Genomic DNA, 72,089 nt, shown 5'->3' on the forward strand with positions numbered 1-72,089 from the left:
AAGAAAAATCAGAAATCCCTGTGATCAGTGTTTGGATCGGTCGCTGGACCGATCCAGGGAGGGCTGGATCGGTCACTGGACCGATCCAGAGTGCTGTGGATCGGTCTGGTGACCGATCCAGTGAGGTCTGATAGCGTGCCAATGTGCTGAAATTCGACTGCATGTCTGAAATTTCGGCTGACAGTTGGTTTTTAGATTTATAAAGGTTTGAAACTCTCCAAGACATTGTTGGTGCAATGGTCAAGGGGGAGTTGGCTTTTAGGGGGAGTTTTTACTCCTTGAGGATTAGTGATATGGGATTATCATTAAGTGGATTGTTGAGCTTAGTATCAAAGGGAAAATAAGAGTTTCAATGAAAGGTATGGGACTTTCATTAGGAAGAAACTCTTGACCTTGATACTCTCCTTTTCTTTTTGATGTGTGTCAAAAAGGGGAGAGCGTTCATTGGAGAATTATTGGAAAACCCAAGTTAGGTTATCGGTTTAACCTAAGCTAGGGAAAGAATGTCAAGGAATGTTCGAGGAAGAACATTGGAATACCTTTTGATGTGTGTCAAAAGGGGAGAATTATTGGAGAACCCAAGTTAGGTTATCGGGTTAACCGAGAATGTTCAAGGAAAGAACATTGGACATTGGAAGATGGTTGGAAAACCTAAGTTAGGTTATCGGGTTAACCTAACTTGATTATGATTTTGTCAAACATCAAAAAGGGGGAGATTGTTGGTGCAACCTTAGGTCAAGGTTGACCCGACTCGAGTTGACTTGACTCGAGTTGTATTTTGATGTTTGACTTGGGAAGATTGTTGATGCAACCTTAGGTCAAGATTGACCTAGTTGAGTTGCATGTTGATGTTTGACACTCGTGGAAGAGTTGTATTCTTGATGTGAGACAAGAATAGATGGTTGGGAGATTATTGGTGCAACCCTAGGTCAAGGTTGACCTGGTTGACCTGAAAAGTCCAAGTATGGAGACTTGGCAAACGGAAAAGTCCAAGCAGGGAGCTTGGCACGCGAAAAGTCCAAGTATGGAGACTTGGCACTGGAAAAGTCCGAGTACGGAGACTTGGCACGGGGAAAAGTCCAAGCAGGTAGCTTGGCACGCGGAAAGTCCAAGTATGGAGACTTGGCACGGGGAAAGTCCAAACAGGGAGTTTGGCACGGGAGAAAGTCCTGGTGAGTGAAGCCAGGCAGTCGGAAAGTCCTGGTGAGTGAAGCCAGGCAGTTGGAGAAAGTCCTGGTGAGTGAAGCCAGGCAGGGGAAAGACCTAGTGAGTGAAGCTAGGCGGTGTGGAAATCCTGGTGAGTGAAGCCAGGTGAAAATCCTAGTGAGTGAAGCTAGGTGAAAGGGAAAGTCCTGGTGAGTGAAGCCAGGTGAAAGTCCTGGTGAGTGAAGCCAGGCAGTGGGAAAGTCCTAACTGGGATGTTAGGCAGTGTGGAAATCCTGGTGAGTGAAGCCAGGTGAAAGTCCTGGTAAGTGAAGCCAGGCAAGGGAAAATCCAGATGGATCAGGGATGATCGGACATCTGGTGTTGAGGAAAGTCCAAGTAGGTCAAAGGGATTGACCGGACACTTGGCAGGGAGTTCTAGCAGGTCAAGGGAGTGACCAGATGCTAGGGATGAAGTACCAATAGGTCAAGGTTGACCGGATATTGGTTTGGAAGTCTTGGGACTTGGTTTGGGCCAAACCCAAGCTCTGGATCGGTCACCAGACCGATCCAGTGATACTTGTTTGCTCTGATCGGTCTGGTGACCGATCGACATCGGCAAGCTCTCGTTCGATTCTTGTCGATCGGTGACCAATCGACAGCGAAAGAGAGGCGGTGATCGGTCCATGACCGATCGGGCCATATCTGATCGATGCGGGGACCGATCGGAGACGACGTCGCGAAGGAAGAGCCGGTGGGATCGGTCATCGCCGACCGGTGTAGCGCAGCTTCCGCGTCGGCGCGCGGGTTTGCTGCGCCGTCGGTGACGCAGCGGCCCGATCGGCTCAGAGACCCGGCACGACGCCCTGGCGGCCCACCGCGATCGTCCCCGCCATCAGCCCGCCGTCCTCGTCAGTTCTAGCCGTTGCGACGCAACGGCTAGTTTCTTCGCTGTTTTCTTCGCAGGTATAAAGGGGTCGAGGGCTGCTGCTGCACTAACTCTTCTTCTCTCTTCCTGTTCTAAGTGCTGCTGTGCTTGAGCTTTGTTGAGCTCCTCTGAAGCTTCGCGTGAGTTTCATTCTACGACTGGGTCAGCTGCTGCTGCTCGCTCTTCCGTGAAGTTGCTGCTTCGTCAACGGAAACCAGTCGAAGGCAAGCTAGCGTTTGTTTTTACATTCATATTGCTCTTGCTTCTTGCTGTATTTCTTGTACACTTATCTTGCTGTTGCAAGAGACTTTGTGGTGAGGTTTCTCCACCCACAAGGAGTATATTATTAGCCGGTTCTCCGGGGACTCATCCACCGACGGATTGATAGGGCTCGTCCACCTCACGGACACGCCGAGGAGTAGGAGTTCATCTCCGAACCTCGTTACATCCATCGAGTTTGAGGTTTGATTTCTTTCTTTGTCGCTTCTATTGTTTTATTTCCGCTGCGCTAACTCGACATTGTAGAAAGAAACGATCGATTGGGGTCGGCTATTCACACCCCCCCTCTCTAGCCGTACGAAGGATCCTAACACCAACCTCGTATAGGATCTTCAGAACTCAACAAAAAAACACTACACTACTACTAGGCATGTCATTACTCATGGTTAGCTATCTAATATCCAGACAATGAGTAATCTAAACATAACTTTCATAATTCAAGATATTTAAACATCTAAAGGTGTGGAAAAGTACACTATAAGAAATAATAAGTCTTTAGACTTGCTAGTCTCCAAGGGTCTTTATTCCAAGTTCCTTCTCATACACATCTGATTGCATTGCCCTCCAGCCTCCGCTAATCCATCTTCCCTTTACCTTTATCTGCAGTATAAGGAAAATGAAACTATAAGCTTGGGAGCTTAGTAAGAACCATCTACCTCACAAAAACATGCATTCGAAGAAACATGCTTTCTTTTAAAAGATGCTATGTTGATATACATGATGAGAATTATACTAGAATATTGAAACATGGCAATCAACTACTATACATTGCTATTTGTTGTATCAATAAGAAAACTAAACCGATACATAAGCTAAGATATTTGTTATAACAATAAGGAAACTAAACTGAAGCTAAGCTGTATTCACATATCTGGTTTGTGAAGTTTGAAAAAAACTATTTTCATAAATAGATAAACATAATAAACATGCTGCTGATGGGCCCAGCAACTGTACTTGCTATGCGCGCATCCCTAACTAGACCCAAGGTAGCAAGTCCCGAATCTAGTAGAGGTACTAGGTTATCTAAACCTAGGGACGACTATGGGAGCCCAACCCAAGGACATCTGAGAGTCCAGTACAGTGCCACTGATAAAAGTAAAATACTGTTTATAAACTGATTTATCTTATCTTGCTTTTACTAGGTTATCTGAACCTAGAGGTAGGTTATCTGAACCTAGAGGCGACTATCGGAGCCCACCCGTTGGACCGTAGTCCCATATAACTAAAGCAAGGCTATGTATGCTATTTAAAATGCCTCTATGGCATTTAACTGAGCTATTAAAATACCTACTGTAGCATTTAACTAAACTAGTCATTTTGTCGAGCACCTGATGTGCTCTAATTCTGCATATGGCTGCACTACGAATATAAAAACGAACTAAGAGCATAAAAGCATACGACTAGCTACTTATACTGCAGGTAAGGGGTTACTTACTTCCTGCGCTAGTTTTCTTACAAATCTGATCGCTAGGTTTCCGGAGAAGACGATCTCTTTGGCGATCCTCTCACGTCTATGCGTTCTTCTCGGGGAGAGGGGCGTCCTCATATCCGAGATGTCACCGGAAGGTGCTCCTATAACCCTAGGGATGAAACCCTAGGTCTCCTTGGGGTTTGTCCACCAAGAGGTGAGGGAGAGAGAGGTGGCGTCGGGTGAGAGTGAGGAGTTACCGTTCAAGAATAAAAATTCCCCACTTGAATTACCTATTTATTTTAAGTGATCAATCCAACCCAACTAAACCTTAAATATGATTGTTCTCCTCTTCTTTCATCACACCCCTGCTGGGGCCCCTTGGTTACTAAAGTCATCTATAAGTCGTAGTGTTCGGTAGGTCTCGGGTTCAATTCCCGCTTAGGCTATTTTACATTTTTACTTAATTTTGCTACTTCTGCTATTCCAAAAATTCCATAAAAATATTCTAAAATTCCAGAAAAATAATAGAATATTTCTAAAATTAATTTGAGAATTTTCGGGCATTACAATGGGTCATCATCATCGATCTTCATGTCATCTTCAATCATGGGATGCAACTTTACTGAGCAACTGCCTTTGTCATCAATCGAAATGTCGCTTGTACCATTTTTATACACCATTACTTCAAGGTTTTGTATACATGCATCTTGTTCTGAAATTTTCTTCCTCGCTTCCATCAGCTCCCTTTTTATGCTCAATGATTACATCAGCATGCTTCCATGTTCTACCAAAATTGAAATATATTGTTGGAGTGATATGACCTCCAATACCCCTCACACGACCATTATATTCTTCAGTCTCAAGTGCTTTGGTATGTATATCCTCTTTGGTCCCTTCAATTTTTAGCTTACCCTCTCTCTTTTGTTGTATGTAGCCATCCTGTCACGCACATTAAAAAGCATTACTACTAAAAGAGTTATCAGTTCAATAAAATTACTACTTTTATGTATTATTATCTTACTTACAATCTGTTGTACTTTTTTCATCAAATCCTCTCCTTCAAAGCAACCTTCTTTGGTGACTCGTTCTTTCTTCCACATAATAGCTCTATTAATATCATCATCATCACATAATTCAGTCGCCTACAACAAGAAAATTCCAATAACATATGTGAAATATTTTTTGTGAATAAATTGGAGGGTTCATAAGGAAATATGCTAAAAAAATACTTACTATTTCTTCCGCAAATCGTGTATATCCTTTACGTGAAAGTCGATGAGGATACATGTGTTGTTTTCTTTTTTCTTTTTGTTGATCACTTAGTTTCTAGTTATTTCAAACTTGAATATAAATAAACTTGAATATAAATAAGCTAGTTTTAAAAGAATAAATTAAAAATCTTACCATGAAGTCCTCATACATGCAACTAATCACAAACGACCTCCAAGTATCTCTTGTAATACCATAGCCAGTAGGTGGCTCATCCAACTCCTCAGGTTTATCAAGCTTACTTAAAATGAACGTCTTAGTGAAATAACTTTTGTATTGACGCCACTTATTGTTTGCTGATTTCAAACAACCATTCTTCTACTTTGGGTCAATATTGTACATTAATTGTAAATTACAAAAATGGAAATGCATTAAAAAAATTAATACAAATAGTAAATATATTATAATAATTGTTAAAACATGCTAATTTACTTACATTAACTGATTGCCATATCAGTTCTTTAACATCACTTGGAACATATTTCCAAGTCTTGTAACTAATTTGAACCTTTTTTCGAGCAAGCACACCAATATAACTTTGTATTGCAATAGTTGCTTCTCCTATTGGTTGTCCAAGTTTATTGAATGCAACATCCTTTCTAACTCCTTGAATCCTTTGCTTAGCTAGGTTATCTAGGTGTGTACGACCTCTAGACATTCTTGTGGTTTGGGTGTTTGTAGAATCCAACTTTGTGTTACCATTCCAACTCTCGGTAGTGGCTGGAGTTGTAATTTTTTCCTTACCCTTACCTTTTTTCGCAGGCTTTCTAGAGGCTTCCATAGAGTCCACACCTTCTGATGATCACAGCAACATGATATATAAGCTTTCTAAATACCAACATGATATATAAGCAACATGATAAGCAAAACTCACAGCAACATGAAAAAAATAATCATAGAAAAAGTAAACTGACAAAGTGATAAAAACTAACATGATAAATAGCATATCAATTTAAGTTGTTTACAAACTCATCTTGAAAAGTAAAAAAGTTCAGCAGTTAAATATTGCCAACCCAATTCCCATCACAGTCATCCCGAATGCATGGTGGTTCATTATCATATTCTCCGTCAACATCCATTGGTGGTAACCCTTTGCTAAAACATTGATAATGGATTGCAATTTCTTCAAACTCTTTACCATTTATGTATTCAAAGTACTCTCTGCTTGGAGTTTCAAGTACAACACTCCATAAAGGATCTTCAGGATCTTCGATGTAAAATACTTACTTTGCTTGACTAGCCAAGATAAAAGAGTTGGATTTGAATCCAATTCGATTGAGGTTAACCAATGTGAAACCAAGATCATCTACTTTAATACCGTTATTATTCTCCACCCAATTACATTTAAATGTTGGAATTTGAAATTTGGTGTAATCAACTATCCATATTTCTTCTATAACTCCATAAAAAACCATATCTGACACAATAGGTTTTTTATCCTTTGCACTAGCAACTTGCATTGTCTTTACGACTAAGTTGACTCCAGAGTTTTGTGCAACTCGTATATCATCACGCTCTTTTGTAACATAAGTAACCCCTGTTGGGATATATACTATAAGCCTAGCTTTTGTATGAACATCTGTTTTAAAATATTTTGAAATGAGAATCACTTTGGTCAAATGTTTGCATTTTATATTTATATATATGTCAATGCAATTGTCCATTTAATTTATATTATAGATAACATGGTGTGTGGTACCACACAGAAGATCATGTTATCGGTTCCTTATAAATTATAAATAGTAGCTCACAACCAAGATAGATTAAGACAAACCATTGGAACGGTTGTAGTGTAATTTTATATTAGACTGTCTTGACTATAATATTACACTAGTACACTATGTGTGTATTGAGCATGACCGTTTGAGGTTGTTTGATTTGTACTGACTAAATAAAAGAACAGAACCTCTATTATTATGGATGTGCGTCCTCTTAATCCCTATATAATAACAAGTACGTATACTTAGTATTTATTTCTTTAACTTATCAATGGGTGAGATTTATTCATCAAATCAATAGGCTCGATGAGTTGGGAAGTAGTACTGTTTATATGGTGTGTTATCGATTATAGAAGGAATCTGTGTCCTAATTATTTAGGCTGATGATGTCCCCTTGAGGAGCTCATAAGGATTATCATGTAAACCCTGTAGGTGGACTTAGTCCGACATGATAATAAAGTTAAGTGGTACTACTCTTGAAATCAGATGTTAATTAATTGAATTGTCAGTAACTCATTTAATTAACGGGTATACGATATCTTAAACACAGGGGAGATTAACGCACTCATGATAAGAAGGAGCTCATATTATAATATGGGATTGGTGCGGTAGTTCAATAATAACCCTTCAGTGGAATGAGTTATTATTGATGGACTTGAGTTAAGTGTTCAGGCCGAACACAGGAAGTCTAAGCCCATCAGAAGGTCTAAACCAATTCCTCCTCTAGGTCCCTGTTGTAGCCTCTATATAAAGCCTCGCATCTACCCAACCACATTAGGTTTTTGGTTAATCTCATCTTCCTAGGGTCGGCGGCAAGGATTATAAAAGGGAGTAGGTGGCGGCCCCAAAACCTAATTTTCCACAATTCTCTTCTCCTCCTTGCTAGGGCTAGTAGTTTCCTCTTCCTTGCTAGGGTCGGCGGTTTCCTCTTCCTTGCTAGGGCCGGCGGTTTCCTCTTCCTTGCTAGGGCCGGCGGTTTCCTCTTCCTTACTAGGGCCGGCGGTTTCCTCTTGCTTGCTAGGGCCGGCGGTTTCCTCTTCCTTGCTAGGGGTCGGCGCCTCTTGCTTAGATCCCTTGGTGGTCGGCGGTTTGGAGAAGAGGAAGAGGAGGAGGAGGCGCCCCATCCTAGAGCCTCTCTTGGTGGCTGACGGTTTGGGAGAAAAGAAGGGAAGGGTGTTTGTAGTCTTGGTAGACCGTCGCCCACACGACGTCCAATAAGAGGAGAGGAATACAACAAAAGATCAAGAGGTCTTTGGCTACAAAAGAAAGGTACAACTAGTTCTTTGATTCCGCTATGTAATTAGTTTAGTTTTCTTTGTATCAATCCTGAATACCAACACAAGAGGCCAGTGATCTTGTATTTCGATCAAGGTGTGCTTTGATCCGTCAAGAACTTGCTTGATTGATCAAACACATGTCTGATTGAAGATGCGGGTTGCTAGGAAAAGTTCTGTACTTGTACAATTTTTGTACAGAGAAAATTGAAACAGAACGAAATTCCAGTGCCTTCAACCCCATCAATCAAATAACTAGAGTACTTTAAGACTTGCTTGTTAGGTCCGCGTGCTATCCACTTCAATCTTTCTGATACTTGATGAGTGAAATGGTCAACTACACGTGCAACCTATATTTTTTTGTGATAAATTGTTAATTATACATAAATATGATAATGAATGTATACCAATACATAATACTAAAGGAACTTACATGATCATGTAACCAAGTAGTAAATGTTCGGTTATGCTCATCTTGTAACCACTTCTTGGACTTAGCCCTATGATGAAATCTTGCATTCGAATATACCATGTGTTCCCTAATAAAATTATTAGGAATAAATAAACCAATAGAATGTAAGCTAACCACATGAAAGCATTAATAAGTTGGAGAAATTACTCGATATAGAGATCAATCTCTGCATCATTTGTCAATACATAACGATGTGCTTGCTGCAACTCATCGTGACTAGTGGAGTGCGCCACAACACCCGATAATGGCTTAGTAAGTTCTATTTGTCGATGACTTGATGGGATCCCAATTGTGTGCACACTACAAAGATAATCTAAGCAAAATTTAACAATCTCTTCAGTAATATAACATTCAGCTATACACCCTTCAGGGTGATTGGGATTTCACACATAACCTTTCAAAATCTTCATGTATCTTTCAAATGGGTACATGTAGCTATACCAAACCGGTCCACATAATTTCACCTCTCGTATAAGATGAATAGTTAAATGAATAATTATATCAAAAAATGATGGGGGAAAATACTTTTCAAGTAAACATAATATCGTCACAATCTCTCTTTGCATATCATCCAACTTTAAGACATCTATCACTTTGTAGCATAACTCATTGAAGAAGAAACACAAGTGAGTGATAGTGTGTCTGACATGTTTAGGCAAGACACCACAGATGGCCACTGGAAGCAATTATTGCATTAAAGTGTGGTAGTCATGTGACTTAAGGCCAATAAGTTTCAAATCTTTCATCGACACAAGAATTTTAAATTGGATGAGTAACATGTTGGAAGTTGTATTCCAAACAAAGAATTCAAAATCTTTCTTTTCTCATCCTTACTAAGTGTATAATAGGCTGTTGGCAAAAATGTTCTCTTCTCCCCTATTCTTGGTGTCAAACCTATCCTCACATTCATTTCCAAAAGGTCTAATCTCGATGCTACTCCGTCCTTTGTTTATCCTGGAATGTCAAGAACGTATCGATGAGACCTTCACAGATGTTCTTTTCAATGTGCATCACATTAAGAACATGTCGAACGTGTAGATGTTTCCAATATTGAAGTTCAAAGAATATTGATTTCTTTTTCCAGCATGATTTTACATCATCCTTCTTCGACTGAATATTCCCACTGATTTTTCCTCAACAACAATTAATTCTTTTACATCATCCTTCTTCGACTGAATATTCTCACTGATTTTTCCTCAATGACAATTAATTCTTTCAACTCTTTCAAAAACTTCATCGCCACTCAATGGTTTTGGTGCAGGGGTAAACTCTTGGTTTCCATTAAATACCTTCCTTTGCCTTCGATAAGGATGAGTTGTAGGTAGAAACCTTCTATGACCTGTATATGACATTTTCCTACTATGCTTCAACCTTGTTGAATAGGTTTCTTCACCACAAATAGGGCATGCATGATATCCTTTCACAATACTTCCTGACATGTTCCCATATGCAGGAAAATCATTGATAGTCCATAGTAAAACAACTCTAAGCAAGAAAGTTTCTTGTCGATATGCATCATATGTTTCAACGCATATATCCCATAAGCATTTTAAGTCATCAATTAGAGGTGCTAAGTAAACATCAATATCATTTCTCGGTTGTTTGGGACCAGAAATCAATAATGTGAGCATCATAAATTTTCTCTTCATACACAACCATGGAGGAAGATTATAAGTGATCATTAAAACTGGCCAACAACTATATGCAGAACTCATCAAACCATGGGGATTCATCCCGTCAGCTAATATGGTCAATCTAAGATTTCTTGCCTCAGTAGCAAAATCTGGCCACTTATGATCAACTATTTTCCAAGATGGTGTATCAACTAGATGACATAAGTATCCATCACGAAGTCTTTTATCAGCATGCCAAGTCAACTCCTTGGATATCTCCTTATTCTGAAACATTCTTTGAAATCTTGGAATAAGGAGGAAGTACCATAAAACCTTTGCAGGAACTCCTTCCTTTATCGTATTTGTTTGGCCCAACTTCCACCTTGACATCCCGCAAGTAGGGCAATTGATAAAATCCTCATACTCCTTCCAATATAAGATACAATCATTAGGGCAAGCATGAATTTTCGCATAATCCATCTCTAATGCACATAAGCTTTTCTTTGCATCATAAGAAGATAAAGGCAATTCATTGTCATCTGGAAGTATTTCTCTTAACAAACTTAGTAGGTCAGTGAAACTTTTATCACTCCAACTATATTTGGCCTTCAAGTTAAATAATTTCACAACTGCAGATAACCTTATAAATTTAGTACATCCAGGATATAAAGGTTTCTCGACATCTTCAAGTAGCTTAATGAATTGGGTTGGATTCTCGGCATAACTATCAAATGCAGCATGTACCATATCTATTGGGTCCTCAGCAACATATTTTTGTTCATCTGTCCCTACTTGATCACTATCATTCTTTGAGTTCCCTATCGTAGCTCTTTCACCGTGCCATATCCATGTATAATATGTCAAATCTATACCATTACAATACATATGTGCTCTAATAGTTTGTACATTTCTCTTCTTTAGATTATCACATTTTGCACATGGGCAAGGTAATGCGTTCGGATCATTAGCGTTTTTCATTGCAAATTGCAAGAAAGACTCTACTCCAAACTCATATTCACATGATAGTCTATCCTTTAACATTCATTCTTTGTCCATTCTTGTAACAACTAAACAACCAACAATGAGCTAACACTTTCAAAATAGTTGTAAATAATATACAAAATATTAATACTGACACAAGTTTAAAAACAACAGATAACAAAGGAAAGACAGATAACAAAAACAAAAATAAAAAATAATAACAGATGTTAATTGCAAATATTTTAGAACACCAACAACAAAGGAAAATAGCAAATAACAGTAGATAACAAAAACAAAAGAAAACAGCAAATAACATGTTAATTGTAAATATTTTAGAATAATAAAAAGAAAGGGAAACATCAAATAACAACAGATAACAAAAATAAAGATTAAGTAAAATAGCAAATAACAGCAGAGTTGAGTTTAGCTAGAAGTTAAGCTAGAAGGTATCCCCTGAGCTGTGCAATTAAGCTAGAAGTTTTATAGATTTAAGGGTTGCTAAATGATAATAAAACTTCTAATGATTTTTGGAATGGCTTTAGAGGTTTATTAAGCTTCATGTCAAACTAATGCGACAAAAAAGATAACTTGAGGACCAGAAAATGAATGTACAAACTTGAGGAAGTCAAATCCTTCCTCAAAATACTCTCATCTATTCAACTCAAATCAATATTGATTAATAGAATAATATAGCAATTATCAACCGTAATTGTTACAACATGTGTATAAGTGTTGGTCAATTTGTAGTAATTTTGAATCATAACTACTACAACAAGTGCATAGGTGGGCTGGTTTCATACATATGGATCGAAGAAAAAACAAAAACAAAAAAATCAAAAGAGGGAGAAAGTATACTTTTGAAAAGAAGTTTCTCTAAACTGCCTCGAGTCATGAACTCATACACCAACAGCCTTTGTTCATATTCACAGCAGTACCCAATCAGTTTCACAAGGTTTGGGTGCTTCGATTACCCAAGAAAGATGACTTTAGTCTGCACATCAAAAAAAACCCAAACAAATTAAAGGATAAAATTTAAAAGCTCAGGTAGAAGACATTTTATCGAACACCTTGGCGAAGGATTTGACTTACCAGGCATTCCTTGTGCCCCTGCTTTCCCTCCAAACCTAAGGAAGATGCAGTTCATTGAAGAGGCATTCACCGAAGAGGGGTTCGACGAAGAGGGGTTCACCGAAGAGGGGTTTGGCAAAGAGGGGTTCACCGAAGAGGGGTTCACTGCCGATGAGAGGTTCACGGAGAGGGGTTCATTGGAGAGGGATTCATTGGAGAGGAGTTAGACAGAGAGGGTGTGAGATGAGGAGTTGGACAGAGAGGTCGTGCGATGAGGCGAGAGGAGATCGAAGATGCGTGAGGTGAGAGGTTCAGGAGGTATTACGAAGATAGTGGGTGCCGAGTGATTTCTAACTTAGGGTTTTATTACTCTTTATTTGATCCAATGGTTCATAACATCCCAGATTTAGATGTTAACTTGACAATAGACAATGCTTTTTAAAAATCATTGTCGTAAACACTAAAAAAATTACTAATAGACAACACTTTTCAAAAAGTGTTGTCTTTGACCCACAAAAATCACTAATAGACAACGATTTTTTAAAAAACGTTGTCTATTAGTAAGAAAATAGAGAGATACACAACGCTTTTCATTAAAAGCATTGTAAAAAAAAAAGACAACACTTTTTTAAAAAAAAAATTTCTTTTGAGTGTTGTTAAATCTCAATTTTCTTGTAGTGAACCATCCGTGATAGAGCATTCTCCTGTAGACAGTGACTAGTTATTTACCCTATCCGCCCACGGGACCATCCGTGGTAGAGCGTTCTCTTGTAGTCAATGTTTGTTATATACTTGCTATATGTCGATCATGTATTTGTTAATACAGGTTTGCATGTATTGTATGTACTCCCGATTTGTTGGTTATGTTGGGTCCTTGACGTCCGCTAGAGGGGGTGAATAGCGTCTCACCCAAAACGTCGCTTCCTACAATGGTTAGTACGCACAGTGGAATACAAAAACAAATACTAACAATAAAAAGCAAACCTAACACGTTGATTTAACGTGCTTCGGAGATAAATCTCCTACTCCACGGCTATCCGTAAGGTGGACGATCCCGATCCGTCGGTGGATGATTCCCCGGAGAACTTCCGGCTAGCTCGCGTAGCTCCTTATGGGTGGAGAAACCTCACCACAACCTCGTACAAGTATGCTAGATCACTTGGGCACTTGAAGACTCTAATTAGGGTTAACCACCACTAATTTCGTCAAGTACCTCGAGCTCTATTAAATAGAGCTCGGGAGGAAACACCTAGCTGTGTTTCCCGTCACCAGTCGACTGGTACAACCACCAGTCGACTGGTCATAAGTGAAATTCGACCGTTACAAGCCAACGGTTGACTACCAGTCGACTGATGAAAATACTAGTCGACTACTACGGTAACGCTATAGTACTACTTCAGTAATGCTACAGTAAAACCCTAATCCTAGGATTTAACCCTCGAGTACATTCACTCAACACTCGTCCTCGCCCGACCAACCTAGACCTAGCCTTCTAGCCTCCTCCATTAGCCTTGCGTCCCTCGGATGCCTCCCCATCCTTCACGTCTTGCCTTCTGGAGCTTCCATCGTCCTTGTCATTGTTGTCGAGTCTTCCTTTGCCAAGATACCTCCGGGACTTCATCCATTGCCAAATCACACTTGGACTTACGTTGCCAAGATTACATGCTTGGACTTACATCGCCAAGACTCATCCTTGGACTTTCCTACTTTGCCAAGATCACACTTGGACTTTCCTTATTGTACCTGTATTCTGCACACTCACAATGCATATCAAATACAACAATAAACCTAACTTAAATTTTTTCCCAAACATCAAAACCTAGAGTACCCAGATTACTCCAACAATCTCCCCCTTTTTGATGTTTGACAACCCGTTTAAGTTAGGGAAATAATATAACAATACATATGCAAATAAATATGCAAATCAACTCATGCATAAATAATGGAACCTAAATCCCTAGGCTCCTCCTTTACCTAAGCTCCCCCTTGAGCTAGGATTTCTTGCAAAGGTAAACTTCTCCCCCTTTGCTAATAAATGAGTAATCCCCCCCCCCCCCCCCCCCCCCTTCTTCACCTAAGCTCCCCCTTGAGCTAGGATTTCTTGCAAAGGTGTGTAGGTTTCCCACTTAAACCTAAATTTCTCCCCCTTTGCTATACATCAAAAAGAGTTCCAACAATATCCTAATTAGTGGACTCTTTGATCTCTAATGACCATAAACATCATGTATTAATCCCCCATAAGATTACATAAATGTTCACCACTCTTTTGATCATTTTCTAATGTTGAAAAATATTTTCAGACCATATCAATCGACTGTCATAAGTCTCAGTCGACTGACATCGTCAAAATAAGCTTACAGAGACATTCTGTGCTCAAAATTACTATTACTAGTCGACTAGTAACTGTACTAGTCGATTGGTACTCTATTTTTGTAAAAATTAACTTTTATGACCCAACTTCAGAAATGTACCAGAAATTCTACAAACCTCCAAAAAATCCTAAATTTTGTGGAGAGATCTATTTTATTTATGTCTATTTGGGATAATATATATAAAAATATATTTATCACAAATGCCAAGAATGACACAGAATTCAAAACTATGTAAATGGTCCAATTGAACCTTGACCTAAAGTCCTAATTTTGACTTCCTCTTGATGTATTTACCAATACTAAACCACAATGTATCCCTATCATTGGTTTATATGACATATATACATTCAAAACTAATTTTCATGCAATATGAAATATTTTCATGCATGATACTCATACCAATTGTGTCAATTTCTTGGATTTGAGACTCAAGTCTGTCTCTAAACCACTTTAGCATATTTGATGACCCATTTTGAGTCCCAAGCATGGCCCACTTGAGATTCATTTACCATATATCCCAAAAACTCTTTGAGTTTCCCCTAAAGCTCTTAGTCTTAGCCACCTCTATTGGTGACTTATCCACTATGGCTAGACCACTTCGGTGCACCAAAGGTGACACTTGGGCTACAAAACTCACCTTCTTAACTTTAGACATCTTGTCTTTGCTTAATTTCTTCTTGTCCTTAACCTTGGACACCTCATCGTTGCCATAATTATATGTCACCCTAGCATATTCCTTCTTATTGGCCTTGGAAGACTTTCCCTTGTCCTTGGTCACTCCTCCCTTACCAATGTCATGTATTACTTTAGCACTTGACCTCCTTTTGGTCTTGGAGGGACCCAATTTGACATTTTTGAATCTTTGACCACCCAAATACATGTCAAGTCCTTTAGGTCCAATAATGAACCTCTCTAGGACTTTCTCCATTTCCTCAAGCTTTACCTTTAAGGTTTGATTTTTTAATTCTAGGGTTCTAACCCTAGAATCAACATGTCCATCATGGATATTCCTAGACCTACCCTTCCTTGGCATGTGTTTCCCCTTCTTGAGATTAATGCCTAGGTTTTCAACCACCTTCTTCTCCTTAGGCAAGATAGGTTGTTTCCTTTTAGGTCTATCATTTGAAAATGATTTCCTAGGGTTATCATCTACATTAACCCTATTCCTATCATTATATCTAAAACCATAAATATGCATGGACAAATAATTCATACTATTTCTAACATGCATGGAGGAATTTGAATTTGAACTTGAATTCAAGTTAGAGTTTACCTCCCTTACCCTTGAAGCTCTCTTCTTCTCCCACTTCTTTAGGTGCGCCAATTTCTTGAGCTCTCCTTTTCTTGGGCACTTTGTGTGGTAATGACTCCACTCACCACATGTGAAGCATCGAATATACTTCTTCTCCTTGACTCTAACCCTACAACCCACATTAGTTCTTAAAGCAACTTTACTAGGTTTTGGGATTACCTCCTTTACCTTCTTGAGCAAAAGACACCTACTCTTGTAGTGAATCATCTTACCACACTCAAAGCATTTAATGTGATCCTTTACACTCTTCTTGGTATTTGAGGTGGAGGATTGAGCCTCCAAGATCTCCTCTTCCTTGGATTGCTCTTCTTCTTCTTCACTTGAAGATGTGGATGGTTCCACATTTTCCTCCCTTGAAGATGTGGATGAAACCTCCTCATCTTTCTTCTCCTCCTCGGATGTTGAACCCGTGTCAACATCCGATTGGTCCTTCTCTTCTTGGACCAATGAGTCTTTCTCCTTGGGCTCCTCCTCTTCTTGGATTTGTGTAGAACTCTCATGAAGCGCAATTACCTTTTTCCAAAGGTCACTTACATTCTTGTATTCATCTACATTTAATGCCGCATTAGGAGGTAATAAATTAATTAAAATTCTAGTTACCTCCTTATCCGTCTCTGATTGCTCCCTTTGCTCCTCGATCCAATATCAAGGTCGGAGACACTTTCCCTTTTTATCCGTTGGAGCTTTAAATGGTTCCTCCAACATAATCCATTGGTTTCAATTCATTTGGAACCACATCTCCATGCGCTTTCTCCAATAGTCGAAGTCCTCGCGCTCTTATGGAGGTGGGATTTGGATGTCCCATCTGAGAGGTCCCTACGACTCCATCTTCTTCCTCTAACCGCTCTCTTGGTGATTAGTCCAACAGGAGCTAACCTCACTCTGATACCACTTGTTGGGACCTTGACGTCCGCTGGGGGGGGGGGGGGGGGGGGTGAATAGCATCTCACCCAAAACGTCGCTTCCTACAATTGTTAGTACGCACAGTGGAATACAAAAACAAATAATAATAATAGAAAACAAACCTAACACGTTGATTTAACGTGGTTCAGAGATAAAGCTCCTACTCCACGGCTATCCGTAAGGTGAATGATCCTGATCCGTCGGTGGATGATTCCCTGGAGAACTTTCGACTAGCTCGCGTAGCTCCTTATGGGTGGAGAAACCTCGCTACAACCTCGTACAAGCACGCTATATCACTTGGGCACTTAGAGACTCTAATTAGGGTTAACCACCACTAATTTCGTCAACTTTGCCAAGTACCCTAAGCTCTATTAAATAGAGCTTGGGAGGAAACACCTAGCTATGTTTCCCGCCACCAGTCGACTGGTACAACCACCAGTCGACTGGTCATAAGTGAAATTCGACTGTTACAAGCCAACGGTCGGCTACCAGTCGACTAATAAGAACACCAGACGATTGCTACAGTACTGCTACAGTAATGCACCAGTGATGCTACAATAAAACCCTAATCCTAGGAGTTGACCCCCGAGTACATTCACTCAGCACTCGTCCTCGTCCGACCAACCTAGACCTAGCCTTCTAGCCTCCTCCATCAGCCTTGCACCCCTCAGATGCCTCCCCATCCTTCACGTCTTGCCTTCTGGAGCTTCCATCGTCCTTGTCATTGTTGTCGAGTCTTCCTTTGCCAAGATACCTCCGGGACTTCATCCATTGCCAAATCACACTTGGACTTACGTTGCCAAGATTACATGCTTGGACTTACATCGCCAAGACTCATCCTTGGACTTTCCTACTTTGCCAAGATCACACTTGGACTTTCCTTATTGTATCTGTATCTTGCACACTCACAATGCATATCAAATATAATAATAAACCTAACTTAAATTTTTGCCAAAACATCAAAACCTAGGGTACCCAGATTGCTCTAACATGTTATACTTGGTTGAGCAAGTTAGTGAAGTGTTATATTATTGATTATACTTTTGGTTAGCTGGTGATTACTTTGGGACACCTACGTTGGTTAGTAAGTATTTTACTGAAACTGCATCCTTTGATATCTTGTCAGCATATTATTCATGCATTATCTTCTTCTACCCACTAAGTGGTTGTACTCACTACCCTTTGTTTTTCCCTTGACTTTCATGTTAGCAGATAGATAAGGTGTTGTGTCTCTCAGAGGTCCTGGCTGCCAGTCCCGCTAGAGTTGGATTTATGTTGAGTTGTTTCATTTTATTGTTTCCGTTGCTTATAGTTATGGTTTCTTTCTGTTCTAGATTTTGAGTGTTCACTTGTACATGCATTCATACACGCATTGACATTTGTATTTAGTCGATTTTACGTTGCATCGGTGTTGTATGGACTTGAAATGGTGTGATATCGATTATTTCATATATTGTCACTAGGGGGTACCGTCCGATTTGATGGACAAGTATACCCTCGAGGAGTGACATAATGTGTATGATCTTGCTTGAGAACGCCAAAGAACCATCGATGAGTTGGCGAGGATACTAACTTTGACCTAGTGATAATGAAGATTGACAGGTAGATTTATTGGAGTTTAAACAGAAGAAGATGAAAAAAAGAGGGTTAGAATGACGGCCAGGGGTAATTCAAGGCAACCACTCCAATACTCAAGTAAGTTTTGACAGAGGAACAAGAAGTAAAACGAAAAGATGTTTAGGGTTTCGAATGCATGTGTGCTTGTACCTGTGCCCATAGGAGTAGATCACCTTTTCTAGGACAATAGTTGACAATTTTTTTTGTCCCGAGATTCACGGTGTTATCTCTTTCCTGAAATAATTCGAGATTTATGCAATCGTTATCCTTAATCTGAGATTTGTGCGATTTCGACAAAGTCGAGGGTGCGACAGAGTTGGGGGCACATGAAATCAAGGTTGCCAGGAAGACGAGATCAATTCAGTTTTCTCTTGGATTGAACTGCCAAGAAGTCGGGGTCGACACAAATATGAGATTATCAAAGAGTTGGGGCGCCAACGAGTTGAGGGCGACAAAGCATCAAGGTTGTCAGGAAGACGAAGCCGACTTAATTTTTCCTTAACCTGGATTGCCATCTCAGTAGAACCATCAATCTCTCTTATTTATGTCTTTGATTATCCCTCGATTAATGTATTTCTAATTAAAATTAAAAGAAAAGTATTTGATGTTAATAAGTCTAACTAATAATTATTTTAATTTAATATCAAAATATTTAAATAAATTACAATCAATATCCCTATAATTAATTATTATAAATCTATATAATTATATTTGAGAATGATCTCCAAACTCAATGCCTTGATTTATATCTTATTGAAATTTATAAGATATATTACAATACTTATATTATATATATATATATATATATATTTTTTAGATGGAAAAAATAATATTCTTACGTTGTTTAATAAAAATAAATGAGGGCGGAGATGGAGTATCTTGAACTTTTAAAATTTTCATATTTTCTTACATTTGAACGTTAAAAATAGTTCATTCATAAATTCAATATTATTAATAAAACGATCGATTCAACTTCCTAAAAAAAATTATTTTCAGTAAATTTTTATTTACTTACTTTATGATGCATATTGATTTATTTAATTATCCTTATTTTTTTAGATAGAAAAAAACTCAAATGAATTCCTAAATTTAATACATTTAAATTTGAATTAATCGATTGATATACTATATTCTAATTAAATGATACTAAATTTACGAGAAATTATATCATTATTTTCATAGAATAGAATCTCTTATTATTTATTTATAGATATAGTCCAAAAGAAATTATAATTCCTTTTAAATTTAACATCATTTAATTAGAATCGAAGTGAAAAATAGAACATAATTTGATAGAAAATATATTATATCTAGTTTAAATATGTTGTATTTAGAAAATATTATACCCCATTTTAAAATTTTTATATTTTAAAAAATTAAAGTAATTAGGTAAATTAGTATACAGTTGAGAGTTGAAGTGACTAAAAATTTAGTGGGAAAAAAATTTTATCATTAGGAAAAAATTAAGTTTGTTATTAGGAGTTTTAGTACGGCTAATTTAATTTAATTTTAATTTATATAATATCACAAAACTAATCTTTTCATCCAATCCATTAGGCTCCATTTGATTGGTGGGATAGAATTAATAGTGTTAAGGATTATTGATATGTTAGAGAGTATTTGGTAAGTGGGATATAATTAATAATATAGGGATTAATGATGTGATAAATAATCATTGACTCTTCCAAAAGAATATTTATCACACCATTAATCTATATTCCACTTACATCATTAATCCTATCCCACAAATCAAACGGAGTCCGGACACGTTAACTTACCTATCCTAGGGTTAAAATCATATTGTATTGAATAGGACGTGTTAACTTACCATCAAATGTGGTCACTGGACGCCGCAATGGACGAGGAGAATGGCGGGGATTGCGGAGGAGGAAACGGCTGGAATCCCGGAGGAGGAGACGGCGGTGACACTGTCCGCTGCCTGCGGCGGCAACGGTGGACGAAGAACGAGAGCATTGTGATGCTAGAAGGGAAGCGAGCGGTGGAAGGGCGGGGCAGGGAGCCCTTCGTCGCCATGTCGACGAAGAGGAAATGGGATGCTGTGTCATCCTACTGCCGCCAAAAGGGGACGGATCGGAGTCCGGAACAGTGTCGTAAGCGCTGGGGCATACTGGTGACCGGTTACAACAAGATACGGGCGTGGGAGACGAAACACGCTGCGGACTCTAGCGAGTCCTTTTGGGAGATGACAAACGGACAAAGGAAGAGGCGGCTGCTGCCAGGCGTATATGACGACGTGCTGTATAGCATTCTTGAGGAGGACAAGGAGTTTGAGGTCAGGGTCGGCGATTTTGGAGAGAGCATAGAAGAAGGCGAATTGGAAATTGACGAGGATGAGGCGGTGTTCTTAGCTGGCGGTCAAAATGCAACCGAGAGTGGATCTTTCTCCGATGTCAACCAGGCGAATCTGATGAAGAACAAGCCGTCGCCGATTAATGCCACGCTCATAACAAGTAATTTGCTACCCTGGCTCGTTTTTACAGGACCTTTTTTTCAAAATTTAACATTCATTTTCTGTGCTTGTCGAATTCGAAATGCTTGTTAGTTTCCTTATAATGTTTGCCAACTTGATTGTTCTTGTTCTCATTCAGAAGGAATTTACACGTCCTGGTACGTCCTTATTCTCATTCAAAACCTTGTTCTACTACTTTGGCATCTTGTTGGTTAAAGTTGTTGGTGAGTTAGGTGAAGTTATAGAGGTAATCGTGGAGATGGAGGTAGAAAGAACTTGAAGAGGTAGAGGACTATTAACTTGAGAAATACAGAGACATTAAAGAACTTAGTTACAATAGAATTATACTTTTAAATGAGTAATTCTGACAAGTATGGTTATTCACAGAATGACTTATCGCTCATAATTATTGATACATTTATTCTAGGATTTCAAGCTCACATGGATCACCCCAATGACTTTAAAATCATCATATGTCATCACCCACTTAATGAGCTTTTCTAAAACTGTGAGCATGGCACAATTGTTCAAAGAGAAATGATATTCTTAAGGAAAAATCTCAAGGAAAACTGTTAAGGATAGACACATAAATGATGGGACCCACCATTTCACTTTTTGTGGGTCCCATCATTTATGTGTCTATCCTTAAGAATTTTCCTTGAGATTTTTCTTTAAGAATATCATAGCTCATTGTTCAAATTTCAGTCTTGGAAATGCTTTGGGAAAGATATCATGCTGCACTTCTTCAATTGCAGTGTGTTTGGTGTTGCTTTGAAAGTGGATTTTTTTCACTGCATTTATGTACTTCTTACTAGGGTTCAATTGTCTTCTACAAGTCTTTTTATAAGATTCTCTTCATTCATTGGTTCTTTTCTTGTTGCAACCTTGCTTAGTTAATGACTGAACCAGACTGTTCATAGAAAAGGGTAACATAGAGTTTAGGGTAACATAGAAAATTATTAGTTTATCAAAAGTGTGAATTCTCCCTAACTTGATTTGGCCAACATAGATCAAGATAACATAAACACATAACAATGGATAGAGATGGACATAGAATTTGTTAATCTCCTAGCTTTCAGATCTTCCACTTGCTAGTTTCTATCTTAGTATTACATAACAGGGGGAAAATAAATCAAAGGAGTGCCTTATTTTTCCATAATATCAAAGGAGTGTCTCTTTATTCCAAAACATACAAAAAAAACTTCTACAAGTGTTTTGCTACAATTGCCCTCAAATTAACTATTGCAACCTTATCCATCTGCCAAAAAAATAAACCAGCCTCTCAATCGGTCTGACACAAACCTAGGCAAACCTATGTAGTAATTTTGGTTAAAACTCTAAACAAGTTATATTTTATATATATATATATATATATTTAAAAAAAGAAGAATAGTTGGTTACGTTCAAAAGTGAAAATAATAACTTGCAAATTAACTTATGATTAAGAAAAAGATAGAAAGATTTGTAAAAATTACATGGTCATTCTGGAGAAAAGCTAACTACCCAATATAAGTTAGTAGTGTTGTATATACGCCTTAAATATAGTATCAATAGAATAAAAATATGTGCAACTTTTACAATTAAGTGGTGGACGTTAAAGGATGGGAAGCAAAACATATTTACGAAGAGGGTAAGAGTATAAATATTAGAAGAAATGTACAACGACTCAAATATGACATAAGATAAGAGAGTGTCAAAATTGAAAATATTAGACAAGAGTGTACTCTATGAGTTAAAGGGATGTGCTCCACAAGTAAGAAATCTTGTGGTGGCATGAGAAAGTACAGGAGAAAATAAAGAAAAAAACGAATAGCCTATAAGGTATTATATACTTATAAGAACGAAATTTTTTTAAAAATATAGAATATTCAAGAAAAAGGCTAAGAAAGAAGTGAATGAAGCTATGAATGAAACTTTTGAATTCTTATATCGAAAAATGGATAAAAAAGAGGAAAGAGATATTTACAAAATAGCTAAAGCGAGAGTGAGGAAGAGAGATCTTATCTAAATAAGATGTATTAAAGATAAATGTAATAAAGTACTAGTAAATGATGAGAAAATAAAAGAGCAGTAGAAGATATATTTAAATTTTTATTATAGAATTCAAACTTCAGAAGTAGAATAAACTTTAAATGAGATGCAAAATGGAAAGGTAGTTGGACTATGTTCCGATGGAATTATGGAAGTGTATAGGGAAATAAGGTATCAACTTTTTAATGAAGGTTTATGTGACCAATTTAACTTAGGTAATTTAATAGGTCAAATGAGTATAAAAATTTAAATTTTTATCGTAGAATTTAAATTTTAGATGTAGAACAAGTTTTAAATGAGATGCAAAATAGAAAAACAGTCTAGGAAAGTAAAATATTGAATGACTTACAAAGTTATTTAACGTCATATTGAAAATAAAAAAAATATCGGAGAGTAAGTATTCTAGTTTCCTAATAAAAAATCAAAGGAGACGTATAAAATTATACAAACTATAGAGGTATTAAACTAATGAGTTATACTATGAAACTTTGGAAAAGGGTAATAGAAATAAAATTAAGGAAAAACGGTGATCGAAAATCAAGTTAGATTCATGATTAGAAGGTTAACAATAAAAGCAACTATTTGAAAAATATCGAGAACAAAAAAAGATCTATATATGGTATTTGTTGACTTAAAACAAGCTTATGTTAGAGTCTCAAGAGAAATTATATGCAGAATTTTAGAAAAGAGATGTTAGCGTAATATATATTAAACTAATTAAAGATATGTATGATGATGTATCGACTTCAGGCAGATTAACTAAAACATTTCCCATAAAGATAGGGTTACATCAAGGATCAGCTCTAAGTCCCTATCTTTTTAAACTAGTCACCTCCAAGACACGGTACTGTGTGCATATTGTTTGCAGATAATATTGTTTTGTTAGATGAGACACGTGGAGTAAATGCTAAACTCAAATCTTAACGGGAAATACTAGAAGTAAAAGGTTTTAGGCTTAATAGAGTAAAAACAAAATATATAGAATTTAAGTTTGACAACATTAGATGTAATGAGACAATTGTTAAGATAAGATATGACGAGTTGTGTGGAATTAAGAACTATAAGTATTTAGGATCATTTTTGCAAAATAATAGAGTGATTTAGAGAGATGTGTTACATAAAATACAAGTAGGACGGTTGAAATAGAGGAGAGTACCTATGTAATCGTAAAGTACCTCTATAACTTAAAAAAAAGTTCTACAAATTGACGGTTATACCTGCTATGGTAGATAGAATTGAATGTTGGCTATGACTCGAGCATATGAGCAGAAGATGAGAGTTGTAGAGATGAGGATGTTAAGGTGGATGTGTGGACATATAAGGATGAACATGATAAGAAATGAGAATATTAGAAAGAAAATCGAGTTGCATCTATAGAGAGCAAACTTTGAGAGACACATTTAAGATGGTATAGACGTGTACTTAGAGGACCATTAAATGCTCCTATTAGATGATGAAATTATGACAGATATGTACATCAAATGAGGAAGAGAAAGATAAAAAAAGATAAAATTTATTTAAATGTAGATAATGATATGTAGGAGATAGAGTCCAATGACATAAAAGAATTCATATAGCCGACCCCACCTAGTAGGATAAGATTTGGTTATTGTATATATATTTTTTTAAAAAAATAATAGAGAGCAAAGTGATATAAATTATGTTGTAATTTTTTTAAAAATATTACTTGAATTATAAATATATATATATATATATATATATATATATATATATATATATATATATATAACTTTGCCCGTAACGACCTAGTCATGGCTAGTCCCAAGCCCGGATAAAGGAGGAGGATTACGTTAGGTTGTCAGCTAGCATTAAAACTATGATAAATATTCAATAATTGATCCATTAAACTATTGTGCTAATGCTAGGTTGTTTCCCGGAAGGAACGCGTTGCAGGGTCTAGCTGTAACATCTCAGCAAGGACCGTTACATCTCCATGAGAACTTGGGTATAGTGTTAAATAAGCAAGAGTTCTCACACCATAAGTTGGATAAAAACAAATATGATAGGAAAACTAATAATCTAAGATTTGGAACATGGAACATAGGAACCCTCACTAGTAAATCAATGAAAGTAGTAGATACGATGATTATGAGAAGAATTAGTATTTTGTGTGTACAAAAGATAAAATGGGTAGGCGAGAAGGCAAAACTGATAGAGAACTCGGGTTTTAAGTTATGGTACATAGGAAAGAGTAAAGCAAGAAATGGAGTGAGTATTGCTGTAGATAGTTCGTTAAATGATAAAGTTGTAGGAGTAATTAGAAAAGAGGATAGAATTATAACCTTTAAGATAATAATGACAAAAGAAACTATGAATATAATTAGCATATATGCACTACAAGTAGGATTATATGAAACTACCAAACAAAGTTTTGGGACGACTTAGATGAAATATTACAAAACATTCTGCTAAATGAAACGATTTTAATAAGAGGTGATCTAAATGAGCATGTCAGAGTGAAAAATGAGGAATATGAGAGGGTACATGGGGGTTATGGGTTTGGAATGAGAAATGAGGAAGGGGAAATTATATTAGATTTTGCGATAGCATATTACCTTATATTAGCTAATACATTTTTTAAGAAAAGAAAAGAACACTTAGTCATGTTCAAAAGTGAGAATAATAAATCACAAATTGATTTTCTTATGATTAGGAAGAAGGATAGAAAGATTTATAAAGATTGCTAGGTCATCCCTGGAGCTACCCTACATACATTAGTAGTGTTAGATATACGCCTCAAGCATAATATCAATAGAAAGAAAATATATATGACTCCTAGAATTAAGTGGTGTAAGTTAAAGGATGGGAAACAAAATATATTCAGGGAGAAGGTAGGAGTACAAATATTAAGTGAAATATACGGTGATTCTAATACAACATGGGATAAGATGCTATCAAAGTTGAAAATAGTAGCTAAGAGTGTACTCGGTGAGTCAAAGGGACATGCACCACTAAGTAAGGAATCTTGGTGGTGGAATGAGAAAGTACAAAAGAAAGTGAAGGGAAAATGAATAGCTTATAAGGAATTATATATTTGTAAGAACAAGGAAAACTTTAAAAAATATACAATAGCCAAGAAAGAAGCTAAGAGAGTAGTGAATGAAGCAAAAAATAAACTTTTAAATGATTATATTAAAAATTGGATACAAAAGGGGAAAGAGATATTTATAGAATAGCTAAAGTGAGAGAAAGTAAGACAAGAGATTTTATCCAAATAAAATGTATTAAAGATGAATGTAATAAAGTACTAGTAAACAAGGGAGAAATAAAAGAGCGGTGGAAAGAAATATTTTTATCAACTTTTTAATGAAAGTTTAGGTGATCAACTTAATTTAGGCAATTTAAGTATATTGAATGAGCATAGAAATTTTAATTTTTATCGTAGAGTTCGAACTTTAGTAGTAGAACAAGCTTTAGATGGAATGCACAATGGAAAAGCTGTTAGACCAGATGATATTTCGATAGAGGTATGGAAGTGTCTAGGGAAACAAGGTATTGAATGACTTACAAAATTATTTAACATGATATTGAACATGAAAAAAATGTCTAATCAATGGAGGATAAGTACTCTAGTTTCTATATATAAGAACAAGAGAGACATACAAAATTGTGCAAACTATAGGGGTATTAAACTAATGAGTCATACCATGAAACATTAGAAAAAAGTAATAGAAAAAAGATTAAGGAGACCACGGTGATCGAAAATCAATTTGAGTTCATGCCTGGAAGGTCGACAATAGAAGCTATACATCTTTTTAGATAATTAATTGAAAAATATCGGGAGCAAAAACAAGATCTATTTATGGTATTTATTTACTTAGAAAAGCTTATGATAGAGCCCCAAGAAAAATTATATGGAGAATTCTAGAAAACAGAGGTATTAGCGTAACATATATTGAACTAATTAAGGATATGTACGAGAATGTAACGACTAGAGTAAAGACTTCAGGCGGAGTAATCGAAGCATTTCCAATAAAGATAAGGTTATATCAAGGATCAACTCTAAGTCCCTATCTTTTTACACTAATTATAGATGAATTCGCTGCTATATTCAAGACATAGTACCGTGGTGCATGTTGTTTGCATATGATATTATTTTGGTAGATGAAACACGTGAAGGAGTAAATGCTAAACTAGAATCTTGGCGGGAAATACTAGAAGGGAAAGGTTTAAGGTTTAATAGAATAAAGATAGAATATATGGAATTTAAGTTTAGGAATATTAGATATAATGAGACAATTGTTAAGATAGGAGACGAGGAGTTGCTTGGAACCGAGAGGTTTAATATTTAGGATCATTTTTGCAAAATGATGGAGGGATTGAGAGAGATGTTTTACATATAATACAAGCAGAATGGTTAAAATGGAGGAGAGCGTCGAGTGTTTTATGTGATCATAAAGTACTTCTAAAAATTAAAGGAAAATTCTACAAAATCGTAGTTAGACTTGCTATGTTATATGGAGCTGAATGTTGGGCTATCACTCGAATACATAAGTAGAAGATGAGAGTTGCAGAGATGAGGATATTAAGGTGGATGTGTGGACATACGAGAATGGACAGAATAAGAAATGAGAGTTAGAGAGAAAGTCGGAGTTGCATCTATTGAGGGAAAACTCCTAGAGACACGTTTAAGATGACACGGACATGTATTTAGACGACCAATAAATGCTCCAGTTAGGTGATGTGAAACTATGACAAACACACATATCAAACTAGGAAGAAGAAGACCAAAAAAGACTTAGTTAGCAATGATAAAACAAGATAAATTTTATTTAAATATAGATGATGATATAGTTGGAGATAGAGCTCAGTGGCGTAAAAGGATCTATATAGCCGACCCCACGTAGTGGGATAAGGCTTGGTTGTTGGTTATAAATATATATATAATTTATAAAAAAGATAAATTTAATTTTTTTTAACAAATTGATTTTTTTTGAAAAAGATAATAGTGAGTAAAGTGATATGAACTCTATTAGCTTTTTTTTTTAAAAAAAAATAATTAACATGTTAAAAAATGTGATGATTTTGGTAAAAATGATTATTGTAGAAATTTTGACCAAAATTATTGCATATTATTTTCTACTTATTTTTAAAACTTGAATATATGAATGTATTTTAAAATAACTATGCTTTTATGGTTCATTTATGCTTTTAAACTAACTAAATGGATTAAAAAAAAATGACAATGCAACTGAGTAGTTTTGGATATTTTAAAAGTCACTAAATGCCTTAAAAAATGATCATGTAGCATCTTTGGTTAAAATCACTACAAGGTCATTTTCTATTTAAATTTGGAATCTAAATATATAGATACACTCTAAGAGACCATTGGACTCCAACCATACTTTCAAAGTGACCAAATGACTTGAAAATTATGATATAGTAAATTTGTCCAAAAATATTATATGAATCTAACAGTTTTAGCCAAAACTGTTACATTTTTGTAACAATCTTGACAAAAACTATCACATTCACAGCAATTTTTCAAATAGTTTTGGTCAAAATTGCTAGATTCATGTAGCAACTTTACCTAAAATTGTTATATGTCTATTTTTGAATCATTTAATTGCTATAAAAGCATGATTGGCCTCTAATGACTTCGCTGGGTCCATCTATATATTTAGATTTAAAATTTGTCCAAAAATGACCATGCAAAACTAATATGATTATTTTTAGTTGTTTAATAACTTTCAAAGCATATGTAATCTTTAATGGCCTTTCTAAAGTACATCTACATATTCAGATTCAAAATTGGAGCAGAAATAACCATGTAATAGTTTTTGCCTACATGACCATACTATATATATTAAAATTCAACCAAAATATTCAGTAGTTTTACCAAAACTTGTTAAATAACCATTTGTGAGCAAGATTATCACTTTTTTTATTTACATTTTATTTCCTTTTGAAAAAATAATTTGCTCGTAACCTTAAAGGTTTGTATTCTCTATTACTTTTGATTTCTTTTTTCATTTTGTGATATTTTTATTTATATTTTTTAAAAATTAGTTTTTTTTTGCTTTATAACTCATGCAATATTCGTTTTTTAATTTATGACAGAGTTTATATCAATTTGTTCTCTTTTACTTTTTTAAAAATTGTTATTTTTTATAAAAATTATAGCTTATGTAGTTATTTTCACTGAAACTGCTACTTGAGTCTATGCATAGAGGCGCACGTTAGGTTGGTTGGCCGAACTATCTATAGTTTTCTTGGGCGTGTGGATGAAACTGCAATAATTGGTTTGAAGGCATTTATGGTAGAATAGTCAAGATTGGGCACCCTTTTGAGGTTAGGATACGCAACTGGTGTTAATTTTCATACTCCCTAGTAAATTGCTTGATCACTGCATAAGTCCAATTAATAACAAAATAGTTGTTGATTTTTCCAGTAAATTATAATCTATAGTGTCTTAGCATTCTTTATGGAGGATTTGTGTTGAGATGCAAGTATCTGGGTGATAAGCTGACAATTTAGATGATGTAAATGGTCATTGATAGGTAGAGTAGGTCTCTCCAGGATGCCTCTTTACAGCATTACATTGGCCTTATCAAAACTATCTGAAATTTTGTTTGTTGTCGTAGGGACTTGCATTGGTCACATTCAAACATCTTGAAATTTCACACAAACAATTCAGCATTTTATTGAGACGACAATTCTTTAATCCTTGAATCATTTCTATCCCAAAAAAAAATTGCTCTCGTTTAAGATCAGCATCTTGAAATTCAAACATTTTGCATATTCTCTGAAACAGTTTAATATTCTTAGACAGACAGAATATTATTTAATCCTTGGATCACTTTGATTCCATATAAAAATCAAGATGAATCTTGAAGATTTTCATCAGTTTTTTCATTCAATCCATAGTTGTTTTCTATAAAGAATTTCTTTGCATATTCTCAGAAACATTTTATGTTCTTAAAGAGACAAAATATTCTTTAATCCTCGGATCACTTTGATTCCATAAAAACCCACAGTTGTCTTCTATGAAGATAAGACCTATGTATAGAGAGATGCTTAGGATATTATTTAGGTTTCTTGTTTATATGTCTACTACTTCACAGTTTTGCTTACCATATGTTTTTTTGTTCAGAAGTTTTACTAATCTTATTTGATCTCAGACATTCTCATTTAACTTCAGAGTCTTAACCACCAAAAATACAATGGAAATTTGATTTTAAAATTTGTGGCTTGAAACGACAGATTTGTACTTATGTTTTGTATGTAAGCATAGACATGATTTGTACTTATGGTGTGTGAGCTCCTCCTATTGTTTTTATCTCGCACTGACAAAATTACTATTTTCTTCAACCTCGAGTTTGACCTTCAACTTAGCTTTCTAATAATCATATATTTTTCTCCATTAAATACTAGATCTATGTGGGGTTGTATCATGCTGATGTACTGTCCTGAACAAGTTGGAAGGTTCTTGCATGCACTGTAATTGTCGTTTGGAATGAAATTTTTCTGAATTTTGCCTAGTGAAGGTTCAACATGTTTTTGCTTCATTGTAATTTAACCTCAATTCTACCTGGACTATTCTTAGATACTATGCAATTTTTATGGATTTAGAGTTCTTCAAGCATTGAAAACTGTACTAACTTGGAAAATTCAGACTGTGCAAACTGTGCTCTATCTTTTCGTTCACTTGAATGCAGTTACAATTGCTACATACATATTTATCAGCATTTTTAACTCATGCATAACTTATTAGACAATCAGATCATTTTCATATATATGGATATTCCCCTTAACATTTTCTTCACCTTGATCATATACACAAGAATGGCATTGTAGATGGTAATTGTCTAGGAGTATACTTGTATAGTTTAATTCTTCTACGGTGGCTTATATTGCCTCCTTTACATTATTCTAGAGTGCCTCTTGTATTGTGAAGGGTGTTTTTATGCTCAAATTCTTCGATCTTAGACTATTTGCCTAGTTTCCCTACTCGGAAGCATTATTGATAATCATACTGAAAATACTTGTATGATCAAATTCTGCAATTATATGCTTACTTTGTCTTAAAAGTAACTGTTGTTTGTGTATAAGGAAGTTAGTCTTAGCTTGTAATTATTAATAATGTTGTCAAGGATAAGGTAAAAAGTAGTTATGATAAAGTGTCGAGGAAAGTTGATGATACATTTAATAATTTCTGATAGAAAATATTTTCCATACTTTTATGGTTAAAAGTGCCGATTGGTATATGTCAATGCATCCAAAACATTTCATTATGGTCATTGCTCCATATTAATATTGCGTCGGCATAAATAATGTTATTATATTGCTTATGCCAATAAATTTTAGGTTGTATAGATTGAAATAAGACATTGTCTAGTTGATACCATCCAAAATAGATAGGAAGATTCCTAACTCATTCTTCAATTATGATCATGAAATGAAATTTATAAAAAGGGAGGGAGGTCAAGAAGAGGAATACCAACCAAACCATTAGCAACAAAGAAGAGTAAGACTATAGTTAGAATTTTTTTGATGAATGTACTTATGGTTGTTCTAGTTTCAATTGCACACACCCACACACACATGAATATGGATATACGAAGAAACCATTTCTAATACCACATGTTTTGAGATGAACATACATTATCTCACATGTGTACAATCAGCAAAAATTGGAAATAACAGGAACAAAGAAGTAAAAAATACAAAGTAAGCATAAAACTCTAAGCAGGGAGGAGAATAGGGTACAAATTGTGTTCACTATATGATCTAGTATGAAGAGTCCAACCCTCAAGTCAACATGGTTACACAACTATTAGTCTCACAACTATTGGTATGTAGAGTCCAACCCTCTATAAAAATCACATGGTTACAAAATTATAGACCTGAATTAATTGTTGCCAAACCAAACTGCTGTGATTACACCAACCTCATCTATGCACTCAAACACCAAACTTAATCCACTGAACATATACAAGAAAACTTTTTAGTTTCGTTTCTTAGGTAAGATGCAACTGCTTAAATTAACTGTTGAAGACTTAATTCATTATATACAAAGATCAACTATCCCTTTGTGACAATACCTAAGCATTATGGAGGTTGGCAGCTGAAAAAAAATAGGGGTAAAAATCTTACCTTAATCGTTTTGTTTCCTAACATTTAGTTGCTCAATAAATGACCTACCAATTGTTTGAAGATTTTATTTAATAAACATAAATAATGAATTAATAAAGGTTTAAATGAACATAATAAAACTTAAACAATCTAGGACATATAAGTTACTATAGACAAATGAATATAATAAGGGGTGGTTAAATGCATGAATAAAGAGATTTACTACTTTTATAGGTCTGCAATTGATGCAACACCAACTTAAACCCTTATTTTAATAGATGTAATCATGTTAAGGATTTGCAATTTTTTTAAATATATTTTGCATTATTAGTTCATGATTATTTTGTTTAGTTTTGCCTTTTGGCTTCTTTGCATAATATGAATTAGTTACGATATGATGAGAACCTAAATCGTGGTTACTATTAAGTTGAATAATTTCTAGAGATTAAATCAATAGCAGGAGGTTTTTTTTAGATTGCATCATCAAAGGACTCATATAAAGCATCATTGAATGACTCTTCTATGGTATCATTAGTTATTTTAAAACATTTCAGAGAACTTCTTAGGCTTGTATTAGAAGGTTTCTTTAAGGACAACTCTTTCATTTTTAACTACAAGTTCATTAATTGTAAGTGAACTAGACTCTATAAGTAATAAAAGAAGATTGTTTTGTGTTTACATATTAAGTAATAGTAGTCCTTGGTAAGACATATTTTTCATCAATTGTATTTTTATCTCATGCCGATGTATATGATAGATTCTTGTTTGTCTTGATCTCTAATGTCTAGATATGCTGTCAATATTTTCTAGTTCATCTACCATGGGTGAATTTGATAAATTGTACTTGTTAATTGAGGTCATGTTATGTTGGTCAAAATAATTTCCAGTGTACTTTAACCAATCAATAAATACATTAAATTATATTCTTCTATAATAAATAGGGACATCTTTCCTAATATACAAGGATTACAATTCCTGAAATTTAAAAGTGGCTGAAGTATACTAATTTCTAGAATTATTAAAATTGTTCGTTTTAGTATTTATGAATCTTATAGTTTAGTTAATCTCTCACTTATGCAGTCGCATACATTTATTGGGGGTTGTGGTGCTTCCTCTCATCATGTTGATCTAAGTACTGACAACTAATGATAGCCATAAAATAAATACGATAAATATAATGTAGGAAAATATAATGGAAGATAAACAAATTAAAATACAACCAAAAGAGCATCTTAATGATGATATTTTTCCCTTTTTACTTAAATGATAACTAGCAAACTAGATAAGAAACTATTGATATGTTTCTATTTTTATTATTTTTTTAATGGATGATAACTAAACTAAATAAGAAATAATATGATAATATTTTTTTGAATAATATTTAATGGTGCATAGAAACTGCGAAAAAAATTAATTAAATATAATTAATTTAAATTTAACTAAATAAATAAAGCATAATTTTTAGAAAGAACATATGTACCAAGACGATATAAACTTTTGTTGATGCTGAAGTTGCCATATTGTTCTAACTTGACTAGTAACTGAAGATGTTTGACTCTATAATTTATAATTCTTTGGGCTTCTGCAAAATCCATAATGTGTCTCCTCCATCTCCTTTTTTTTTTTTTTGTTTTGTTTTGACAGTTGCTTTTCTTTTCTCTCTCTCTCTCTCTCTCTCTTGCCTTCATTTCCTTGAAACAGTTGGTGGCAGAGTGTGCGCTCTTCTCATAGACAATGGGTGGCTCTATTAGGTCGAAGGACTGTGGAACATTAGGTGGCAATGCTCGTTGCCGAAGACTTGAGAGGGTCTAAAGTAGCCAGAGATGAGTTAAGGGAAGAGAGATCTCTAGAGGTGGATGTTGGTTTTGTTGGTGGAGGTAGCCTTGTAGAAAACTTGAGACGGTCTGTAGCAGCCAGAGATGAGTCAAGGGATGAGAGATGTCTAGAGGTGGATGTTGGTTTCATCGATGGTAGCAGCCAAGCGTCATGTCCTGTGAAGTCAATCTATCTTCCAACCATTACATGCCTATCAAACACCAAAACAAGTTCGAGATGGTTGTGTTTATTTCTCTAATCTTATCAAGGCTCCTCATTTTGTGAACGGGAGCCCCTCATCCCACTTTGCTGTTCTCTTCTTTCAATCCCAAATTGTCAAAACTCAACTTCACATCCATTTAACCTTTTGTCTTTACAGCCCTAATTATTAGGTTTATGTATTCACTGGGTAAATAGTAATCTATGACCCAAAAGATCAATCAGTTACAAACTAAAGATATGGTTGAATTTTGTATGTGCAGAGATTACAAATGATAAGCTGCCAGCTAATGATTCTGAAGATAAATCACCGCCACCGGGAAGAAAACACTGGCAAACTTCAGAGGATGAAGTAACAAACAACAATCCTTGTAGCCAACAAACCGAAGTCTTAGGTAGGAACGACTCCATGACGGCACAACTTGATGCACAAAACCTCCTGAACATTCAACTGAACGGAGATCAATGGAGGGAACATGCGAACAGGCTACTCACTGTTCTTGACAAAGTGACTGATGTTCTTGGGAAATTTGCAGATAAACCGTGAATAACTGATATAAGGATGTAGGGAGGATCTAAACGCGGGTAAAGCCAAAGAATCACATTATCCCTGGGTTTACTGCATAGTTAAGTTGCATCATTCTCCACTTTTAGATTTATCAGTATCTCGCTGAGTTACATCTTTCCACCTATAGAGATTTTTCATGTCTAGTTGAAAGATTTATCATTGTCTTTGTTAGTCAATGATCCCTGAGTTTACTGCTGAATTACATGTTTCCAGCTTCAGAGTTACATTTTCATGTCTAGTTGAAAGATTTATCTGTCTTTGTAAGTATTTTTTTTTTGGTTGACATAGTTTACCTTCTCATCAACTTTTTTAGTCATTTTACCAACATTCCAAAGAAAAGTAGCACAAGAATATAATATTTTATTTTAGAAATGTGATCATCATCTTGATTTTCTTATTACAAGTTTGTTATCCTAATTTTCCTAGGCACATGAAATAATAAGTGTCCTATGAGTGTGGTACTATAATAAAACACTCAGTAGAATAAATAAAAAAAAAGATGAATATTTCAAATATCAAATTTTTTTATAGTTAGATATTAATTTTATATTGATTAATTCTGAAGGTGATCGTCTTAGCTCTATAGAAGTGTTTCATCGATTATCAGGATAAATTATGAAGTGTTTATAGTGAGTGATTTGTTAATTTAACATTCTTAGGTCAACTATCTATGAAGAAAAATTTATTCGTTAATTTATCAAAATTAAAATTTGATTTTTTAAATATTTGATAAATTTGTGGTTGTACCATTATCCGAGGACGATAAACTTTTGAGTGCACGTAATGTGTCTTATAAAAAATAATAACAAAAAAACATAAATAATTGATCATACTTTTACTTATTATCATCGGTATTGTTTCAAAATTTTTTATTTTCTTGAATATTTTACTTTATCCATTATTATCTATTTTACTGTTTTCAAGCGTATTGAGTGGAAACCATATTGTCAAATTATTGTTCTCATACATGGCCAAACAAACTAGAAATAAAACTAAGGGATGGTCCTCTTCGTATTATATTTGCATGAATCTCAATTTTATATAAAAAAAGATACTTAGTTAAACTAAATAAAAATATTATTCAATTAAATTGAATGAAAGCAAATTAAGATAAATGAAACCAAAACTTGAATTAAATGAAACCTTATAGGTAAAATAATTGAATATGCACGACTAAATTAAATAAAGGCATCTATAATTTGATATATAAGTTGGTAAAAAGATGACTGTGGCCATCCTTAGCGCTCCTGTCAACTTATCTATCTAAGGCCGGACCTATAGTGTAACAAGTGAGGCAAGTGCCTCAGACCCAAAAAAATTTAGGGCATCAAATTTTTTTTAAAAACTTATTAGTTTGATATGTTCATGAGCTTATTTTTAAGAAGTTCATAAGTAATAGTTGATAAATAAGTTATATCTAAATTTATATCCTAAAAAATATTCTTAGTTTTAAACGTGATTATGTAGAAAAGAAATTGACTCATTCAAACAACGTTAAATAAGAGAGAAGAAATCAACAGATTCATCAAACATTCACACGCTGAAGAGAGGAAGGAGTTTATTTCTTTTCTCTAAGAGTTAAAAAAAAAAAATCTAGATTTGATCAAAACTTGATTGTAGTTGAACATATTGCAAGTGACATAGGAATTGAACCTATTTTTTTGAGAAAAGTGCATCATTCGAAAAAAAAGACAATTTGATAAGATCAACAGTGCAAAGGTACCTCAATCTTCTAAAGAATCTTTTTGAGTTAATTACTTCATATTTATAAGTACTCTTTCTTCACTTGAAATTCGATTTGAGCAATTTCAAAAGTATGAACAAACCTTTGGATTTTTATTTAGTTTGGAGAAGTTGTTGTCTATTGATGATGATGGTCTCTTGAGCTCATGTGTCAATTTTCAAAATTCATTAACACATGATGGGTGTTTCGATGTTGATGGATCATATTTATTTCTAGAACTAAAGTTATTAAGACACTCATTATCTCGAGAAGCAACCAGAGCAATTGGTGTACTGAATTATTTGAAAATAATAGATGGTTGTTATCCAAATGATTACATCGCTTATCGAGTTTTGCTGACTATACCAATTATAGTTACATCTACCGAAAAGAGTTTTTTTCAAGTTGAAGTTGTTTAAAATTTATCTTCGATCAAATATGTTGTAAAAAAGACTAAATGACTTAGCTATATTATCTATTGAGAAAAAAAATCATTGAGAAAGTTGATTATGCAAATTTAATCAATGCTTTTAATTCAAAAAATGTGAGACAAATAATATTCAAGTCATAGTTCGGAACATGAATTTTATATTTTGTTTGGGGTTTTTTTTTTAGTATTTTCTTACTACATTATTTTTGATGATATATTTTATCTATATTTTATTCCTAGATTTCATGTTTCAAATATTATTATATTTATATCGATAAAAAAATATATGAATATTAAACTTTGAGGGCACCATATTTTGTGCTCGTCTCATGCCTCAAAATTTCAGATCCGGCACTGTTAATCTATCTTAGGACTAACTTGAGGGGATCTAAAATTGACAGTACCACATACAATAGCCACTAACTCTCTTGAGGGGACTCTAATTTGATATACAAATTACATATAAAAAAGTAACACTTGCTCCAATTAAATGATTTTGCCTATTGCATTGTGCAAATCTAGCCGTTAGAGTTTTGTTGGTTGGAAAGAAATATTAAGAGTTTTAAATAGATTGTCATAAATTAATTTACCCAGTGAATGAAAATAATATGCAAACTGTGTCACCTTTGTGTCGTTACATAATTGCAATACACAAATAGACGACTCAAAATTACAACATGCGAACCGTGACGTCTCAAAATGTTACGACATTTAACATAGGCTTTGAAGCAATGACAACCTGGCACAACAATGGTCAATTGGGAAGTAAAGTTGTCGAAGGAATCAAACAACTAACACATAGTGTGTTCACTAGATTCAAGCTCTCACCGATTGTCAATTAATTAGAAGGGGATAGATTTATTATAATAGGGTAAAGAGATCAATTCTCGACAGGTATATTTGTTAATCTAAAATATGAAATACATATTATGTAAATCTGTAAAATTCACAGTGATCTCTTGAGATGATCTTGATCTCCGCTTGATGTCGGAAGAATGATCACGACACAAAGTCGAAAAACTTTCCTTTAGTTCACAAACTAAATCCCAATTTCATTGGATGTTCTCCTTTGCTGATTGCTTCGATGACCTCCAACTCCTCTTTTCCGATTGCTCTTGGATGTTTTTTTAAAGGAGAATCCATTGATTTTGTAACTGATACTTTAATTGTACATAATGGAGGAAGATGAAGGTAAATGGATACCTCTTTATCTTCTTGATGTTGCAAATATTGCAATGTCCAATATCTTCCACTCGTCCAAGTCAAGTCATAAAAGGTTATCTTGTCACAAACACCATATAAGTCACATAAACTATAGGATGATCAAGTCACGAAGACTAGGGATATAAACGAGCCGAACTGAGCCGAACAGTATTAGGCTCGAGCTCGGCTCGTTTAAGTTATATTCGGGCTCAAGCTCGGCTTGAGCTCGAATCGAGCTTTTATCACAAGGCTCGAGCTAGGCTCGTTTTAGAATTATCAAGCTCGCGAACAGTTCGAGCTTGGCTCGTTATTAGCTTGATTATCAAAGTTAACGAGCCTAACTCGTTAAGCGAGCTCGGACTCATTTTCGGACTCGTTTAGAGCTCGTTTTTGGCTCGTTTTAGAGCTCATTTTTTGGCTCATTTTAAAGCTCATTTTAAGACTCGTTTTAGAGCTCATTTTTTTAGCTCGTTTTAGAGCTTATTTTTTGGCTCGGTTTAAGGCTCGTTTTTTTGGCTCGCGAGCTCACGAGCCGAATATCTTTAAGCTCAAGCTCGGCTCGATAAAACTATCGAGTTCGAAATCGAGCTCAAGCTCGGCTCAATAAGATAAACGAACGAACTCGAACGAGCTTTTTACCGAATCGAGTTCCGAATAGCTCGTGAACCGTTTGGTTCATTTACATCCCTAACGAAGACTAGAGCAAAAAACTAATTAGTTATAAATACTAAATAAGAACGTCCAATCCATACTTTAGGGAAAATGGTTCGTGCGACAGCAAGCACACTGAGCAATTATTGTTAAGAAAATTGTTACACCTTATATAGCCGCTCTATAGAATGAATCAAATGCATCAATAACTTATCTTTACCCCAGATTAAATCATTTACATCATTATGAACATCTCTAATATCTCATAATAATCATTATATTGAGAGCTTGTTTAAGATTTCCAATTTAATATAATTATTTAGAATTATATTTTATGTACTGAACAAAAATGTAACTGATACTAGTGAATAAATTCCAAAGATGTAAATCAATTTTAATATTTCTTTTTAGCTAAAATTTATTCATTTTAATTAATTAGTCACTTTCCTATTTATGCTCTATAGACCGAATCACCCATAATCAATAAGAAACATGCTAAAATAGCAATCACTGATCAGAACTTCAAGTAAACAACTAAATAGTTACTTAAGGTAAGGTTGAGATTAACTTATAATCTCAAGGGTCTCACATAGTAGAGAAGTAGGGATTCATTCTCCTACTACCATTCTTCTCGCCATAGCACATGTGGTATGAATCAAATGCTATGATGTTATTCTCTTTACTAAAAAGAGTGCATATTTTTCTTAAAATTTAATATCTTACATATTTCAATCTAGACATACTTAATGTCTAATCTTGAATTCAACATATGAATTGTTGGAGCAATCCCGATGGTCCGCGGGACCATGTGTTTTGGTGTTTAGGCAAAGGGTTTAAGTTAGGTTCACCCTTGTATTTGATATGTGTATTTGAGTTATGCAGGTTTGCAGGATACACATGTGACTCAGGTTGATGGCTTCGGGTCCGGTGAAGGATGGAGCATCCGAGGAACCGTGGACAAGGCAGCGAGGATAAGGGCCGAGGGAAGCGACTTTGAGGCATACGCGAAGGATGACATTGGGGACGAGCCGCAGGCTTGAATGCATCCGAGGGACGAGAGCCAAAGGAAGTAGGCTTGAAGGCAAGAGGTCAAAGCTGCAAATGAAGCGTCAAATGAGTCATAAGGGTGAGGGTACGAGTGCATAAGAGATTGTACTCGGAGTAAAATCCTAGTTTAAGGGTTTTACTGTAGCGCTACTGCAGCAGTACTGTAGCACTACTGTAGTAGTACTGTAGCAGTCGACTGCATATTTTAGCAGTCGACTGGGGCAGTCGACTGGCAGCGAACAGAATGTCTCTGTTCGCTCGGTTAGTGTGGAATCGAGCCGTTGGGATGTAACGGTCGAATTTTCACAGAGGGCAGTCGACTGCATGTTTTGGCAGTTGACTGGTAGGCGGGGTTTTCAACCCGCGACCTATATAACCAAAGCTTGGGAGCTTGGTTAGAGTTGACGAAATTAGTGGTGGGTAACCTCTAATTAGTAGTCAACTAGTGCCCTAGCAATCCAAGTGCTCTTGATTGAGTTGTGGCGAGGTTTCTCCACCGACAAGGAGGATTGTGCTAGCCGGAGTTTCCGGGGATTAATCCACCGTCGGATTGAGGGATCGTCCACCTTACAGACACGCCGTGGAGTAGGAGCAAGTTATCTCCGAACCACGTAAACGAACGTGTCAATTGGTTTGCTTGTCTTTCTCATTCTTAGTCTTTAGCTTTCGTATTTGTATTTGTATTGTTTGTATTCTGCTGTGCTAACAAATATGTAGGAAGCGATTATTTGGGGGCGCCATCTATCCAACCCCCCTTCAAGCCGGTCACCGATCTCCCAACAAGTGGTATCAGAGCAAGGCCGCTCTCCATTGGACTAACCGCCAAGGAAGCAAAGATGACCGGCTTGATAGAACCGCTAAAGCTTGAAGGTAGAGGCTTATGGGACATCACATATTGGATGATGAAGATGGAGGTGTTCTTCAATACGGATTGGGACACCATGATGGTGGTAAAGGAACCGTTCGAAGTCCCAAAGGACAAGAAGGGAAAGAAGCTCCGACCACAACATTGGACGGAGGAACAAACCACACGATCAAAGGCAAACGACAAAGTAATATCTATATTACTTGATATTTTGCCTAATGACGTAATGAGCCTTGTAGGTAAATACGAGAATGCTCACGATTTGTGGAGCAAGATAAAGAAGGCCCAATGGGAAGAACCTATGCCTACACAAGAAGAAGAAAAATATGAAGAAACGGATGAAGAAGCTCAAGTAGAGAAGGATCAATCGGATGTGGAGACGAATTCAACATCAAAAGAAGAAGAGGAAGTGAATTTGGTCACATTTGAGGAAAAGGATGAAGAAAGGTCATCCACAAGTGTGGATGAGGAAGATATAGCATCTACATCCTCAAAGGTTGAAGAAGAATCTAAGACAAGTGAAGAAGAAGAAAAAGAAATCTTGGAAGAAGTCAACCTAGTGAGCACCTCCACCGAAGCAAAGTCAAAAGATCACATCATTTGTTTCGGGTGCAATGAGAAGGGACACTACAAGAGTAGATGTCCTATGGGTAAGAAAGAGGTATCTCCTAAACTCAATTCAATCTCTTTAGAATCTAATTTGAGTTGTAGGAAGAAGAAAGAGAAGAAGCACATTAGATGCTTCACGTGTGGAGAACTTGGACACTACCACACAAGATGCTCAAGGAAGGGAGAGTTCAAGAAGTTGGAGCATCTAAAGAAGTGGGAGAAGAAGAAGAGGAGCTCAAGTCAAGGGGGAGCTTCAAGGGTAAGGGAGGTATACCCTAATTTGAAGTGTAATTCAAATTCAAATTCTTATGTTCCCATGCATGTTAAGAAAAATAATGTTAATCATTATATGCCCATGCAAAATTTTGGTTTCAAATATCATGATAGGAGTAGGATAATTGTAGATCAAAACCCTAGGAGAGTCATTCATGAAAAATCTAGAAATGGTAGACCTAAGGAGACCCAAGGCATTAATCCCAAGAAGGGGAGACATATGCCTAGAAAGGGTAGGTCTAGGAATGTCCAATTTGTACAAATTAACTCTAGGGTTAGGAACCTAGAGAAGGAGAATCAAGCCTTAAGGGGAAAGCTTGATAAGTTAGAACAATTCCTTAAGAGATTCAATGTTGGATCTAAGGAATTAAATATGGTGTTGGGTAGCCAAAGACCCAACCATGATAGATCGGGCTTGGGATACCGATCTAGTTCCTCCAAGGCTAATGAGAGATCATGTGCTAGGGTGGCAAATGATCATGGCAAGGGAGAGTCCTCCAAAGCTAAGGGAAAGTCTTATGCTAGGGTTGCATATGACTATAGCAAGGAGAAGTCAATAAATGACAAGGGAAAGTCATTTAATGGTAAGTAGAAATTAACCAAGGACAAAGTGTCCAAGGTTAAGAAAGTTAGATTTGTAGGCCAAGTGTCACCGGAGGTGCACCGGAATGGCCTAGCCATTGTGGATGAGTCACCTAGGGAGGTGGCTAAGGCTAAGAGCTCTAGGGGGAGCTCAAAGAGTCAATTTCGGACCCATGGCCAATGGATCTCAAGTGAGTTTTACTTGGGAGTCTAGGTTAGGTCATGGAATGTGCCAAGTGGTTTGGAGACGGACTTGAGTCTCAAACCTAGGGTTTTGGCACAATTGGTTTATGTTTCATGCAAGAAATATGACAATTGGGGTCATATAGCATGAAAATTGGTTTTGGATGTATAAATACCATATAAACCAATGCTAGGGATGCATTGTGGGTTAGTATGGGCAAATACATCAAGAGGAAGCCAAAACTAGGACTTTAGGTCAAGGTTCAATTGAACTTTTTAGCTAGTTTTGTGTTTTGTGTCAATCTTGTGATTGGTGATAGATATATTTATATATATATTTTTCCCAAGTAGACATTGATATAATAGACCTCTCCACAAAATTTGGGATTTTTTGGAGGTCTGTAGAATTTCTGGCGCATTTCTGAAGTTGGCCAGAAAAGGCTGATTTTTTCATGAATAGTGTACCAGTCGACTGGTACAGTTACCAGTCGACTGGTAACACTGTTCATGAGCACAGAATGTCTCTGTAAGCTCGTTTTCATGGGGGCAGTCGACTGGTACTTCTTGCAGTCGACTGATACCAGTCTGGAAGTGTTTTCAGCACTAGATTTTGACCGGGTCAGCTCATATAGATGTATGGGATCCATGGGGGATACATACATGACTTTAGGGTCATTTGGATGACAAGTTTTCAATAATTGAGATATTGTTGGAGAACTTTTTGGATGTTAGGCAAAGGGGGAGAAGTAAGGTTTAGTTGGGAAAACCTGAAAGTACCTTTGTGTAGGGGGAGCCTTGGAATAGGTTCTTAAAAAGCCCGTTGTAAAAATCCTAGCTTATGGGGAGCATAGGAGTAGGGGGAGCCTTGGGATAGGTTCAAATGCATGATGCATTGTTTCGGCGGTTGCCAAGTGTGTAGCCTTGGCAACGTAAGTCCATTCGACAGTGTAAGTCCAAGTGTGTAGCTTTGGCAACGTAAGTCCATTCGGCGATGTAAGTCCAAGTGTATAGCCTTGGCAACGTAAGTCCATTTGTTTTAGCATGTTTATTTGCTATATGTTTTCCCTAACTTAAATGTATTGCCAAACACCAAAAAGGGGGAGATTGTTGGAGCAATCCCGATGGTCCGCGGGACTATGTGTTTTGGTGTTTGGGCAAAGGGTTTAAGTTAGGTTCACCCTTGTATTTGATATGTGTATTTGAGTTATGCAGGTTTGCAGGATACACATGTGACTCAGGTTGATGGCTTCGGGTCCGGTGAAGGATGGAGCATCCGAGGGACCGTGGACAAGGCAGCGAGGACAAGGGCCGAGGGAAGCGACTTTGAGGCATACGCGAAGGATGACATTGGGGACGAGCCGCAGGCTTGAATGCATCCGAGGGACAAGAGCCAAAGGAAGTAGGCTTGAAGGCAAGAGGTCAAAGCTGCAAATGAAGCGTCAAATGAGTCATAAGGGTGAGGGTACGAGTGCATGAGAGATTGTACTCGGAGTAAAATCCTAGTTTAAGGGTTTTACTGTAGCAGTACTGTATCGCTATTGCAGCAGTACTGTAGCGCTACTGTAGCAGTACTGTAGCAGTCGACTGCATGTTTTAGCAGTCGACTGGTGCAGTCGACTGGCAGCGAACAGAATGTCTCTGTTCGCTCGGTTAGTGTGGAATCGAGCCGTTGGGATGTAACGGTCGAATTTTCACAGAGGGCAGTCGACTGCATGTTTTGGCAGTCGACTGGTAGGCGGGGTTTTCAACCCGCGGCCTATATAACCAAAGCTTGGGAGCTTGGTTAGAGTTGACGAAATTAGTGGTGGGTAACCTCTAATTAGTAGTCAACTAGTGCCCTAGCAATCCAAGTGCTCTTGATTGAGTTGTGGCGAGGTTTCTCCACCGACAAGGAGGATTGTGCTAGCCGGAGTTTCCGGGGATTAATCCACCGACGGATTGAGGGATCGTCCACCTTACGGACACGCCGTGGAGTAGGAGCAAGTTATCTCCGAACCACGTAAACGAACGTGTCAATTGGTTTGCTTGTCTTTCTCATTCTTAGTCTTTAGCTTTCGTATTTGTATTTGTATTGTTTGTATTCTGCTGTGCTAACAAATACGTAGGAAGCGATTATTTGGGGGCGCCGTCTATCCAACCCCCCTTCAAGCCGGTCACCGATCCCCCAACATGAATTTCATTCTGGCCTTAAGCAGATTCAGTAAACGGTGAGTTCATTTACTCTAATTATTATATAAATGATATCATCTTGACATAATTATTAAGACGACCTTAACTTATGGGTATGTCTCTATTCATAACTATATAAGATGTCTTATAAATAACAATCTTACCTCTATTTATACTTAACAAATAGAGATGATTGTTCATATGAGTGAACCAATCTCAACCTGCCAACATATTTATCAAGACTAAATTCAAATGTAATAAAAAAATATACACTGAATAGATCAAGTCATTTTCATATATCTAATTATCTTTATAATATGTTATATTCTTCGAAGTCCCAAAAACTTCACATATCATTGAAATGACTCTTTAGTCAATGACTTAGTAAAATGATCTGCAAGCATATTATATGTAGAGATGTACTCAAGAACTATCTTGTTCTTGTCAACAATATCTCTTACAAAATTATACTTAATTTCTATATGCTTGTCTTTGCTATGATATTTAGGATCTTTGAAAAAAGTTATAAGCTATAGCAACTTGACTGTCACAGTAACAAGACTCCCACACCCTCAGTAATTTTCAGATACTTTAGGAACCTTCTTAACCAGACAACCTCTTGCATAGTCGCTGCACAAGTCACATACTCAGCTTTCATTGTCGACATCACTACACAAACCTGTTTCTTGCTATTCCATGAGATGACGCTACCATTTAGCAAGAAGGTATAGCCAGATTTAGATTTTCTATCATCAAGGTTCCCCGTCCAATCTGCATCTGTGTAGTCACTCAGGCTCATATTTGATCTTTGGAAATAAAGACAATAATCCGCTATCCCTTTGAGATATCTGAATAACCACTTCACCATTTTCTAGTGCCTCGATCCTGAATTTGACGGAAATGACTAACTAAACCAACAGCATAGCTTATATCAGGACGAGGACACAACATAGTGTATATTAAACTACCAATAACACTGATATATGATTTTCTCTTCATTTCGATTATTTCTTCAGGAGTCTTGGAATATATACTTTTGCTTAGAATAATACCTTTCACTGTACGTGTTTGTTTAATGTTGTAATCTAACATATTAAAATATTATAGCATCTCAGTGATATAAGCCTCTTGAGATAAATCCAAAAGTCTTTTCGATCGATCTCTAATGATCTTCACTCCTAAGATTTACTCAGCTTCTACCATATCCATTATGTTAAATTGTGATAAAAGTCACGATTTGACTTTTATCACACACTTTATATCACTTCCAACTATTAGCATATCATCAACATATCATGATAAGATGACAAAATTTCTTTTTTCTTTTCTTAGGTAAATACAATGATTCTCATTGATTATTTCGAAACCATAAGATAAAATGACTTCATTAAATCTTATGTTCCATTGTCTTAACACTTACTTTAGCCCATATACAGATTTCTTAAGTTTACATACTTTATTCTCTTGGCTTTCAGTAATGTAACTTTCTGGACGTGCTATATAGATTTCCTCGTCAAGATTACCATTAAGGAAAGCTGTTTTTACATCCATCTGATGTAATTTTATGTCAAATTGTACTTCTATGCTAGGATAACACGTATTGATACAAACTTTATAACTGGGGAGAATGTCTCTTCAAAATCAATAGTCCCCATTTGGGTATATCCTTTTACAACTAAATAGTCTTTGTATCAATTAATTGATCCATTTGCTTTCTTCTTAATTTTGAGAATTTATTTATTTCCAATAGCCCTTTGGTCCAGAGGAAGATCGACTAAATTTTAAACTTGATTATTTCTCATAGACTTCATCTCCTCATCCATTGTAATTTTTCATTTTTCTCTTATTGAGTATCTCAAAGTTTCCTCAACTATTCGAGGTTTTTTATCGTCAACTGGGAGAATAATCGATGTCTCGTTCTCAATGTCAAACCTTCTCTGAGGAATAATTTGATGACTACTTCTTCATTGGTTAAAGGTTGAGAAATTGACTCATTCATCGACAAATTACTCCCACTAGGTTGACTAGATTTAGACATCTTTCATAATACTTAATTTGTTGATAAAGGAACGTTATCCTCCTCATCATCATAATAGAGGAATTGTTTTATCAATTTCACATCTTGTTGGAGATTCAGTTTCGAAAAAAGTAATATCTTTTGACTCTATTTAAGAGATAGTTCCATCTTGTTGCTCACCAATGAAGACATAACCCTTAGAAGTCTCAGAATACCTTATAAAGATACACTTCTTACATCTGAGTCCTAATTTTCTATATTTGTGAGTCTTATCATGAACGTAGGCAGCTGACTCCTAATGTCTCAGATTACTCAAATATGATTTTTTGCTTGTCCAACGTTCATATAGAGTGGATGGAATAGATTTAGAAGACACTTAGTTAAGTATATATATTGCAGCTAATAACACATCGCTCCAATAGGAAATTGGTAAATTAGCTTGAGCCATCGTAGACCTAAGCATATCTATAAGAGTTTGATTTCTTCTTTCAACAATCCTATTTTGTTGTGGAGTTCCAAGGATCATAAGTTGTCTAATAATCCCTTTATCATTATACATTATTTTGAACTAATCAGACAAATATTTATCTCTACAGTCAATGCACAAGGTTTTAACCTTATGTTCCAATTGATTCTCAATCTCATTCAAGTAACAATTGAAGCAATCTAATACTTTAGATTTGTGAGAAATCAGATACACATGACCAAAATATATGAAGTCATCAATAAATGTAATGAAATAAGAATTTCCATTTCTATCCTTTACATTCATTGGACCACAAATATTTGAATAAATTAATTGCAACGATAATTCAACCCTAATAGTCTTAGCAAATGGTTTTTTAATTGCTTTTCCAACAAGACAATGTTCATATATAGACAAGATAACTTTTGCATGAGTGTCTAAAAGGTCATCTTTAGCTAATTTATTCATTTGTTTTTGTCCTATATGTCCTAGTCTAGCATGTCAAACTTCATCATTAATATCAACATCAATAGTAAAAGCAATGTTTGAAAAATAACCATCATTTTTATAATTATTATTTAGTTCTATATCAAGAACCATGAAATCATTTATTACATAACTATTCCCAATTAACACAGAATTAATGCGAAGTTCCACACAATGACTATAAAAGTTTACACAATAACCTAAATCAAGAAGACTAGTAACGAAAACCAGATTCCGTCAAATCTCAGGAGCATACAGGACATTATGTAGTAACAAGGTACGCCCACCACAGAGATTGAGTTTGTAAGTGCTAATGCCTTTGACTTCAATCCATGCATTGTTTCCCACATATATTCATTTGTTGCCAGTTGGTACTCGATGATACTCCATGTATGTAGCTCGATCACGTGCTATATGGTTCATTTCTCCTTAATCTATAATCCACAAAGGATAAGAATCAGCTAACAACATTGAACTTGCAATATAATGCTCATGGAAAGAAGATAATGATGGATCTACTTTTTTCGGCTCAGTACAATCCCGAGCAAAATGACTCTTCTTGCCACAATTATAGTAAGTTAGCTTGCTCTTAGGTTTTTATTCATATTTCTTTCCTTTATTCTTGATTTGGTCTTTCCCAGCAATAACACCAGCTTCTTTTCCTTTTTTCCTTCCCTCTCTTAAACTATTTTTTCTTATTCTTGTAACCAGAACCTATAGCAACAAAAGCTTGACCAGAAATCCTTGCAGATTCTATTCTCTTCACCTCCAGTTCAACATGGCGTGAGACATCAGTGAAAGTCTTGATACTTTCATTGTGAGTCAGATTCTGTTTCATTGCTTCCCAAGAATCAGAAAGGGAGCAAATAACTGTCTGAACCTGTTGTTTATCGGTCAACTCATGATCGACAACCTTTAAGTCCCGAATCATATTTGTCATTTCCCTCAGATGTTGGGCCATGGTAACATTCGAGTGCTTTTTATAGCTGTCAAATTTAATTGTCAGCTGACGAAGCTTACTCAGACTTTCTCCACTGTACTTCTCTCTTAGGGCTACCTTGATAGCATGAGCCGATGGTAATGACTCATACTCAAATGTCAGGTCATCCACCATTAAACTAATCAATATTTCCTTAGCAGTGGAATCCTTCCTTTTCTATGCTTTATATGCATCAATGCCACGTCTGTTTTGTGCTGTAGAACCATCATCCGATTCTTCCATGAATTGATTTACAGTCTCTAGAACTTTTTGTTCTTCAAGAACATATTATATCTTGAGGTATCAAATTTTATAGTTATCCCTATATAATTTCTCTCCCTTATTGAGTTCAACTATGGTCTTCTTAGTTGCCATAATATACAATAATTAAACATATTATTTATTATTTAAGTGTAATTCATATATATGTAATTAATTAATGACTCAATGTAAATTAGAATTGGTTTACAAAATCAAGTGGTAACTATATTTCTACTCATCATTTGTATGCTCAAATTTAACTAACATTGATCAATTATATTGCACACATCACATCAAATGAACTAATCATTCTTTAAGACTGTTAATATATAACATTCTTTTTCCAAGTTCGTTAACGCATAACATAACTTTTCATTAAAATAACATTGTTTGTACATAACAACAATTTCTATTACATAATTTTATTAATATGAGCTTAATACTATCCATACATAGTGACAGTAATAACAACTGAACTCTACTTTGCAAGATAAGATAGCACCACTCTCACTAGAAAAAAATACTAGTGTAGTGAACAATACTATCATATTCATCTCGGACTCGATAAAGGCAAGATTAGCTTCAGAATTATCTTTCAGATCCATTTTTGGATCTTCCACACACTCTTTCGGATCCTCTGATTTTTCAGGATCTTCCTCTTCAGATTCTTCGAGATCCATTTCAAGATTCTCCTTAGATTCTACGAGATTCATTTTTAGATCCTCCTCAGATTATACGTGATATATTTCTAGATCCTCCTCAGATTGTGTGGAATTCATTTCTTCATAATTTGGATCCTCTTCTGATTCTTTAGGATCTCATGCTAAATGAAGTAAATCCCTGTACAGCTCCGAATATGAAATGCATCCTTCAGAGCGATCCATTAGTTGGTGTGTTATATTTCTAAGATGTCTCGGCAGTGACTTAACCAAAGTCCATCTTCTGTGTTTGTCCAAGATTGGAAATTCTTCTTGTTCGAGTTTCTAGAATAACCGATCAAGCTGACTAATAAGCCATCTGACTTCGTCAACCGGGTCATAATTAAGCTTCTTGATCTCCTCCCAAAGCTCATGTTATCGTACATCGCGACCAGTCATCGTATATATTGTCCATGGTATCTGGAATTGAAAATAATAATATCAATACTGATCCGGCAGTAAGGACGGGGGACCCCCTTCGAGGGGAGTCAATGACACATAGAGGTCAAAAGTCAAAAGGGTCAGCATGAGGTCCGGCCGATCGGAGAAGGGTTGGGTCGACCAGCCGAACGGGTTCGAGCGAAATCAAAGACAACCCGACGGGGAGTCAGGTTTCCGACGCTCATGGTGAACAGGGTCGCCGGGCCGAGCGGGTAGCCCGCTCGGCCGAGGCATAAAGCAGCAATGTTGTGAAGGAACAGTCTCAGCCGAGCACGCGACCGGGAATCTTCCTGGTCGGACCAATATCTAAGCCCGGTCGGACGTGATGTGCCTGCCGAGCGGCCGGACGCTCGGGGCGGGGAGAGAAGAGACAAAAGGACAAGGGGACATTGGGGAACATCTTCTGACAACAGGCATGTTCGACGACCAAGCCATACGCAGAATCCTATGACGGAAGGTTCTGCTGTCCCATCAGAGAGGTGCTCGGACTGTAGCAGTATGGTGTCAGACATGCTCCTCTGGTAAGCCCATACTAAGGTATGGTAAAGGACACGTGTACGCCTCGGTAGGTGTGCATAAGCCTCCCCACAGCTCTATATAAGAGCCTGCAGACTTCGCCGGAGGTACACGATCTCGCATCTTTGGAGCCACTTCATCGTTTTCCTCTTGCCTGACTTGAGCGTCGGAGGGTCGTCGCCGGGAACCCCTTCCCGGCCCGACTTCCTTGCAGGTTCGCCGGAGATCTATACGGTCGGTCAGAGATCCACATCATCAGTTCGGAGAGCACCATGTGGCCAACGTCCATCGACTCACCGTTCGGACAGGATCAAATTGGCGCCATCTGTGGGAACGCACCTGCATCCGAGCGGAAGAGATGGACGAAGCTGGACGACCTCACACTGTGATGCTCTCCCAGGAGGAGCTCGACGCTCTAATCGAGACAAGAGCAGCTAAGCTCGTGGAGCAACAGAAACAGAAGGTGCGAGCCGAGCGACTGGAGCAACAAGCGACGTCAGCGTCAGGAGGTCGAGATAAGGATCCGATCGGCATTCAAGGAGAAGCACCGCCTGCCCCGATTCCATTTCATCGGGCTTTATTCCGTACGCCTCCTGAAGTCGCACCAGCTAACCTTGATCGAGGATCTTCATTCGATGAGGCGCCCAGGGGAGACTACAGAAAAGGCAAGACTCCCCGAACGAACGCCTCCCCCGAGCGGATCAACCGACAGTTTTCAGAGGCCATCCCGCGGGACTCTCTGCCAAAGCATTATGTGCCCCCGGCGATCGGGGAATACAACGGAACCACCGACCCGGACGACCATCTAGGTAAGTTCGACAACACAGCTACACTACATCAATACACAGATGGAGTGAAATGCCGGGTGTTCCTTACCACCCTCTCGGGATCAGCGCAACGATGGTTCCGGAGGCTACCGGACGGATCCATCACCAGCTTTAAAGAGTTCCGCATCGCTTTTCTCCATCATTTTGCGAGCAGTCAGCGTTACCAGAAGACCAATGTCAGTCTATTTGCCATCAAGCAAGATCCCAGGGAGCCGCTCCGAGCTTACATCCAACGGTTCAACCGGGTGGCCATGGATATTCCAACGGCCACCTCAGAAACAATGATGAATGCGTTCACGCAAGGCCTCGTGGACGGTGACTTCTTCCATTCACTTATTTGAAAGCTGCCCCGAGACTATGATCATATGTTACACCGGGCCAATGAGTACATTAATGTAGAGGAAGCCCAGGCGGCCCGAAGAAAAGAAGCTCCAACTGAGCCCCTAGCCCCTGCCGAGCGGAAGCCGCTCACTGGCTACCAGCCGCCCAGAGGACCACGAGCCGAAGCAGTCAGCCCTCAACAAGCAAGGTCCCACGCCATTCAAGAGGTAGCCGCCGAGCAACCCAAACCAAAAAAGAAGGTATGGACCCCCATGTTTTGCTCGTTCCACCGGACCGACACGCATAACACACGAGATTGCCGAAGTCTTCCCCTGATCCCCCAACCCGCTCCCCGGAGTGGCCGCCGTCGATCGCCATCATTCGACAGGCGACAGCGACACCATGAAACCGGTCGGCGGATATCCAGAAAGTCTCCCGAGTGGTATCATCCTCAAAGGCACGAGGACAATCCCCGGGTGTCTAAGGAGCGGCCTAGGCCGTCCGCACGGGAGGAAGAAAATAGAAGCAACACATCCCGGGGCGAAATCAACATCATCTCTGGCGGACCGACCAGAGGTGACTCCAACAGAGCGAGGAAGGTGAGTGTCAGGCAACTCAAGATCCATGCGATCGGCTGTAGTCAAGAACGGACGAGCGGGCCCGAAATCAGCTTCGGGCCCAGGGACCTTGAGGGAGTTGAAGTGCCACATGACGACGCCCTCATCATCAAAGCGGTAATAGCTAACTATACTATTCACCGCATTTTCATCGATACAGGCAACTCGGTCAACATTATATTTAAAAAGGCTTTCGACCAACTGCAAATTGATCGAGCTGAGTTGCTGCCCATGACTACCCCCCTCTATGGGTTTACGGGCAATGAAGTTCTACCAGTCGGACAGGTCCAACTGGCTATTTCGCTGGGAGAAGAGTCACTCAGAAGGACGCGGACCGCCAACTTCATTGTGGTCGACTCTCCCTCAGCATACAATGTTATCCTGGGACGACCAGCGCTCAGTGAGTTCCAAGCGGCCGTCTCCACCTTCTACCAGAAAATTAAGTTCCCGGTTGAAGATAAAGTTGGATAATTGCGAGGAGACCAGCTGGCGGCTCGACGATGCTACATCGAAATGGTCCGAGCCGAAGCTAATTTCGCGCGGAAGATGCCACGAATCGAGGTGAACGCCATAACCGAAAAACCACCCTCTTTGGTTTATGAAGAAAAAGATGAGGTACAGATCCACCCGACCCGATCGGATGTCACCACATTCATTGCGGCCGATCTGAAGGCAAGACAGAAAAAGGAGGTAATCAAATGTCTCTAGAGAAACTGCGACGTCTTCGTTTGGTCGATGCATGAGCTGCCGGGAATTTCACCAAGTATAGTACAGCATGAGCTTCACGTCCGACCGGACGCTCGACCGGTGAAGCAAAGGAAGAGGGACTTCAGCGCCAAACAAAACACCATAATCCGAGCAGAGGTCGAGAAGCTCCTGGAGGCCGGACATATAAGGGAGGTCCAGTTCCCGAGCTGGCTCACAAATGTAGTGCTAGTCTCCAAGCCGGGCAACAAGTGGAGGGTTTGCATCGATTTCCGGGGTCTCAACAAAGCATGCCCAAAGGATTTCTACCCTCTGCCGAGGATTGATCAACTGGTGGACTCCACAGTCGGGTACGAGCTGATATGCATGCTAGATGCCTATCAGGGCTACCATCAGGTGCCGCTCGCCCGAGAAGATCAAGAGAAAGTCAGCTTCGTCACAACCGACGACACTTACTGTTACAATGTAATGCTGTTCGGACTGAAGAACGCGGGAGCAACCTACCAGCGCTTGATGAACAAGGTATTCAAGGAGCAGATCGGACGCAACTTAGAAGTGTACGTGGATGATATTCTAATCAAGTCCGTCCGAGCGGCTGATCTTTTTACGGACATGGAGGAGACCTTCCAAATGTTGAGGAAGTATGGAGTCAAGCTGAACCCTCAGAAATATTTGTTCGGAGCAAAAGGCGGACGTTTCTTGGGCTATATAGTGACCGAGCGGGGCATAGAGGCAAATCCCAGCAAGGTAAAAGCGTTGTAAGAAATGTCGCCCCCAAGAAATCTGAGGGAAGTACAGCGCCTGACCGGGCGGATAACTGCATTGTCAAGATTCATCTCTAAGACTGCCAACCGGAGTCTCCCTTTTTTCAAGATCCTACGCAAAGCTACTAAGTTTCATTGGGACGAGGAATGCGATCGGGCGTTTGAGGAGCTGAAGACATACCTTAACTCCTTGTCCGTGCTAGCCAAGCCAGCTATAGGTGAGCCGCTCTGTATTTATTTATCTTCAACCGAGCAGGCAGTAGGCTCGGCGTTAGTGAGGATGAGCGGTGAAGAACAACCCGTGTACTTCTTGAGTCATATTCTAAAAGATGCTGAATCTCGCTACACTGGGCTCGAGAAGCTGGCTTTTGCTTTGGTCCTCGCCGCTCGGAGACTTCGTCCATATTTCCTAGCACATACAATCATCGTCCGGACAAATAGCCCATTGGGAAGAGTGCTGCTGAACCCAGAAGCGTCCGGATGGCTCATCAAATGGACAACGGAGTTGAGTGAATTTGACATTCAGTATCAACCCCGTTCGGTGATAAAGGCGCAGTCCTTAGTAGATTTTGTTACCGAAGTGCAAAATCCCGAGCCCGAAGCTATGTGGAAAATATTTGTGGATGGATCGTCCACTCGGCTCAGGAGCGGGATTGGTGTGCTATTACTCTCTCCCCAAGAAGAACGGATGCACCTATCTGTCCAGCTGGACTACAGAGCCACAAATAATGAAGCGGAGTATGAGGCCCTCATAGCCGGCTTGCAGGCAGCCCGGCATGTAGGAGCCGGTCGGGTGACACTCCATTCAGACTCTCAGCTGGCCGCCCAGCAGCTCTCGGACACTTTTGAGATTAACAACGCTAGGCTCAAGCTCTACGCTGAGGCCTTCGAAAAGCTCAAGGCCCACTTCAGAGAAGTCATTATCCAAAAGATACCCTGAGCAGAGAACCAGGCAGCAGATGAGTTAGCCAAGCTCGCAAGTTTAATATCACCGGTCGTCGTCCAGCAGCCAATTGAGCAAGTATCCTTGGTGGCGCACATTGACCGGATGGAGGGCCTCGCATTCCCGAGCGATTGGAGGACAACCATCATGGAGTTTCTGCACTCAGGTGCGACACTGTCCGATCGAGAGGAAGCCCAGCTATTGAGGAGGAGAGTCGGCCGGTTCACACTCGTTGGAGACCAACTCTACAAGAAGGCTTTCTCCCGCCCACTTTTGAAATGTGTGAGCTCGGAAGACGCGGAGTACATCCTTCAGGAAGTGCACCAAGGATCGTGCGGAGGACATCCGGGCGGGCGATCGCTGGCTAGGAAGATCCTGCTGGCCGGGTACTTCTGGCCAATCCTGCAAGCAAACGCCGCTCGGACCGTCGCGACATGCCTCTCCTGCCAGAAGTACCACAACGTCTCCCACCGACCGGCGGAGGAGATGAAAGCATCCACAGTGTCCATTCCGTTCAATCAATGGGGAATGGATATCGTAGGTTCGTTCCCTATGGCGACCGGTCAGCGGAAGTTTCTACTAGTGGCGGTCGACTACTTTTCCAAATGGGTGGAGGCCGAGCCACTGGCCAAGATCACCGAGCAGATGGTCAAAAGGTTTATCTGGCAGCATATAATCTGTCGGCTCGGCATTCCTCGTCAGCTCGTATCTAATAACGGGCGATAGTTCGTCAGGAAGCAGCTCGAAGAATGGTGCAAAAGTTATGGCATCGAACAACACTTTACTTCCGTGGCGTATCCCCAGAGAAACGGCCAAGCTGAAGTAACCAACTGAGAAATCCTTAGAATGCTTCGGGCTCGACTTGACCACATAGGAGGAAGCTGGGTGGACGAGCTGTCGGACGTCTTATGGGCTATCCGCACGACCCCAAAGGAGGGAACGGGCGTCACGCCATTTCATTTAGTGTACAGAGGCGAAGCAGTTATCCCAATTGAAGTCGGCGTAGAGTCCGTCCGGATCCAGAACTATGATGATGATAATGCCGAGCGGAGGAAGATGGAGTTGGACCTGATCGACGAAGAGCGAGCCAAGGCGTCCGTCCGGCTGATGGTGTACCGACAGAGAATGAAGCAGAACTACAACCGGCGCGTGATCCCTAGAGCATTCCAGGTCAGTGACCTAGTGTGGAAGAATGTAAAGTCGGTCGGGGACGTTGGCAAGCTGGAGGCTCCTTGGGCGGGCCCCTTCAAAGTCATCGAAAAGCTCCGCTCGGGTGCCTATTATCTGGAGGATGAAGACGGACGGCAACTGGATCGACCATTTACCGGGCGGGGTGAAAGGTGCGCCAATGTAATGTATGCTGTATACTTTCCGTTCGGCTGTATACTTGAAATGCAGGAGTAAAAAATCGGAAAATTAGCTCAAGTATAGGGCATCGTCAACCGAATCGGAAGACCGTCGAGCTCCGACGTTAAATATCGAGAGTCACACCGGCGACTATAAACCCTCCGACCGGAAGACCGTCGAGCTCCGACGTTAAATATCGAGAGTCGGACCGGCGACTATAAACCCTCCGGCCGGAAGACCGTCGAGCTCCGACGTTAAATATCGAGAGTCGGACCAGCGACTATAAACCCTCCGGCCGGAAGACCGTCGAGCTCCGACGTTAAATATCGAGAGTCGAACCGGCGACTATAAACCCTCCGGTCGGAAGACCGTCGAGCTCCGATGAGATTCGAACCGGCGACTATAAACCCTCCGGCCGGAAGACCGTCGAGCTCCGACGTTAAATATCGAGAGTCGCACTGGCGACTATAAACCCCCCGACCGGAACGAAAGACGTTTAAAGATGAGCGACAAGGGAAAGTAGTGCCAAGTCGTATGCCACAAGTCGTATGCACCTACGCCCGCTCGGGAGGCCTAGTTGGCCGAGTTGTGTATCATAGGCCCCGACCAATTACCCACAAGCATGCAAAGGAAAAGCGAAGTTGCACAACACATAAATTTTTCATTGAAATCAGAGGAATCAAGGCCGAGCGGCCGAATTACAAAAAGGGAAGTTTGGGGCCGAACGACCGAATTACATAAAGACTTCTATTCCATAAAATCATAAAGGTCCTTAGGGATGGTGCTAAGGAGCGCCGCATAGTCTTGGGCCGGGATGCTGGCGGAGTCAGGGAGCTGACCCTTGGACTTCAGATAGTCCGTCGTGGCGGTGATGGCAAGCTCAAAGGCATTATACATCCGCTCGCACACTTTTTCTGAAAATTCAGTCGAGCGGATGCGCTTCAGCCTCAGGGCTGTGACTCGGTCGGATTCCGCCTCTTGATATTCCTTGAAGGCAGCTTGGGAAGCTTCGAGAGACTCCTGCAAAGTCTTCAGTTCATCCTTATGCTTGATGGCTTCACCCGAGCGGCTCGCCTTCTCACCATCCAGCTGCTCCATCAGCTCTTTGACTCGTTGCTCCAGGCCCCGAGCCTCGACGTTTTTCTTCTCCAGATCGGCGATAGTCGTTTTCTTCTGATCGGTGGCGAGGCTTATTTTTCGGTCCAGTGATTTGACCTGTCGATCGAGTTCGGATAGAGTATGGGCCTGGTCGGTTGTCTTCTTTTACTCAGCCGCCAACAGATCTTGGGTCTTCTTGAGCTCTTTCTGCAGCTCGGCGTATGAAGGACCCTGGGAGGGCGCGCCGCCCGAACTCCTTAGCCTCTTTAACTCTTCGTCCACCATGGTCAGACGATTGGAGACAGCGATTTCCTCTACCCACCTCTGACATAAACAAGATTATTAAAAGCCGATCGGAGAAAGCGCAGAGAAGACTCCAAAGAAAACATACTTACCCCAGTGGCCTGCTGCATATGGCTGCTGGTCAGATTGCCGAGTGGAATCATCGCGACACGTGCCCGAGCGTCGGCCCACATCTCGGCGAAGGGCCCCTTCATGGTGATCATGTGCTCAGGCGCGGTTGGCCGATCGGACTCGGGCATCAATTCTTCGGTGGGGAGATGCAGGGAGACCCTGATGGTATGGTGCCGACCGAGAGTCGTCTGGGCGGAAGCTGGGGAAGGATCGGAGGCCAGTGCAGAAAACTGGGAAAAAATGGCCGAGTGTTGGACTCGGCGGGAAGAGGGCGGAAGGGCGCTTACAGGTATGGCCTCGAGGGGATCCGCGGACGCGTCCAGTTGGGATGGGGTCCGATCGGATGAGATTGCCTCAACCGCTGGGGCTTTGCCGCGAGAATCGGCGGTGGTCCGTTCGGACGGCTGGACCGCGGAAGTAGCCGATCGAAGTGATGTCTCCGTTCGGCGCCTCTTTTGTTAGAGAGGGCGCTCTTCCTCCTGAGCGGAGCCTTCCTCCTGGACGGTTGGTCCCCTGCTGGGGGTGGCGCCTCTTGCCACATCCCGGGGAGAGGCCTGAGTGGCCGACTCCTCGTGGGTCTCTCTCTCCCCTTCGTGTGAGCGGACCGGCTCAATGCCGAGCGACTCCATCTCCTTGGCAGCTACGGCCTCGAGCGCCGCCGCTTTTCTCTTCAAAATCCCGGCCATCACGGACTCCATGATAATGTCCGCTGCAAAGGAAAAAGGAGAAAATCAGTTAGCAATCAAGGCAAATGCACAAGTAAAATTCTTACCGAAGCCGCTCGGGAGGGGAGTCCGGATCGGACTCAGGCCAAATATGTACATCACCCCTTCAGGTAAGAACTTGTTGATGTCGAACTTCAGACCGGCTAGCATGTTTGCAGTATGAAGATAGTCCGGTCGGATCTTGAACCTCTTAAGCTCAGGGGAGATGGGCGGTCCGACCTGCCATTGGGTTCGGAAAGAGGCCCGTTCGGGAAGACGAAGATAGAAGTAGTACTCTTTCCAATGTTTATTGGAAGAGGGAAGTTTATTAAAGAAGACTAAACCGGGTCGAGCCTGGAACATGTAAGTACCCAGCTCGGACTATTTAGGATAATAAAAATAGTAGAAGACCTCCGGTCGGAGGGGAATGTTGTGGATTTTGAACAAAACAACAACGCCACATAAAAGGCGGAAGGTGTTAGGGACTAAGCTTCTCAGCGGAATGCCGAAAAAATTACAGACTTCTACGATAAAGGGATGGATTGGAAATCGCAGACCGGCTATGAACTGGTCGCGGAAAAAACAGATAGTTCTGCGCGGCGATTTGTGTGGCCGAGCGGAGGGGGAGGGTAAGATAAGTTCACAGTCAGAGGGGATGTCAAAATTGTCTATTAGAACCTCGGCGTCGCGCCGATCGAAGCGCGACTCCATGGTGGTATACCACGGGCCGAGGGCTGGGTCTTGAGGTTGAGAAGAGCTGGCCATTAGCCGAGCGAGAAAAGGAGCAAGAGATGGACGAAAGGGAAAAAAGCTTAAGAAAGGAGATAGAATTGTTAGGATCCTTCGTACGGAGGCTAGAGAGGGGGTGTGAATAGCCGACCCCAAATCGTCGTTTCTTTCTACAAAACGTGTTAGCGCAGCGGAAAATACAAAGAAACGAAAGAGAAGAAAACCAAACCTTAACACAAGGATGTAACGAGGTTCGGAGATTAGGGCTCCTACTCCTCGGCGTGTCCATAAGGTGGACGAGTCCAGTCAATCCATCGGTGGATGAGCCCCCGGAGAACCGGCTAATACAATATACTCCTTGTGGGTGGAGAAACCTCGCCACAAACGTTTGCAACAGCAAACAAAGAGTACAAGAACAGTAAGAAAAGTAATACAATATGAATACAATAGCACTCTACCAATTGCTTGCTTTCTTGTCGACTGGAAGTGAAGCAGCAACTTCACAACCCAAACGCAGCAGCTGGTCGACGACTGGAAGCTCACGCGAAGCTTCGGAGGCGAGCTCAATCAAAGCTCAGTTGAAGCAGAAGCTTCAGCAGTAGAAGAACAGAAGTTCTAGAAGAAAAGAAGAAGTCACAGTGCAGCAATTTCACCCCTTTATACCGCCAAGAAGACGAAGAAACTAGCTGCTGCTACGCAACGGTTAGATGGACCGATCAGCCGAAGCTCGACGGTTTCGCCGACGGCCGTGGGGACCGATCAGCCTTTGCTGATCGGTCCCGCACCGATCAAGGCTTCACGCAGAGTTGCCCAACTCTCGTGGAATCTGATCGGTCCCTGGACCGATCCAGCCCCTCGATCGGTCCCGGACCGATCAGTTTACGCCGATCGGTCCCCGCATCGATCAAGAAGCCCACATTCGCTTGTTATCCGATTGGTCACCGCACCGATCGATACACAACGATCGATCGGTCTCAGATCGATCCGAGCTTGGTTTTTGCCCAAACCAAGTCCCAAGTCTCCCAAACCAACATCCGGTCAACCTTGACCTGTTGGTACATCATGCTTAGCATCCGGTCACTCCCTTGACCTACTTGACCTTCTCAACACCAGATGTCCGATCATCCTTGATCCATCTGGATTTTCCCTTGCCCGGCTTCACTCACCAGGACTTTCACCTAGCTTCACTCACTAGGGTTTTCACACTGCCTAACATCCCAGTTAGGACTTTCTCACTGCCTGGCTTCACTCACCAGGACTTTCCAACTGCCTAACATCCCAGTTAGGACTTTCCCACTGCCTGGCTTCACTCACCAGGACTTTCCACACTGCCTAACATCCTAGTTAGGACTTTCTCACTGCCTGGCTTCACTCACCAGGACTTACCAACTGCCTAACATCCCAGTTAGGACTTTCCCATTGCCTGGCTTCACTCACCAGGACTTTCTACACTACCTAACATCCCAGTTAGGACTTTCCCCGTGCCAAGTCTCCATACTTGGACTTTCCGCGTGCCAAGCTACCTGCTTGGACTTTTCCCCGTGCCAAGTCTCCGTACTTGGACTTTTCCAGTGCCAAGTCTCCATACTTGGACTTTTCGCGAATCAGGTCAACCAGGTCAACCTTGACCTAAGGTTGCACCTACAATCTCCCAAACACCTATTCTTGTCAAACATCAAGAATACAACTCTCTTCTCGTCAAGCATCGACATGCAACTCAACTAGGTCAACCTTGACCTAAGGTTGCACCGACAATCTTCCCAAGTCAAACATCAAAATACAACTCGAGTCAAGTCACCTCGAGTCGGGTCAACCAGGTCAACCTTGACCTAAGGTTGCACCTACAATCTCCCCCTTTTTGATGTTTGATAAAACCCATAATCAAGTTAGGTTAACCCGATAACCTAACTTAGGTTTTCCAACCATCTTCCAATGTCCAATGTTCTTTCCTTGAACATTCTCTGGACATTCTCCCCTTAGGTTAACCCGATAACCTAACTTGGGTTCTCCAATAATTCTCCCCCTTTTTGACACACATCAAAAAGAATTCCAATGTTCTTCCTCGAACATTCCTTGACATTCTTCCCCTAGCTTAGGTTAACCCGATAACCTAACTTGGGTTCTCCAATAATTCTCCAATGAACACTCTCCCCTTTTTGACACACATCAAAAAGAAAAAGGAGAGTATCAAGGTCAAGAGTTTCTTCCTAATGAAAGTCCCATACCTTTCATTGAAACTCTTAATTTCCCCCTTGATACTAAACTCAACAATTAACTTAGTGATAATCCCATATCACTAATCCTCAAAAGTCTTAAGGAGTAAAAACTCCCCCTAAGAGTCAACTCCCCTTGATAATTAGGTAAAAACTCCCCCTAAAGGTCAACTCCCCCTTGACCATTGCACCAACAATGTCTTGAAGAGTTTCAAACCTTTAGAAATCCAAAACACCAACTCCCAGCTGAAATTTCAGACAAAACAGTCGAAAAATCAGCATTTGGCACGCCCTGATCGATCACCGGACCGATCAGGATTCCCTGGATCGGTCACGGTGACCGATCCAGCATTCTGGACCGATCCGGCAACCTCCTGATCGGTCCACAAGTCTGATATCAGATTTCTGATTTCTTCTCCCGAAATTCAGAAACCTCTAGAAAATCACAGAAAATTTCAAAAATTGTAAAATTTTAAGGATACATTCCTCATAACATACACTATCATGGAAAAATAATTTTCGATGAAAATAACTTCCATTTTCAAATCTTGATACAAAGTTCAAAAACTTTGAAATAGTTCAAGTTTAACTCAACTTTGTATCACAATGTTCAATGATGAATGCAATCACTAAGATGTCTTCATCAAGGTTTTCCAAATCAATTTCAAAATGATTTTAAACCTTTTAATTTAGGACCATAATCTTAGGGCTAAATGTACATGACTTGTACACAAGCTTTCCCTATGATCCTCCATTTCTTGAATTAGGCTCATCTAGGTACAAGAACTATGCACCTTGATCCTAATTCATGATCCTAATATCTCACACACATCTAAAGTGTATCAAACACATCCATGGCAATTTTAATGTGAGATATGGGTTTAGGTATCTTAGACTAAGGTCTCATGCATTTTCTAAACACAAATTTGATCTCAATATCAAAATGTGTTTTTCATCCTTAAATCAATTCAATTGATTATTAATGCAAGAGATGATGACATGACATAAAATGGTATCATAAATGAAAACATGTGCCAAAGTCATGATGTCATGGCATAAAGTTTGAAACTTAAATAAACATGACATAAAAACTAGCCTAAGCATTATCATGACATTTCAAATGATAATAAAACTAAACATGATGTCATGACATGTGAGGGCAAACAATCATGGCAAGATTTAGCATAAATAAATATACCTAGATTACCTATCTAAGTATCCTTAACCACTTGGCTAACTTCAAATTTAATCCTAGATTGCCCTAAAATGCCAAAATCCTAATTTTGACACTTCTTGAACTCTAGATTAATTCATGCCACTTAAAGATCAAATTTATCCTCAAAACTTGGCATGTTTCATTTTTTTTTTCGAGAGTTCTCTAGATTTTCCCAAATTGTGCCAATTGAGATTAAAAATGAAATTTCCAATCTTTAGGCACATTTAACTCTTCAAAGGAGTAAATGATAATTCCATTTCATTTTCAAAAGTTCTCAAAACCTTGAAAATGCTCCTTGAGTGTCAATTTCCTCAAAGTTGGGTTAACTACCCTTCTAATCGGAGTTGACACTCTCTAACCCATCTATGGGGTAGAGAAGATGCTCCTAGGAACCCAATACCTATTAGAGCTCATTGGGTTCACTAAATATTCACTAGGGATAACTTCCCTAGCAACCCTCCTAATGACCCTCTTAGGCTTTAAAGCCTTGGTCATTTGGGACTCATCAAGATCAACTCTAGGGGTGACTCCCCTTGTGACCTTGGTGATGGTCTTCCTAGCCCTAGATTTTGTTCCATAATCGAATGGAACATTATGATAAGTGGGCTTGACCACTTGGGACTTAGGTTTGTGACCCAAACCTTTCTTGTCCTTGGACATTGGTTTTGACCCTTAAACCCTAGAGATGACTTCTCCAAGTTCTTAAGAGCCTTTTCCAAGTATCAAGTCTTGACCTCAAGACTTGATTCTCCTTCTCTAATACCTCAAGTTTTAATTTGTCATTGTTCTTTGAGGCATTCCTAGGCATGTGTCTAGTTGATTTGGGGTTTCTACCTAGGTTTTCCTTAACCTTAGAAGTGTTAATCCTAGGGTTAGCATTCCTAGTAGTATCCCTATCTAGGTTGACATGTTTAGCACCTAAGCACATGTATTGATTTCTAGTGTTAACATGCTTATCATTATTGACTAATGCAATAAAATTACTAGCATGTATCCTACTAGAATTGCACGAATGAGCCTTAAAAGATACCTTAGGGTTTGCCTTAGCTCCCCCTATCGATGTGCATCCCTTGTCCTTGTGAGGTTTCCTTCCCTTCGGACATTGGCTCCTATAGTGCCCCCGTTGCTTGCATTGAAAGCACACCACGTGCTTCTTGCCTTTGCGTGTTGGGACTCCGGCTTCCTTGACCTTTGGTGCCGGTGGAGTCTTCCTAACCTTCTTTGGACATTTGCTCTTGTAATGCCCATGTTTCCTACACTCAAAACACATTATGTGTAATTTGCTTGAAATCACAGTGTTTGAGTTACCTAGGGTTGTGCATGGAGATGAGCTTTCTTCTTCAACCCTTCCGGAGGTGGGAACTTCTTCTTCTTGCTCCGAACTTAAACAAGAGGAACTCTCCTCCTCTTCTTCCTTGGATGTTGAGTAGCCCTCAACTCCCAATTCGCTCCCTCCATGATGTGAGCTACTTGGCTCACTAGGCTCCTCTTCATGGCTTGAAGTGGAGCTCTCCTCATGGTACTTGGCCAAATTATCCCACAACTCCTTGGCATTGTTGTATTTACCTATCTTACACAAAACATTAGTAGGTAATGAAAATTCAATTGTTTTAGTTACCTCATTGTTGATCGTGGATTGGCGGACTTGTTCCTTCGTCCACTTGTTCTTCTCTAGAGGCTCTCCTTCTTTATCCATTGGAGGAGTAAACCCTTCTTGTACACAAAACCAGTTCCACATATTAGTCCTAAGAAAATACATCATCCTTACCTTCCAATATGCGAAGTTGTCGTTGTAGAAGGGTGGAATGGTGATGTCTTCTCCGAGTTGATCCATCTCTAGCTTGTGCTCCCACGGGTGTGAATCCGTCGAAGAGTAACCTCGCTCTGATACCACTTGTTAGGATCCTTCGTACGGAGGCTAGAGAGGGGGGTGTGAATAGCCGACCCCAAATCGTCGTTTCTTTCTACAAAACGTGTTAGCGCAGCGGAAAATACAAAGAAACGAAAGAGAAGAAAACCAAACCTTAACACAAGGATGTAACGAGGTTCGGAGATTAGGGCTCCTACTCCTCGGCGTGTCCGTAAGGTGGACGAGTCCAGTCAATCCGTCGGTGGATGAGCCCCCGGAGAACCGGCTAATACAATATACTCCTTGTGGGTGGAGAAACCTCGCCACAAACGTTTGCAACAGCAAACAAAGAGTACAAGAACAGTAAGAAAAGCAATACAATATGAATACAATAGCACTCTACCAATTGCTTGCTTTCTTGTCGACTGGAGGTGAAGCAGCAACTTCACAACCCAAACGCAGCAGCTGGTCGACGACTGGAAGCTCACGCGAAGCTTCGGAGGCGAGCTCAATCAAAGCTCAGTTGAAGCAGAAGCTTCAGCAGCAGAAGAACAGAAGTTCTAGAAGAAAAGAAGAAGTCACAGTGCAGCAGCAGCCCTCGACCCCTTTATACCTGCGAAGAAGACAGCGAAGAAACTAGCCGTTGCTACGCAACGGCTAGGACGTGGACCGATCAGGCTGAAGCCTGATCGGTCTGGGCCTTGCCTGATCGGTCGTGGGGACCGATCAGGCCCTGTGCTGATCGGTCCCCAGACCGATCAGAAGGCTTCACAGAGAGTTGCCTACTCGAAGACTGATCGGTCCCGGACCGATCCCACTTCTCCTCGATCGGTCCCGGACCGATCAGTTTACGCCGATCGGTCCCGCATCGATCAAGAAGCCACATTTGCTTGTTATCCGATTGGTCACCGCACCGATCGATACACAACGATCACCGGATCTGCAGATCGATCTGCAGCTTGGTTTTTGCCCAAACCAAGTCCCAAGTCTCCCAAACCAACATCCGGTCAACCTTGACCTGTTGGTACATCATGCTTAGCATCCGGTCACTCCCTTGACCTGCTAAGACTCCTCACCAAGTGTCCGGTCAATCCCTTTGACCCACTTGGACTTTTCTCTTCGTGTCAAGTATCCGGTCACTCCTTTGACCTACTTGACCTTCTCAACACCAGATGCCCGATCATCCTTGATCCATCTGGATTTTCCCTTGCCCGGCTTCACTCACCAGGACTTTCACCTAGCTTCACTCACTAGGGTTTTCACACTGCCTAACATCCCAGTTAGGACTTTCTCACTGCCTGGCTTCACTCACCAGGACTTTCCAACTGCCTAACATCCCAGTTAGGACTTTCCCACTGCCTGGCTTCACTCACCAGGACTTTCCACACTGCCTAACATCCCAGTTAGGACTTTATCACTGCCTGGCTTCACTCACCAGGACTTACCAACTGCCTAACATCCCAGTTAGGACTTTCCCACTGCCTGGCTTCACTCACTAGGACTTTCCACACTGCCTAACATCCCAGTTAGGACTTTCCCCGTGCCAAGTCTCCATACTTGGACTTTCCGCGTGCCAAGCTACCTGCTTGGACTTTTCCCCGTGCCAAGTCTCCGTACTTGGACTTTTCCAGTGCCAAGTCTCCATACTTGGACTTTTCGTGAATCAGGTCAACCAGGTCAACCTTGACCTAAGGTTGCACCTACAATCTCCCAAACACCTATTCTTGTCAAACATCAAGAATACAACTCTCTTCTCGTCAAACATCGACATGCAACTCAACTAGGTCAACCTTGACCTAAGGTTGCACCGACAATCTTCCCAAGTCAAATATCAAAATACAACTCGAGTCAAGTCACCTCGAGTCGGGTCAACCAGGTCAACCTTGACCTAAGGTTGCACCTACAATAGAATCGTAACCAGGAGACGAGAACGCAAAGAGAAGAAGAAAGCACGAGGAAAAACAAGAAATGAAAAGAAGATGGCGGAAGGACCTTACGAAACCAGACGAAGATCGAAGGAAGAATGCGAGAGGTTGCCGGAAGAAGCAGCAGCAAGATCACCGGAGTAGGAACGGCAGGGAGAATTTCTGGGCACGCGAAAGCAGGAATGCGGCGGAGGAAGAAGGCGAGAGCTTTATAGGGTTGGGCCCGAACGACCTCAGCGGTCGGATGCAGGTCGCAAAAACCAAGGACTCTATCGGACCGTCCATTTCAAATCGCCTCGGTCTCGTCGCCCGCGACGCCGTCGCCGTACGATGACGGCAGCAGCGCCACGTGGCATTCGGCCACTAGAGTTCATTTAATGAGCGCCTTCACGAAGCACAGAGCGCATGCCCGACCTTAATGTCGGAGATTGGCACAAATTTCGAAGAGATCCGAGGAATGTTGGCGTTGACTGACGTCATAGCTACCCCCCGGGCGGCCGAGCGGAGGATAGTTTCACAGAGACGCCGCTCGGCGTAACTGGTGGTCCAGTCAGGGAGTCAATGACACGTAGAGGTCAAAAGTCAAAAGGGTCAGCATGAGGTCCGACCGATCAGAGAAGGGTTGGGTCGACCGGCCGAACGGGTCCGAGCGGAATCAAAGACAACCCGATGGGGAGTCGGGTTTCCGACGCTCATGGTGAACAGGGTCGCCGGGCCGAGCGGGTAGCCCGCTCGGCCGAGGCATAAAGCAGCAATGCTGTGAAGGAACAGTCTCAGCCAAGCACGCGACCGGGAATCTTCCCGGTCGGACCAATATCTAAGCCCGGTCGGACGTGATGTGCCTACCGAGCGGCCGGACGCTCGGCGCGGGGAGAGAAGAGACAAAAGGACAAGGGGACATTGGGGAACATCTTCTGATAACAGGCATATTTGACGACCAAGCCATACGCAGAATCCTATGACGGAAGGTTCTGCTGTCCCATCAGAGAGGTGCTCGGACTGTAGCAGTATGGTGTCAGGCATGCTCTTCTGGTAAGCCCATACTAAGTTATGGTAAAGGACACGTGTACGCCTCGGTAGGTGTGCATAAGCCTCTCCACAGCTCTATATAAGAGCCTGCAGACTTCGCCGGAGGTACGCGATTTCGCATCTTTGGAGTCACTTCATCGTTTTCCTCTTGCCTGACTTGAGCGTCGGAGGGTCGTCGCCGGGAACCCCTTCCCGGCCCGACTTCCTTGCAGGTTCGCCGGAGATCCATACGGCCGGTCAGAGATTCACATCATCAGTTCGGAGAGCGCCACGTGTCTAGCGTCCATCGACTCACCGTTCGGACAGGATCAAATACAAAACCGATAAACCAGTAATAAAATCGGTCAAATTCAATTCTCACATATGTATGGAAGAATATACATACAAAATATATAAGCAAACAAGAAAAATAAATTTTCTTATATTTGGGGAGTTCTAATTGATTGACACAATGAATCGGTCGATCGAAAAATTGGATCTTAAATCTCTTGTACTTATTAGAACTACTTTAATTGAGATTTTCAATTATTTTTATTTAATTTAAATTCATTTAATTAAATCAACCTAATTAATTTAGTTAAATCAATCAATAGTTTGAATCAAATTAGGATATACTTGGACTAATCCAATTTTATAAAAGATCGGTTCGATTTGAAACATTAGGTAGTCCTACAAACCTAAATCTAAATCCAAATCCAAATCCAAGTATAATTAATTAAAAAATTAAAACACAAAATTTAATTTTCAATTAATTTTACCAGAGAAAAAAATACTCTTTTGTTTCAAAAATTTTTTCTGAATTTGTTCACACGTGAGACAGTGCTCATATTTTTCTTTTTTCCTTATTCGAAACTTATATTTCATTTTATTTTCTTTCTGAATTATAAAAATCCAACTTTTTTTCAAACACTGACGTTGACGAACAAAATCACTGTTCTCTTCTCCGCTACGCTAGAGCGACTGCCAATCCTCGGCCCCCGGCGTTCTCCGATGCTGGGAACCGATCGCCGATGACTCGTCGTGGTCGTCGGCTCAGGCAATACACAGAAAAAACGTAAGAGGGTGTTAGATGGCCTTTAGCGCGTCGCCTTCCGGCCTCCTAGGATGCCGTCACCAGCCCCGGAATGCTGTCGCCAGTGTTTACGTCAGTCCTGACAATGGTACGACTGATGGCGACAGAGAAAGTGCTACTCAGTAGCTTTTTCCCTCTGCCTGCGATGTGATCGCCGATTGCGTAAGGGCCTTCCCAATCAATAATGACATACCATTGTTAATCTAAATAATGAAATACAAAATAAAACTCAAATCGAAAAGTTCTTCTTTCTTGGCAAATCAAATTCCAATTTGACTCCTTTGCCGATTGTTTGGATTACCTCAAGCTTTTCTTACTTCCTATTTTTTCTTATAAAAAAAAATAAATTCAATTAGACTCATTGATTAATCTTCTACTTTTTAGTTGCGTTCATATTTGAACAAAAATTTCTATAAATATATCATAATTAAAAATCGAACTGTCAATATTTAAATGATAACTTAAATATTCTATCGTTGTACGATAGCCCGTCTATAACCTAGAGGACTCAAATAATAAAAATGAGAGTCTAATAACTCGATAGACTCTAAGGGCCATAACACATTTTATTTGAAAATTTTGATCATTTTAAATCTTTGTAAAATTTTTGACCAAAATTACCAGATGACCTTCAAGTGGTTCACAGAGTTTGGAAGATGCCCTTCCAAAACTTCCTTCCACTCTTCTCTCCCTGAATACCATTGCTAGGCAACCAATGAAGCAGACTAACACAATGTGGACTGACTGATATCAAGTGAAAGTGCTAAGTGGAACTGCAGCAAACTACTTGTTTCTAGAAGAGGGTTGAATAGGGGATTGCTCCTGCAATTTAGACTTAAGATGTTGCTGAATGACTTAGCAAGGTTATTTCAGTATAGAGCATGCAGCGAAGATTAAAAAAATAATAACACAAATACTAACACCTTACATTGATGTAATGCGGTTATTTCAGTATAGAGCATGCATGCAGCGAAATTAAAAAAATAATAACACAAAAACTAACACTTACATTGATGTAATGTGGTTCGGAATCCTCATTGCTATTTCATGGCTTTGGTGAGTCTACTAGATTTTCTCTTTCTCGATTTTTTGTTTTTTTTCAGAGAAACGTCTTACAGACTCTTTATAAGATAACAATTTGAAAGCTAAAGGATTAAAAGAAATAGTACATAAAAGAGCTCAAATTATCGCAATAATATCTGAGGAAGTCAACCTTCAAGTGCCTCCCTTGACACCCTTTTATAGATGGCAATAGGACAGATTTAAATCTGGTCTCGTAATAAATTTGTCTCGATAGAACAGGTTTAGATATATCTAAATGGGTTTAAGGCGGGTTCAGGGTGGACACTAGGTTTAATAGGTGTCACGCTCCGGGGGAGTCTCTGCCAGAGAAAATTTCGATAACATCTTCCCTGTATGTGTGACAATTTGAAACTCACTACAAAGCCCTCAGGGCTCACAAACCTCGACCAACACGGGCGGAACATATATAATGAAATAAGATAAGCATTCTACGCAGTTTATATAATTCAGCCTCCGACTGATACAACCACGCAGTTTATAATAATGCCTACTCCACTACAACGAGGGCAACACACACATCGGAAAACCTTTGCAGCGGAAACATGGGCATCAGACCCCGAAGCACGATATAAAATTCAAAGTGCAAAACACATTCATCACAAGTATGTAGTTCACTAACAAGGAAACACAAATCCGAATATATATAAAACCACCTCGACACCTAGTGAGGACTAGCGACTGGAACCTCCTGACAGTTTCAACCTGAAATAGAAAATATATCAACGGGGTGAGTCCAACACTCAGCGGATACCAAGCTGACATGCATAGTAGGAAATAACCAATAGTAACAATTATGCGTACAGTCTCTTGGAATAATATTGGAAAATGCAAAACTGAAGGAAATGGGAGAAGTTGTACTCATCAGGACCTCCTATCAGAATAATAAAATCGTCAGACCGAAAATGTCATATCTCCTGTATGCATGTCAATCATATGCATCCACCAAATATGCAGCAAACAAAGTGCAGCAAACACAAGCAATAAATGCAATCGTGCATATGATGCAAATGGCATGTCCTGGTCACCCCTGACGTCAGTCAGCCATCTCATACACAATGGTGAGATCGAGTGGGTAGGGTTGTGACAACTGTGCACTCTGTCATCACTGCTCCTGAGTAACCGAGTGGACAGGATGCTGTCGGAGTACACCTATCCTCCTACCTCAAATCATAAGTGGGGGAGCTCAATGCTCTCATCTCTCTGAGCCAGTCCAGAGGAGGGATCCCTGTCCTGCTACCACGCTGCTTCACGCTACCCATGAGTGGACCAACGGAGCACTGATAGAGCAACCTGCTGCAACACATCCTGCCTGAATAAAAACCACTAATGATATGAGCTCGAGTGTCGTGCTACGAGAGCTTATCAAATTACAATTAAAGTTACCGAACCCCTCTACACTAAAGTAGTATAGAAATGACTCGGGTCGTCTCCCAAAGAATGTAACGATAAGATGATAACTTAAGGATTGATTATGTCTTTTGGATTTTTTTTTTATATGAAACTGGGGGTTTGGGTTTTGAATTATGAGCCTACGATATGAAATAACAAAACAAGTATGAAATTAAACCTAAGGAACAAAAGAATAATGCAAGTATGAAATCTAATCCTAATTAATGAAAGACATCCTATCTATCCATTAATAGTGATCTCATAACGTATTGTCACTCTACGCTACGATTTCACCAATAATGGAATTAAACTAAGGAATGAAATAGCAAAGTATTAAATGAACCTAACATAGTAAATGAAAGACAATGCAAATAAGAAAACCTAGTCTAACTTAAACTATGATTGCAAGGAAATTAAAGACAACATAAAGTAAGCAACTCAAGAAATTAAGCATAGAACGTAATCTAACCTTATCTAATTGCAATTAAATGAAGACATTGTTGGATCGAGACCGTGCTAGAGGGGGGAGGGGGGAAGGGGTGAATAGCGCTCGTGGTTTTCACGCGTTTCGGATTTGAAACACTAGACGAGTAAAACAGTGGAATAATAAAGTAAAAACAATCACACACTAGAAGACCCAAGTATTTACTTGGTTCGGAGCCTTGGACGACTCCTACTCCAAGACTCACGTTCGTTGAACGTTTATTACGGGAAACAACTATAATATCATGAAAAGTGTTACAAGTTAAAGTACAATTAGTAGCTATTAAGTTTACCAACGCCAAGAGAAATAGCAGATTTAGAACTCTGGGTCGTTGGCGTCAAGTTGTAGCTTCGTCGGAGTGTCTTGTTAGCAGCTTGTTGTAGAAGAGTTGCTTAGAATGTGATTATGTAGACTGTTGCTCGAATACTCCTTAAGTAGTCTGCTGAAGGTGCCTGCAAGCCTGTTCGAGGCACCCTCAGGTTGCCGAGTCAGCCGCGCGGATTAGAACTGCAACGGTCGCAGCTTAGCTGGTTGAAGGCGCCTCCATCACCCTTGAAGGCACCTCCAACACTATCTGAGACGCCTCCAGCTCCGTCCGAGGCGCCTCCAGCTCTGCAGCGTACGCTGATCTGCCTTTCACCCGAGGCGCCTCAAGCTCCATGAGGGTACCTCGCGTACTATTCATCCGAGGCTAATCTTGTTCCTTTGTCCCTGCAAAACATGTTAGTCCACAAACCAACTACATATCCTGCAAAACAAAGTTAGCACACACAATAAACATAATAATGTAAAATTTTGACAGTCACGGATTGTCCGATTCTGACTTTGAATTTTCGACCGAAAATCCTAGATCGAACCGACTCCTACTGTTCCCTCTTCCTAGGAACGCGTCCTCACCTACTCCACTCAGGAGAGCATATCTGATGTCAGTCCGGTCCTCCAAACTGACTGGACTTTTCACCTAGGACCTAGGATTACCACCCCCTAGGGTTTTTCACCATCTAGGGTTACCACCCCCTAGGACCTAAGGTTAACCCCTCCCCCCCTTAGGATTTCCTTCACCTAGGGTTACCACCCCCTAGGACCTAAGGTTACCCGCCTCTTAGGATTTTTTACCTGCCTAACCACAGTTAGGACTTTCCTGCAAACTCATTCAGCATATCAGATAACAAATAACCTTAACTTTGAATCTCTTTGCCATT

General features: G+C 39.6%; 1 protein-coding gene across 1 annotated transcript; it reads left to right on the forward strand.

Annotated features, from left to right (window-relative positions):
* Positions 1 to 20,165: 20,165 nt before the first annotated feature.
* Positions 20,166 to 34,927, forward strand: LOC122018600 (trihelix transcription factor ASR3-like). Its single transcript, XM_042575963.1, has 2 exons — positions 20,166 to 20,831; positions 34,255 to 34,927. Exons 1-2 carry the CDS (start codon positions 20,195 to 20,197, stop codon positions 34,536 to 34,538), a joined length of 921 nt encoding a protein of 306 aa, XP_042431897.1. The 5' UTR covers positions 20,166 to 20,194; the 3' UTR covers positions 34,539 to 34,927.
* The last annotated feature ends 37,162 nt before the right edge of the window (positions 34,928 to 72,089 follow it).

Source organism: Zingiber officinale, chromosome 9A (assembly GCF_018446385.1).
Source record: "Zingiber officinale cultivar Zhangliang chromosome 9A, Zo_v1.1, whole genome shotgun sequence".
Classification (NCBI taxonomy): domain Eukaryota; kingdom Viridiplantae; phylum Streptophyta; class Magnoliopsida; order Zingiberales; family Zingiberaceae; genus Zingiber; species Zingiber officinale.

Excerpts from the sequence above, each read along its gene's own strand:
- LOC122018600 (XM_042575963.1), top strand. The coding sequence starts at position 20,195 with ATGTGGTCACTGGACGCCGCAATGGACGAGGAGAATGGCGGGGATTGC. Across the intron at positions 20,832-34,254 it reads TAATGCCACGCTCATAACAA|AGATTACAAATGATAAGCTG; the intron begins GTAATTTGCTAC and ends TTGTATGTGCAG.